At 35.4% G+C, this 71,844-nt stretch overlaps 5 protein-coding genes across 7 annotated transcripts; 2 read left to right on the top strand and 3 right to left on the bottom strand.

Moving 5' to 3' along the window:
* Positions 1 to 10,991: 10,991 nt before the first annotated feature.
* On the bottom strand, positions 10,992 to 18,792 carry LOC132154881 (cysteine-rich secretory protein LCCL domain-containing 1-like). Its single transcript, XM_059563603.1, has 14 exons — positions 18,498 to 18,792; positions 15,939 to 16,057; positions 15,696 to 15,828; positions 15,448 to 15,563; positions 15,252 to 15,352; positions 14,853 to 15,020; positions 13,533 to 13,593; positions 13,374 to 13,440; positions 13,088 to 13,218; positions 12,966 to 13,009; positions 12,805 to 12,877; positions 12,631 to 12,700; positions 12,065 to 12,198; positions 10,992 to 11,711 (listed from the first exon to the last, which is right to left on the bottom strand). Exons 1-14 carry the CDS (start codon positions 18,753 to 18,755, stop codon positions 11,660 to 11,662), a joined length of 1,527 nt encoding a protein of 508 aa, XP_059419586.1. The 5' UTR covers positions 18,756 to 18,792; the 3' UTR covers positions 10,992 to 11,659.
* A 3,177-nt stretch (positions 18,793 to 21,969) lies between these two features.
* Positions 21,970 to 24,659, bottom strand: pi15b (peptidase inhibitor 15b). The gene is made up of 5 exons (XM_059562788.1): positions 24,379 to 24,659; positions 23,733 to 23,851; positions 23,447 to 23,579; positions 23,259 to 23,374; positions 21,970 to 23,104 (listed from the first exon to the last, which is right to left on the bottom strand). Exons 1-5 carry the CDS (start codon positions 24,643 to 24,645, stop codon positions 22,969 to 22,971), a joined length of 771 nt encoding a protein of 256 aa, XP_059418771.1. The 5' UTR covers positions 24,646 to 24,659; the 3' UTR covers positions 21,970 to 22,968.
* Positions 24,660 to 36,784: 12,125 nt separating this feature from the next.
* Positions 36,785 to 56,867, top strand: LOC132154882 (junctophilin-1-like). Of its 3 annotated transcripts, none has more exons than XM_059563606.1 (6): positions 36,785 to 37,426; positions 41,654 to 42,416; positions 48,858 to 48,976; positions 53,207 to 53,868; positions 54,510 to 54,607; positions 56,146 to 56,867. In XM_059563606.1, the coding sequence occupies exons 1-5, from the start codon at positions 37,048 to 37,050 to the stop codon at positions 54,588 to 54,590; spliced, it is 2,004 nt and encodes a 667-aa protein (XP_059419589.1). In that variant the 5' UTR covers positions 36,785 to 37,047; the 3' UTR covers positions 54,591 to 54,607; positions 56,146 to 56,867. The 3 variants fall into 3 exon arrangements, with proteins under 3 accessions (XP_059419589.1, XP_059419588.1, XP_059419587.1); XM_059563605.1 differs by lacking the exon at positions 56,146 to 56,867 and adding an exon at positions 54,718 to 55,383; XM_059563604.1 differs by lacking the exon at positions 56,146 to 56,867 and adding an exon at positions 54,776 to 55,383.
* Positions 56,868 to 64,550: 7,683 nt separating this feature from the next.
* Positions 64,551 to 66,519, bottom strand: LOC132154884 (transmembrane protein 70, mitochondrial-like). Its single transcript, XM_059563608.1, has 3 exons — positions 66,205 to 66,519; positions 65,380 to 65,479; positions 64,551 to 65,177 (listed from the first exon to the last, which is right to left on the bottom strand). Exons 1-3 carry the CDS (start codon positions 66,388 to 66,390, stop codon positions 64,732 to 64,734), a joined length of 732 nt encoding a protein of 243 aa, XP_059419591.1. The 5' UTR covers positions 66,391 to 66,519; the 3' UTR covers positions 64,551 to 64,731.
* Positions 66,520 to 66,628: 109 nt separating this feature from the next.
* LOC132154883 (elongin-C) lies at positions 66,629 to 68,439 on the top strand. Its single transcript, XM_059563607.1, has 4 exons — positions 66,629 to 66,774; positions 67,145 to 67,173; positions 67,327 to 67,470; positions 67,746 to 68,439. Exons 2-4 carry the CDS (start codon positions 67,170 to 67,172, stop codon positions 67,934 to 67,936), a joined length of 339 nt encoding a protein of 112 aa, XP_059419590.1. The 5' UTR covers positions 66,629 to 66,774; positions 67,145 to 67,169; the 3' UTR covers positions 67,937 to 68,439.
* Positions 68,440 to 71,844: the final 3,405 nt, after the last annotated feature.

Below are 71,844 nucleotides of genomic sequence, written 5' to 3' on the forward strand. Positions count from 1 at the left end.
GGTTCAATAGCCACACTGATGCATTGCCATCCACAAATGCAAAAATTAGGTTGCGAGTAAATAATCACAAGTCATGTGATTATTTTGGCTGTATTTAATGGACTGTTTGTGTACGCAAACCTCAAGATTTTTTTATATCTTAAATGGCTGGCCTAAAATTGATTTAACTAATGTGATTTAATAAACTAAGTGAACTTGCACAAATAAAATACTGTATCTCTACAGTTGAGAGACATGGACAGGGGAAGAAAATGAGACGTAAAAATGGAAAATTGAAAAAATTTAGGACATGCACTTGTCAATACAAATATATGAAAAGGTACGCAAAAATATCATCAGCACCCACAATGAATGTATTTTGGAACAGAACGAGCACCAGTGGGGTTGTAGTGGATCTATGAGGCCATAGGCAGGCAGTCTGTTGAAATGGGGTTTATTTTCTTTCTGTTTAGCTTAACCCCATTGGCTCCCTGTGGTCTACACACACAGTTCTGCTGCATTTGCCCTTTCTTTGATTATCAAGAAGAAAGCAGCATATATTGTGCCAAACTTCCCTGAAGCGAGACGAAATTTGGCTTCTTCCACACAGACCTGCTTTGACTGTGCCCCCAGTGTCCCCTTATAAAGGGCTCCCTTGTTATCCGAGACTTGATGAGACTAAATTTAAAAGATTGAAAACAGGGGCAAAAAAGAACATAACGTTTCGTCAAGTAAATTGAGCACTTTTGTTACACTCCTTTGTGGAACAGGCATGAGTGAATGCAGAGCAAGTTTGGACTGTTTTCTTTGGCTTTATAATATGAAACTTCATAAACACACTGCATATCTGCAGAATAGCTTCTTTTCATGAAAGGATGTGTAAGTTCGAACATTTCAGCAGTGGAGGCACGACTGGCTTATGAAATATTGCTTGAGGCAATATTCAGATAGAATATTTCCAAACTACCCAGGGTGGTTGTTAATGTTTTCTTTTGATAATGAATTATCACATCTGCAGAACAATACGAATATTGTGCTTAAGGCTAATTGAAATGAAAATTGCAATGACAACTGGAGGAAGAGTCCAGTAGAGGGCAGTGTAGCTTTTAAACAGCCAGTGGGTGGAAAATCGAATAGCAACGTTATAATGTGTCCATATGCTCAACCACACTCACTTTGGTGGACTTATTGCGAAAATGTAACAAATAACATAAATAAATTAAATACATAGGTCATTTGGGCTCACCTTCCCTTTTTTCATGTGTTTGCAAACCTGTTAACTGTCACGGGATGCCTACATTTATTACAATTAAATCTAATCTAATCTTGACAAACTATATATCGTTGGAAAGGTCTAAGACTCCCAAATATATATTTTACCAATGTTTTTTGTTAAAGATTATGTAGGAAAAGTTATAGATTAGTTTATGACAAGAGTGCACCCTCAAAAATCTACATCATAACAGGAGTTCTGACCTTTGTTTAAAGAAAGACTTCTTCGTTGCCTTTTTCTCTATCACATTTTAGAAATCATCAGAAATTATATATCAACTGAAAACTTAAAATCTCAAAATTCATCCTTTAAAACCCATTTTAAAACCAGACGTTGCATTACCATGTAAATGGTACATCAATATCATGTTACAAAATGTTTGCATTCATGGGTTATAAACATTTAAGTTTGGATCATGCACTATAAAGTGTATGTTCAAAAATGTGAGTGACAGTTATGTTAGATTGAATTTAGGCACTGAAAAAAAAAAAGATCTTAGAACTAACACAAACAGAACGTCTTAAACACACATAAAATATTAATATATTTACACACAAATCTGAATTTAACTGAATTACTTCTGTTCAAATGTATCCTATCTTTTCCAGATATTATTTACTGTTATAATTGCCTTTGGCTGTAGTAAAGTTACAATATAAATGCTATAATTTTAAATAATTTACATTTTGTTTTCAAAACAACAATGTATCATAATATCAGACTGCTTATAAAAGCATTTTTTCAAATGCATATATTAAAAAATTAAGACACAAGTAACAGATATGGCACTCACATCTTGTCCTAAACACTTAAAGGAACACATCAGGCAGGGGATACAATAAATTAGCATGAAACTGATTTTACTGGCTGCATAAGCAGGCGTTCCTGTTGGTTGCGTGCCATTCTTTAACGCCTTGGCTGCTTCACCTCCATCAGATCAAAACAAAGCTACCTTTTTTACACTCACCTGCGGTGCACAATGAGTTATGTGTGAATGTGAGGAAAAAAGAGGTGAAATCAAATACCTCCTCCAAACAGAAAAAAGGTCAGAGATGACGTGTACAGTGAGGGCAAGCCCCTCTCCTGACCGTATCATGAAGCAGCCAAGTTCTATAAGCAGCACCTTTTGCTGTTTACCCTTGGCAAAAGAAACCCCAGCACCCACATAAACACCGCGACTTAAATGAAATCATGTCATCGCAGTGTACACACTGCACAGTGCACTTATGTATGTCCTGCACAGTCAGCATTCAAAGTCACAGGGCATATACTTGAAGACAGAGCAACACACCCACAGCAAATCATTTATGTTTTCTGAAATGGTTAGTAAAACTGGTGTAGAATAATTAATAGCATGGTTTGAAATGTTTTCTTGCTTTGCGAACAAAATCTATCTTGTTTTGCCAGTGTTTTGAGACCTCACTAATTCAAAACCTATGTGAGAAACCTACTGTAGGCCAGTGATTTTATAAGCAATTTGATATTGTGGAATCCTGATTCTGTCTCAGGGTAAAAAATAAAAAAGGTAATTGTAATAGGTTTAAAATAAGAAATTCACATTGTGAGATATAAAGTCACGTATGTGGGATATAGATTCATAATTGTGAAATATATTCACATTGTGAGATATGAAGTCACAATTTAAGATATGAAATCACAACTGAGATTTAAAGTCACATTGAGATATGAAGTTTTATTTTATATAAAGTAATAATTATTAAATATAAATTCACATTGTAAGATAAAGTCATAATTGGGGATTTTTAAATGACAATTGTGAGATATAAAGTCAAAATTGTGAGATTATTATAGAGAGGTAGAGAACTATTAGATACAGTCATATTGTGAGATATCAAGTCAGTCACAAGAAACAAAGTTTTTAATTATTTAAATATTTAAATTAGTTTAAAGCTGTAGCACATATAAATGATGTTTTCTTGATTATTGTAAGAATATTACAGAATTAAGCAAGATATAATCAATGCATAAATTATGAGATTCTAAATTATGATCATCGGCTACATCAAAATGACCCACTGAGGCATCCAACCCAAACAAACCACTCTCTTTCAGTTTGCTTCACACAAGCTGACAAAAACGAACCCTCTGTCGTGATTTCAAGACATGGTGTGTACTCCCAATGAAGCAAAAATATACAATTGAATGAAATTCATAAATATTATGTTGAAAATAGTAGGCTCAGTTGTGTGCACACTGATCAGGTCAGCAGGAGGAGGGCACCTACGTCTCATGCCAAACTTTAGCATGCCTATTTTAGCCACAACGGAAAATTTTCCTCAGGTTCTTCGAGGGCATACAGTGGGGGTACAGGGGAGTGGGCAGAAAGCTCTTTGCTTTACGACTGCTGTGTGAACACAGGGAGAACTTGCACAACCACTACACTGGCACAATTTCAGTGTGTGTGAGATCTTGACAAATACATCTTAGAGCATAGCCAATATCACAGTCAGGAGGGTGAAACGCAAAAGATTTAGGGTACTGAGAAACGGGAGGGTTGGCAAGCATCTGTCTGTTGGTGGGTGAAAAGAAAAAACAAGACAAACCTCTACGGTGAATATTATTTCTACCTATCAGCAAATGGTGTGGCCTCAGTTTGAATAATTCCCTCTTTTGTGTCTGAATGAGAAAGCAATGTAATCATAATGACCCACACCTACCGCCCATCACAAAGTATATCTGCAACCAGCATTTTGGAACCATAACATACTGTATCTCAGATCACGTTAAAACTGTTCTCCTGTAATTCTGTCCAATGTCTTGTTTTCAGAATTACACTTATATGTATAGAATGAAAACAACTGGAACTAGATTGGACACTTCTGTGGGCTGTGAGCTGGATATTTATGTATATAAAAACAGTTAAAAATATTCCATTATCATTATACAAACCAGCAATGCAAAGAAAAGCACCCTCATCACCAGGTTCCTGCTGTAAGTATGTTAGAATAATACTCATTAAAATCTGCTGCGGGGGTGAGCTCACACGTGGCCTCTGCAAGCCCTTATGTGAAGGTACTTATTGTCGACCGCATGCACATCATATACGTCCACTCAAGCAAGCAGCTTCTGAGGAATTCATATAAATGTGTGAGTCATTTCTAGAAACTGGTTTACAATCACCAGGCTGTGGATAACAAAAATGGATTGGTCGCAAATAGACATCCTCACTATTCAGTGCTGTGGTCATCTCTCTCTGCACCATTGGATCACAGGTCTGTTCTGAAATGACTGGAGGCAGCAGGGAAAAACCAGTGCTAAATATGAATAATAAAATGCAACTGTCTGTATATTCATGCACGGTTAAGGTAGGAATGTTCTTTCCAAATAATATCTAAAGGCTATGTGATGTAAAGAAGCTAGCGTAATAGGCAGATGCCAACATGGGCAGGTTGCGTGACATGTCCTCATCCCTGAAAACCAAGAAAATTCCACAAGGTAAAATTAAATTGTACCCAGGCTCTCTCGCTCTCTCTCTCTCTCTCTCTCTCTCTCTCTCTCTCTCTCTCTATATATATATATATATATATATATAATTTATAACATTTTCAGTTTTAATTTAACATTTATTCTTATAACTTTACTTTTTTTTATAAACTTCATGATGTTAAAAACTATGGCCAGCAAGAATAAGAATAAAATTATGGAAGTAAAATAATGAATTATGTCTTTGAAACAAAAAAGCATGCAGAATAGCACTAACTGAAAAATAATGCATTGCATTAACAGTACTTGCATTTTAATGCCTTGAATTTCCAGGGCTTGCATTGTTAGGTCCTGAAATTTTATATAGTTGTTCATTTAAGCTGTGAATATTTCAATTGAAAATATTTCACACACCTTTTCATAATTAAAAAATCAATAATTCATATTCAAGTTCCAGAATTCACTTCCAAAATATTAAATCGGTTAAAAAATACGATGTATAATATTCGACAGGCAAATTTCGGTCCATTTTATTTCACTTTCCAAATTCGCTTCCACAAATTCAGTGGTTAAAATTCGGCAGATAATTCGCCCTTTCATATCCGGGAGCTGCAGGAATAGCAGTAGAGCACAGAGGCATAATCTCCAACTGCTGTCAGTCGCTCACCAGCAGGTGGTGCAAGCGGCTTCTGATGAAGACCAAAGCAACAGGTGGATTAAGTAATACAGTTACAAAAACTGATCTGCAGAAATTAAGCAAGCGCTAAGTAGAAGTTTTGATTATCGGGGCATGTGGAAAAGCTGATTGTGCGTATGTTTATTTCAACCTCTTTGCTGTTACCAAGTAAGCAGCATTCAAAGGAGATTATAATGGTGTTTTACCCAACGCTGAATTACAGAACTAACATTACATCTAAGGAAGACACATATTGCTTTCGGTTGTTTAGTTTCCGTAACTTTGTGTCATGGCTTTTGCGTCGCTGAGCTGTAATACTGGGGATCCCCTCACGTCACACTCCAGGATTCCCCAATGACGAGTAATGCTTCTCAGTCAAATAATACTGTGATATAAGACCTCAGATCTCAGAATAGATTTTATTGATGATTATGCAAACTATATACAGGCAAGCAAATTGGGTCAAAAAGAATCCAATGCGCTGCATTTTCTTTATAATTGATTTCCATTACCGCTGATCTATAAAGTCGACAGTCACACAAAGATATCAATAGCATGATTAGTTTTAACAATATGCAACCAATTTATATTAACATAAAAAAATGAGTTAAAAACAATCTAGGTATATTCTGAAAATTTAAACTGAAGAAATTATTGACGTGTATACCGCACCCAAGGGACCGTCTGACAATTCCACTGACTGGGTTAAAAGGTCCAATGTGTTTGAATTAAAATTTTAAATAACACAGTCAAATTCTTAATCTTGTATTTCTCATAGTGATTTTCTACAGGGGAGATTTTGCCAATACCTCCCTTCATATATTTACAGTATACAATTATTTACATATTAAAGATCCCTGAAAAGGGTTTTCATGTTCCAACAGTTGTAGTACATTGCTAGATACAAGACTGACTAAATAGGGATGGGCGTTTTCCACAAATATCGCATTCGAATATTTGAGCTCACACAAAAAAAGAATATTCGAATATTCGTTTATTTAAATTAAGTTTAATGAGTCAGACGTTATTTTTCAGCAACATTTGTTTTCGTCATTTTGAACAAGCTTACACACAATAAGCTTGAACATTACACATCGTGTTTTGTAGCTGAAAACCTTTAACAATGCGTGCAAACAAATAAAAGTACAAATTAAAAGCAAAAAAATAATAATAATAAGTGAACAAAGAAAAAACGTAAAGCAGCCTGCAGCAATTAGGCTATATTGTACACTTAACTTTTAAACTGTCAGCAAATCATTTTTGCTTTTTTTTCTATTGTTTTACATGTTCTTGTTAAGAAATATGGGCATGAAAACATGATCGGGGGAAAGTCGGCTCCTTTGTCTGTTAACAATAAGGCCGGCTGCGGAGAAAACGTGCTCTGACGGCACAGACGATGTCGGGACTCACAAATAACGGTGTGCTAAGCGAATAAGTTTTGTGAAGCGCTTCGTGTTTTCGTTTCACCACTAAATGGGATCCTCATCTGGTGGAATACATGGAATACATGGCTCCAGCAAGAACTGTTCCCACTCGTCTTGGCTGGACTCTCTGTAATCATCGCTGAAGAACTGGCTCAGCCTTTTCCAACGAGTGGGCATTGCATCTTCTTCATCGTGGCGGCTGCATCCGCACCACTGGCATCAAGGAAAATGTTCTGATAATGTTCAAAAAAAGTGTTTTTTTCTTACTTCTCTCATGTTTTCATCGAGAAACCTGAGATGTTTGTGCCGAGGGTCTAGGGCAGACACGAGAAGAGGAGTTTTCACTGCATTCTCCAAGTTAGCGGTGTTTATTCGTTGCTTGAGAGATGCCGCAACAATGTTCTTGAATTCGGTCACTTTCTGTGATTCTCCACGGCATATTTGAAGTAGAAGACCGCAGTTCTTAGGGGGCGTTCACATATCGCGTCTTTTGCATGCTCCAGTTCGTTATTTCCAATGTAGGCGCGCGGTATGCGCGCTCATAATGGAAGCGACGCGGTCGCGATGCGCCTGTTTTTTCCAGGCGCGTCCGCACTGCATCGAGTTAAAAACATCTCATCTTTCAGAATGGCGCAAGCGCACCGCGGGTCATGTTACAAGAACTAAACATTCAGCTTCATCCTTTCCCGTAACAACGTTGAAAGCTCAGCCAAGATGAAGGAACTGCTGATCATAGCTGTATATGGATTGCCATTTTGAAATAAATTTAGTAGCAGAGCTACTGAAAGCGATTTTTTTTCTTTTGTGCTGCAAACCCATTTATCCTTCGCTGAAATTTCAGCGTCTTCATGGAGAGAGCAGGTCATTGTTGCTTAGCCTCAGGAGAGCTTCTGCCCGAGCGCTTTGGAAAAAAGGAGAAAGCGGCGCGCATAGCCTTTTCCATGCATTATTAGGCGCGATACGTGAATGGCCCCTTATTCATTCATTAATTATTTTTTAAATAAATTAAATAAATTATTTTATATATATAACATGCACTTTTTCTTGTTCCGTAACTTGCGTTCATATCCTCATCAGTCTGTATATAGTTTGCATCATCAGTAAGATGTGAGTTTTGTCTTTTAATCGCTGTCACTGTTAGTGCGCTGAGCCAAGTAATGTGTTTTCTTTTCTTTAACAGATTTCTGAGGGAAACCGCGTGAAACCTTGAGCGTTCGTTCATATTTTACATCTACTTAACTGTCTATATAGTTTGCATAATCATCAATAAAATGTATTCTGAGGTCTTATATCGCAGTATTAGCTGATTGAGAAGCGTTACTCGTCATTGGGGAATCCTGGAGTGTGACGTGAGGGGATCCCCAGTATTACAGCTCAGCACGCAAAAGCCATGACACAAAGTTACGGAAACTAAACAACCGAAAGCAATATGTGTCTTCCTTAGATGTAATGTTAGTTCTGTAATTCAAGCGTTGGGTAAAACACCATTATAATCTCCTTTGAATGCTGCTTACTTGGTAACAGCAAAGAGGTTGAAATAAACATACGCACAATCAGCTTTTCCACATGCCCCGATAATCAAAACTTCTACTTAGCGCTTGCTTAATTTCTGCAGATCAGTTTTTGTAACTGTATTACTTAATCCACCTGTTGCTTTGGTCTTCATCAGAAGCCGCTTGCACCACCTGCTGGTGAGCGACTGACAGCAGTTGGAGATTATGCCTCTGTGCTCTACTGCTATTCCTGCAGCTCCCGGATGTGAAAGGGCGAATTATCTGCCGAATTTTAACCACTGAATTTGTGGAAGCGAATTTGGAAAGTGAAATAAAATGGACCGAAATTTGCCTGTCGAATATTATACATCGTATTTTTTAACCGATTTAATATTTTGGAAGTGAATTCTGGAACGTGAATATGAATTAGTGATTTTTTAATTATGAAAAAGTGTGTGAAATATTTTTAATTGAAATATTCACAGCTTAAACGAACAACTATATTAAATTTCAGGACCTAAAGATGCAAGCCCTGGAAATACAAGGCATTAAAATGCAAGTACTGTTAATTCAATGCATTATTTTTTCAGATTTTTTGTTTCAAAGACATAAGTCATTATTTTACTTCCATATAAAATAATCTTAATTAATCTCATGATTTCTGACTAATATGTAGATTTCATTTAAATGAAAAAGAAATTAAAGAATCTAATTCTTAATATATATTTAAAATAGTAGATATTTCATTTAATGCAATCAAATATTTCCTAAATATCCCAAATATGTCCCAAATTTATGGCAATGAATTACATTAATAGGAAAAATTATTTAACAGTATGTTCATAACATTTGGTGGCATATTGATCATAATTAATTTTGACCGCAATTTGAACCACAAAGATTTTCATCGCATTTCATAAGGATCCAGCCAATAGACTGTTGGGTGCAAATATAAAATATAAGTCACACTGTTTTCAGACCTTGGATCTAAACCAAGAACACATGAGCATGTGAAACTTGTGTAGCTTGACACTCACTGTCCACGGTTCAAAGGTCCACAACGTCCTTGAGATGATACTTTGGAGATTTATTAATATGCAAATAAATGTAGAAATAAAATAACACCAGGAACAATACAATTGTGTTTTTGTATTTGAAGCACTGCATGTGCATATTCAGTACAGACAAGTCCTCATCCCGTCCCATCTCCAACTTCTGCCACACTGGCCTGTGAATTTTGACAGAGCTCTGATGCATGCCTCTTTTCTCTCGAGACCATCATACAGATCTGCTCTGGTCCCCAAGCCTTTGGGAAGTTTCTCCACAACAGTTTCTATCTCCTAGTAACTGTGGTCAGTCAAACTGCTGACTATTGTTCAGAAGGCTTGTATCAAAGTGTGTTGACAAAAGATGGGTAACTACTGCAATGTGTAACTTTTATTGCAATTTGTTTCACAGAAGCTGACATGTAAAAATATATATATAAAAAACAACATAAAACATAAAAACAGCTTTTACTTTTCTGACAGGATACTTTTACGACTGAAGCCTTATTATCATTTGGATGAATTTTTTACAACACATAATGTACATACTGTAATTCTGCGAAACATAAAATTATATTCAAAAGTTTGGGGTGGTAAGATTTTTAAAATGTTTTTGGAAGAAGTCTCTTAAGCTCACCAATTCTGCATTTATTAAAACAGAAAAAATTTGAAATACTATTGCAATTTAAAATAACTGTTTTAATATATTGTAATATGTATTTTATTCCTGTGATGGGAAAGCTGAATTTTCAGCAGCCATCAACACAGTCTCCGTGTCACATGATCCTTGAGAAATCTTCTAATGTGCTGATTTGGTGCTCAAGAAACATTTCTATTATTATCAGTTTTGAAAACGTTTGTGCTGCTTAATATTTTTGTTCATGAAACATTATTTCAGGATTATTTGCTGAAAACAAAGCTCAAAAGAACAGAATTTATTTGAAATATAAATCATTTAACATAAATGTATTTGCTGTTACTTTTGATCAGTTTAATGCTCCCTCACTGAAAAAGGTTGTTTTATATTGTTTTTTTACAAATATCTCTCTCTATAATATCTTACTGACAGTAGTGTGACCAAAGCACTATTAATTTCTTTATAAGTAAACCTTTTTAACAAGGGAAAATTTATTGAGCACACATTTGTAATACTGCATTTGAAGGCAGGAAGATACTTGTGATTTTGTGTTAACTGCAAGGGGCTGTAAGCCTGGAGGCAATGATCTTGAGAGAGCCTGAGAGGGCGGACAGGAAATGAGAGAGGTCAAGGTGAGTGACAGAGAGCTCACTGCTACCACTCAACCACATCTGTGCCTGACATGGAGGAAATGCACTCCAGGAAGTGAGATTAAAATCACACACACCAGCATACACACAATGTCCTTCTTTGTCTGTGGTGCCTGTGCACTGGCAGAAGAAGTTGAGTGTTTTCACATGAGGCATGTTGGGTTTTCATTCTTCAAGGTGCAGAGGCCCCGTCTGCACCGTCCAGAGTCTCGTATTTGAAATAACCTCACAGCTGTGTTTAGCCAAAAATCACAGAATTTCAAATACATGAAAATATACATCAAATACATATACATAATACTCACGGTGTTTATAGTCAAGTGAATGTAGTCATGATAGATTTGTATTGTAATATTTGTAACAGAAGAATTATGAGTCTAAATATTTTTATTTTAGATTACATGATAATAAATAACAATGTCTCTCCACTTTCCCCATATTGCTGTTTTTGTGGTACATTTTTCAAATTCTTCTAAATCAATAATGATTTCCTGGCCAGCCAGGTTGTTACAGTATCAAATTATGAACATATGCAGCATAATATACTGTAAAGCGCAATACACCAATGAGCAGCTTCTGAACACTGATATAAAAATATGTTTACAAAAATATAAACTGCAATATATGGCCTTTTTATACATATTCGACATGTTCAGACAAGAACACTTTTGTGTTTGCATGCATAATTGCTTTTTTTTTGGTAATTTTAAGGAAAGCTTTATATCTTTATGTGCTTAAAATAACAAAAATATACTTTTTATAAAAGCATACAAGAATGAATGTAATGAATAAAAATTCACTATATTTACAACTCGTATATATACATTACATTTACATGCTGAGTAAAAAGAATGGAGACTTTGTTTTCTCAGGGCCAGATGGTGTCAAAGTCTTTTTTTTCCCGATGAGGAGATTTTTCGTGACAGCACTGGCCTTAGATCCAGCCAAGCAAGACCAGCAAACCAAATGCGTGGTAATTACTGGCTGTTACGTTACCAAGAGCTCTATTTCTTTGCATCTGTCCTTGGAGGATGGTTTCAAATGACCGCAAACACTCTGAACGCTTTGCCTCCTAGGGGATTCTGTATGCTAAATGGAAGAATAATGGCCAATATGAATCCAGAACCAGCAGGATAGAAAGATACATGATTTAAATGCCAGTATGATTCATTAATCACCCTTCAGATACTCACGATACCCTCAACATGCTTTGTAATAAAGCAAAATAAAACCAGACTGTGTAGGTGGTCTGGTTTTATTTTGCAGAAGAGCAGGGTTTATAAGATTACTGTTCAGCCACCCACTAAATAAAATTATTACGTTATCCAACCAAGCTCATATAGAGGGATGTTAGGTTTAGACTGAAGACCAGCTGAAGCCAAGAAGGAAAGATCGGCTATATAGCAGTAGTAGCTCAAAAGCTGACTCAACACACTCTGTACCTCTCCGAGGTGATCCCATTCTGGTTGGAGCCCTTGTACTGCCTCCTCTTGTCCACAGGCATTACGTCCAGATAACCTCCCGAGTCACTTTGAATCACCCCTGCGTGGATAGCTGCCCTGCATATACTGGAATTCTGCGCAGTGGGACAGAAAAAGGAAAGATGGCTCATTTTCTACTGCAGTCATAACAAAACAGTGATGTCCTAATAGCTGCAATTGAGTGACCCAGAGGAACATTTTATTGTTCTTTTACAGCTCTGGAGACTTATGTGTATAATCAATTACGTTAAAGTACTGTGTTAAAGTACTTTGTTGCAGATGATTATCCTAAAATAAACAAAAATAGACAATGTTTGGCATATTGCCCTATATATTTAAAAAAGGGCTTCTTTTAAATAAAGCATCATGCTTTTTGAAACTTGCATCGTGTGAGAGACAATGCAAAAGATGCAAAAAAGATGCAATGGTCAATATAGCTTGTTTACATGAAAAAAATTACAAACAGTGTAGTGGAATGAAAAAAAAGTGTTCTGTGTGAATAACCCTTAAATGTGATGGAGACTTACATCTGAATAATAGTGGGTTCCGATTACTCGGGCATAGTTGTCATACAAGCAATTACGAGGACAATACAACCTGAAAAAACACACCTTGTTAGTTGTTGTGCTACTAACAATATATTTACTGCATAGTATTTTGTGAAATCCATCAAGATTATTTTTGTTACAAAGTCAGCTAACCTAGGACAGTGCCGGACTGGTTTCTTGAAAGGGCAGAATTGTGCCACCGTTGTTTCACAATTAACTGCTTTCACTGGAAGTCATAAAACATTTGTTATTAAATGTCTTTTCTGAAACTTTAGTAATATTATCTCATCAAAAATAATCACATGTGCACTTACCTGGGACATTTGATAAAGTGAAGGCATTGGCACTCTGATTTTTCCTAAGGAATAACATGGAGAATGTGAGAACATTGTTAAACCCACATCCAGCAGCATGAAACGTGGGTTCTGTGACTTACGCCAAAGTTTGAACTCCATTTTTGAAGGACTTTGAAAATCGTTGCCTTCTGCCCACCCTTGTGACATCCAGCCAGCCTCCATCGTCATCTATTATTCCAGCATGCAAGCCACTGCCACAGATACTGGATTGCTGGAAAAGCAGCTAAATTTATGAGCGAACCTGAGCTGCCACAGTCCTTCCAAAATTAGATATAATATTTAAATACATAACGGAAAAATCAACAAGTGAATCTGTGCAATGTCACATTGACATAAATAAAACACAAAGCAACTGCATTTACTTACCATGTCGTAATGACCTGATCCAATTACTTTTCCATAGTTGTACAAGCAGCCTGGTGGGCATTCGTACCTGATTAAAGATTTACCAGACATGAAATTATTCATTGTAGAATGACCAAACCACATTTGATTTTAGCTGATGTGTGAATCGCCCCATTTTACCTGTTACAAGTAGTTCCTTTACATTGATCACGTAGTATAGTATCACATGCTACTTGCTGAGCTGCAGGTAAAAAAGAATTAATAGATGTCAGTATAAAAACACAGGAGTGTTGTTTCTTCTGGTTAACATTTTAGAAATATAAAAGAACATATATCTTGCAAACAAACAGTACAGTTAAAGGGATAGTTCACCCAAATAGCAAAATTATGTCATTAATTACTTACCTTCATGTTGTTCCAAACCAGTGAGACCTCCGTTTATCTTCGGAACACAGTTTAAGATATTTTAGATTTAGTCCGAGAGCTCTCAGTCCCTCCATTGAAGCTGTGTGTACGGTCTACTGTCCATGTCCAGAAAGGTAAGAAAAACATCATCAAAGTAGTCCATGTGACATCAGAGGGTCAGTTAGAATTTTTTGAAGCATCGAAAATACATTTTGGTCCAAAAATAGCAAAAACTATGACTTTATTCAGCATTGTCTTCTCTTCCGTGTCTGTTGTGAGAGAGAGTTCAAATCAAAGCAGTTAGTGATATCCGGTTTGCGAACGAATCATTTGATGTAACCGGATCTTTTTGAACCAGTTCACCAAATTGAACTGAATCGTTTTAAACGGTTCGCATCTCCAATACGCATTAATCCACAAATGACTTAAGCTGTTAACTTTTTTTTTAATGTGGCTGACACTCCCTCTGAGTTCAAACAAACCAATATCCTGGAGTAATGCATGCACTCAAACACTACACTGACTGAACTGCTGTGAAGAGAGAACTGAAGACGAACACCGAGCCGACAGCTTAACAGCTTAAGTCATTTGTGGATTAATGTGAATTGGAGACGCGAACCGTTTAAAACGATTCAGTTCGATTTGGTGAACTGGTTCAAAAAGATCCGGTTACATCTAATGATTCGTTCGCGAACCGGATATCACAAACGGCTTTGTTTTGAACTCTCTCTCACAACAGACCCGTAAGGGAAGACAATGCTGAATAAAGTTGTAGTTTTTGCTATTTTTGGACCAAAATTTATTTTCGATGCTTCAAAAAATTCTAACTGACCCTCTGATGTCACATGGACTACTTTGATGATGTTTTTCTTACCTTTCTGGACATGGACAGTAGACCGCACACACAGTTTCAATGGAGGGACTGAGAGCTCTTGGACTAAATCTAAAATATCTTAAACTCTGTTCCGAAGATAAATGGAGGTCTTATTGGTTTGGAACGACATGAGGGTGAGTTATTAATGACATAATTTTGCTATTTGGGTGAACTATGCCTTTAAGTCATCCAATGAATGAGATTTTGCATTGTTATCTTACACATCTGTGAAGTACTGATGACTTCATTCCTTTCAATGTTCTGGTTGGGAGAAGGTGTCGGAGTCTGATCTCTGTAGTGGGTGTCGTGGCTTCGGATTGGCTCAGGTTCTTGTTCAATGTAGTTATTTTCCTCTGTCTCAGGGGTGTAATGATAATGACTGCCATCATCTGAAGAGAGAACAATGTAATTACATTTCAGGACCTACAGCCTTCATATGTTAGCTAAATACTGTTTTCTTTACTACTTCCGGGATGTCAGTAGTTTAAAATGTTAAAGTTATTTATACTTATATAAATAAATCATTATATAAACTTAATTTTTTTTAATAATCACACTGAATTAGCACATAAAATTCATAAAATACAGCACATCATTTTATTATATAGTCGGTTAAGTACCTTTATAGCAGAGATTGCTTCTGCAACCGCCGCCATAGCTGGGTGGGCAGGCAGAGCAAGGTGTCCCGTGCTTGTATGGCGCATGCCCCCACCAGTTACCTCTGTGAAAAGGATGCCACATGATAAAAGCTAATAATTGTGCTTTATTAGAATTATATCACAAGGCAAATGACCAAAAAAAGCTGAACATTCTTACGGCGGAGAGTAATTGCAGACCAGGTACACAGCTTTGGCCCAGATCATCCCCCATACATTCATGTTGTAGCACACATTGATGGCACAGCCAATTTTGTTGCTTGTTGCCCAAACCAGCTGTGAAAAAATCATAATATCACTATTTCTATATAGCATATCTCAACTGTTTAAATGCTTGTATCATTGCAAAATGTAAATTGCTAGTTACGGAAGGATATTGTTGATTTGGGAATGTGAATGTGGTTTTACCTGTGTGTAATGTGTGCAGACGGGCCCCGAGCACCTGTAGGGGCAGTGAGGGTTACACTCTTGCGGATAAGGGTAGCTGAAATCTCTCACCTCATCATACCAGGCTTGGACATGAAATGTTGGGGGTCTGTCTCTAAAGACAATCATATTTAATGCAAACAATTAGTGCATTGTATAAGAATAAAATGCAATTGCTATTTAATGTGACAACAATATTGTTTTTATCTATTCGTAATACAGCACCTGCCCCAGTGAGCTCCCAGGTTCTGGCCGATCCGGGTCAGTAGGTGAGATGGTCCATGTTCCCACAGACAAGTGTGTGCCCAGTGCTCAGCACTCCTCTCCAATTCAGTGTCCCACACCTGTCACAGCGAAGAGCCACAAGCTATATTCACATAGCAGCAGAATTTGGTATCGGTCCAGTATTTGAGTGCTTAATACAGTTGTGTTCACACATAGTTCAGTTACTCTCCCTAAAAAAACTTTATTTTTTCTGTGGACCATAATATCATTTTTATTTTTTTTTCAAAGTCAATGGAAGACAAAGGTCATGAGAATATTGTTATCAGTATTCTTCAAAATATCTTCTTTTGTGCGTAAATTATACAATTTTCACTTTTTTGGTGAACGATTCATTTAAAACACAACAGCAAATATTTTAAATGGTAAAAACTCAGAACAACATTCTGATAACATTTTTATGTCAGATTGTTGAATCTGGTTCTGCCTACAGTATGTACGTCAATGCATGGTGGTTTAGTTCTGTCTAGTAGATTAATACTAATCTACAAGTGGGCCTGTTGAAGTTAAAAACCATAAAGAATTTCTGTTTCACCAACCTGGGACAAAACAAAGGCATATTAAAACTGCCATTAGGGTAACAACTCTACTGGTTTAAAGTGTTTGTATGAAAGAATAAGCAGTGTACTGTTCTATATGGGTTCTGATTATTTCAATTCAGAGCAGCTTAATTTTAAATTACATATGCGTAGTTTGCTGCCCTGTGCTAATGTCTTCCATATGTGCAGAGCTGGTGCATTCCATTCCATCAGTCCTCAACAAATAGTATTCCTCAACCATCTTGATAATTCTGATCTTTTATCCTGCACAATAAAAAAATATTTGCATTTTAATCATTCTTGGATGCCACAAATTGCATTCTTGCCATTTACAATGATGTTAATGCGAGCTGAATAAATATGCTATATCGTCAGTATGTACTTGAAATGTTTACCATTAATATGAATGTAATATTGGTCTTTCAGGTGCACAAAATTGCAGCAAGTTTTCTGCATCTGAGTAGAACATGCATAGAGATGCAAAGCCCACTGGTATTTTATGTGGCCTTTGAGACCCGTCTTGACATTGTTTAATTTTTGTAACGCCTAATTTGCTGTTAAACTGACCATCTGGGTGCATTCCAAGGGAGATATGCTTCCTTTGTGACTCCCTCTACTTCCCTTTCAGAGTAATTACCCAGATGACTGTGTAGCGTGGAGGTAGCTAATGTCTCCTCCCCTGCCTGCGCCCCACACAAAGAAACATTCTGTTAAACTTTGCTGTGAGATACAAGGTTCTTGGATTTGACAGATTTAACACTGAATTGTTCAGAGTCCCAGAGCACCACAGATGTTATCAACTCAAAAGTAATTGACTAAGAAGAATGTTTTGAAACTCTCCTCTTACAGAAGATTGCAAGTGTCAGTCATATGGAACGATCCATGTGCAGTGCTGAGAAATGCATCATATATCATATAAAAGAAACATTGTTTTGTTGTACACTGGAGCTAAGTGCTAAAATACGAGGATGGTCTCTGCTGATTTAGAGTGTTATATTCTATTCTATTCTTTGATGTCTGAGTCAATATTTGCCTTCATTGTTGCCAACTGCTATGCAGTGGGGCGAAGCAGCAGCAGCTATAGGTGGTTCTTAGAAGTATCAGATCATATTTGGCCAGAAAGCAATGAGAGGTCTGGCTAAGTGCCACGTACTGTAGGTGAGCCACAGAACGTGAGAAGGAGAAGCTGCATTTTGGCCTCCCTGATGGACCTGATGAACTGTTTGTTGTAGACCACAAACTTGACTGTAGTTCAGTCTGTTCCAGTGCATTTGTGCAACGTGTGGTTATGGTGTGGTACCCAATACCAATTGGCAGAACAATTTGATAAATTTATGAGCCCCCTTATGACCCCACCAATGTATAAATAGCATTTTAACACACAATTCAATAGGAAATTTGTACTTCGGCATGAGTTTACAGTCATCTGACATCGTATGAAATGTTTTCACATTTGCAGTAGTTTTTGAAATGCATTTTATTGATTCATTCTTTGCTTCATCATCATGACTGATTCATATTGGTAAATGCACGATATCAGAGAATTTTACATATATCTGATATATGTTGCCAGACACTGCATATTTCTTTTATATTTCCTTTTTTTTTCATTTAGATTACTTGTGCCGTCATCTAATGCTTAATGAATTACACTGTTAATAACATTGTTAAATCTCAAAGTATTACATTTTCAAAACTATTTTTTATAATGCTATGATGTCTAAAACTACTTATAGTATTTAAAACTGTTGTTTTAGTCTTTTACTTTTAATTTGTTTAAACAAATGACATAAACATTTAATATTGGCTATTACATAAAAATAGTGTAGTAATCAACTTAATTTTCACTATTTGGCAGGTATAACCAAGTCTGACCCTTAATATATTCTTGTCCACGGCTTGATAATAAGTTAGGAACATGATTCAGTAGAACTGTGACTGAGGGAGAATCATGTGATCTTACCATGTACTCCATGTTTGAGGCAGGGGGGTACACCTGACCTCTCAGCTTATTGTGTAGGTCAAGAATCAGTTGCATATCGCTCTGTGAAATTGCTCTTTTGCCCCTTGACTTGGATTGCCACCACGCTTCATCCTTATCCATGTATTTTTCCAGGATGGCTTCTAAGTGGGTGGCATTGGGAACCACCGTGGAGACCACAGTTTGGACAGTCACAAGCAGAACAAACCCACTAAATAAATCTTCATGTCCACACTTCATGTTTCCACAGCTGTCAGTTACAAAATCCAAAGTGGTATCTGTCTGTGAAATCAAAATAATTTTTTATCATGATTATTTATTTATTTATTTATTTATTATTTTTACAACGTAATACAACACAATAATTATTTGTGTGCATTTTCATTTGCATGGATGCTCAGAAATAGATCAGTTCACACAAGCCTGATTGAAAAGTGCAGTTTCAGCATTTTCACAACTGAGCTGATTGTTTCTCACTTGTCAAAGACCTGTGTACGCATTTTGCCACACACATGCAAGATTTCATACGGTCATTAAAAATAATCACACAATCCTTTGAAGTCTGAAGTACTAAAATCAAGCAGAATTTTACCTTTTGCCGTTCTGCGCGTGGTTGTTTAGCTCCGCTGTTGGCTGGCTGAAATAGTTATTCACTGCTCTTTATGTAGGCTATTTCAAATACACGTGTCCCCCGTTTTGATCTGCTTTAAGTTTCTTTATGAATTAGTCATAATGAGTCATTGCGCGTCAAAATAAAGTACGTCCAAATGTTTGAATTTGTGAGGCTGCATTTATCATTTATAGTGAACATTTAAGCCACGCCCACAACCACATCGACACACCCACAGCATTGAAGCGTTATATACAGGTGAAAACATAAGTATTCTGTATTTCTGGTCTGCCTATCTAGTCAACAGAGATTAATGCTATTTTTATTTGTGTCCGCGTTGTAGGTAGACCAAATCCCCCCCTACAAAGATAGTAAAATCTGACATTTCTGACCTTTTGGGGGCATTTTTGGTCAAATGCATTTTTTGTTTGTTTTTTTATACAGAACGTTTTCTGTGAGGGTTAGGTTTACGGGATAGAACAGTATATCTATCTATCTATCTATCTATCTATCTATCTATCTATCTATCTATCTATCTATCTATCTATCTATCTATCTATCTATTCTATCTATCTATCTATCTATCTATCTATCTATCTATCTATCTATCTATCTATCTATCTATCTATCTATCTATCTATCTATCTATCTATCGGACAACAATGGACTGTACAGTATTGTGATACTGTGTCATAGAGCAAACAAACACTAGATGGCAGTATTGAGTGATGCTTTATATATATTATATACGTACATACATACATATATTTATTTAATATTGAATTTTAAATAAGCTTAATTTATAACATAATAGTCTGGTATATCTGGCAAAATCACATAATATCAGGTACTTCTGTAATTTTAGTAGAGAAAGAATTAAAACTTCCCTTTAGATGTATACATTACAATGTGTGCATCTGAGGAAGAAGTCATGCAATTGGTGAAAAATTATTATACATTATATGTCTTAAGTGTGAAAAAAGGTCATTTCTGTGTATCTGTTGGCTGTGGTGGCCGTCAGCAGGCCCAGTTAATGTATGCAGTGGTTCTGACCTATATTTTGCTGAGGGAGCTGGGTTGTTATGTTTGTTATGTGGTGATGTGAGGGGGAGTCTTTCAGTTTCTCTCTGCTTACCTCCATTGCCAATACTGATGGTCTGCAAAATAAAAATAAAGGTGTGTTATTTTTTCCCTGGCCTGAGCAAACATACTGTTGGTTCACTATTTCTCATATTTCAGCTTAATCCGCAGAAATGATAAGAATGTTTTCAGAAGATAAGTCTTGCACAGTGATAAGGATTATTTCCAGGTGTCTCAAAACTCTGATTTTTGAGGCCTGCAGATTTGAGGACAGCTCTGAATTTTTCATCAGAAACAGAACAGAAATGCTTATATTTGAATCTACACAAGTGGTAAACAAAAAAAGAAATAATATAGGAAAATCTTAGAGGTGTGTTTTTTTCCACATTGGGCTGAAATAAATAATCTCAGCAAAATATGTGACATCTTGTGTGTAGGGATATTTAAGGGCATTCAATATACCTATCCTTTATTTAAAAGAAAAAAAAGACAGAAGAATACAATACCGCTACTATATGGTGGGAATTAACAACATATGTCAGTTAATAATCATCTCCAATTGAAAGAACGGTTTGTTACAATATTCTAGCACAAATAATATATTATATATAATTGATATGAGATTATACCATCATTTAATAGTTTAGATGCACATCCTCATTTCCAGAGAACTATAAAAAAGGAAGTGGAGTTGGGAAGAGGTCACAATCTGAGGTCATGTAAGTGTAACCATAGCAACATTATGTAAAGCAAATCAAATTCAGATTAACAATCCTTGGCAAATAAGAGTACCATTCCATGATCATTTATCATGGACTGCCAATCTAAATAGGTAAAAGTATCAGGCACACAAGAACATAAAATACAACAAACTTTACCAAATAAAAATGTTGAAAATACATTTAAAGTTTTGCTACTGAAAATACACTGACAGCTATAAAAACATCATGTGTCTTTTCTTTACCAAAAAATATCTTGAATTCTTTATGACTAAGCACCTTGGAAAAATCCTGATGTAACAGACTTTAAAAAAATAAAGAAATAAATGTGTATAAAAGGGGAATATAAACATAGAGTGATCTGCACAGACCTCATCTGTGCACCAGAAGAAAATAGAATTAATCTATCCATGAGCATCAATATGATGGCTGGTCCTAAAACAGTCATGTTAAGATTAACATTAACATTAGCACCATTTCTGGAACTAGTAGTATCACATACATTAAAAAAACAGCATATCTGCTGTACAAAATACATTTAGATTTAAAAGGTATATTACACAGTACATCGCTGTAAAATGCACACAATATCATTAAAGGAACAATTCACCAAAAAAATTTAATTAGCTGAAAATGTACTCACTCTCTGGCCATCCAATATGCAGATGAGTTTGTTTCTTAATCTGAACAGATTTGAGGAAACTTGCACACCAGTGAATCCTCGACAGTGAATGGGTGCCGTCAGAATGAAAGTCCAAACAGTTGATAAAAGCATCACAATAATCCACAAATAATGCACATGACTCCAGTCCATCAGTTAATGTCTTGGGAAGTGAAAAGCTGCATGTTTGTAAGAAACAAATCCATCATTCAGGCTTTTAAAGGGATAGTTCATGCAACAAATGAAATTTCTGTCATTAATTACTCAACATTATGTTGTTCCAAACCCATAAGACCTTCAATCATCTTTGGAACACAAATTAAGACATTTTTGATGAAATCCGGGAGCTTTCTGGCCCTGCATAGCCAGCTACCACATTCAAGGCCCAGAAAGGTAGTAAGGACATCATTAAAACAGTCCATGTGACATCAGTGGTTCAACCTTAATTTTATATGCATGCGAGAGTATACCATGACGAATGCGTGTGATGCTGCTGATACAGGAGCCGGCATTCTGACGTAGAACCCAGATGCGCTGCACCTTGTTTGCAAGCAGAAGAATGCACACGCATGCGTCGTGGTACTCTCGTGAACACACAACAAAGATGAAATAGAAGAGAAGAAATTGTTGAATAAAGTCATTTTTTTTGTTTTCTTTGCACACAAAAATATTCCTGTAGCTTCATAAAATTAAGGTTGAACCACATATGTCACAAGGACTATTTTAACGATGTCCTTTCTACCTTTCTGGGCCTGCATTGTTCAGAAAGCTCTCAGATTTCATCAAAAATATCTTAATTTGTGTTCCGTAAATGAACAGAGGTCTTACAGGTTTGGACATGAGGGTGACTAATTGATGACAGAATTTACATTTTTTAGGTGAACTATCCCTTTAACTTTAAACTGTGGTTTCGAATCAAAATACAAATCCATAATAACGCTTCCTCCAGTAAAACATTCCATCCCATGTTGTCCTTTCACATCAAAATCCACTAGCATATTTGTTTAAGTTTTGGAATGTTTTTGCTTGTAAACTATGCTTGATCTGTACATAGTTCTCTTCTGATTCAGACTCTGACTGATTTTTCATTGGAGAAAACAATATTTTGGATAGAGGACTCCTATTTTAACCAAAAGCAACAGTTTTAATATTTTTAATACAAACTCACATGCTTTATCTTCACAATATTCTAATTGATGGACTGGAGTAGTGTGGATTACTTGTGGATTATTAAGATGTCTTTGTCATCTGTTTGGGCTAAATTTATCCAAATCTGTTCTGAGGAAGGAACAAATTCATCTAAATCTTGGATGGCCTGAGTGTAGTAAATCAGCAAATTTTCATTTTTGGCTGAACTATTCCTTTAAACATATAACAGACAGCTTATTTTAACCAGTACATGAAGTTTGAGTTGATGGCAGGAAAGCACATGTTGTTGCTGCATGAACCTCCGTAGCTGGGAGGGCAGGCTGAGCATGGCACACCGACTCTGTAAGGTGCCTCACCAATCCAGTTGCCCCTGAAAAATAGGACTGTTTTAAAAATATACCACAAAGATGAGCATGCATAACACCTAAGTCATATGTTTGCATTATCAGACTGAGAATGGTACACTCTTGAATGGTGCTCTTGAAGGGTGCAAGATTGCATTAAAAGATAAAAACATGACTAACTTTGGAGAATAATTGCAGACCAGGTACGTTGCCTCCCTCCACACGACGCCCCACACTACCATATTGTAACAGGTTTGGATGGCACATCCAACTCTGTTGGATGATGCCCACACCATCTGTAACATGCAGAGAGTATCAGACATTTTGCTGTTTGCTTAATCAGAATTATGGCTTGCAACCAAACTCACTTGTGTGTAATGTGTGCACATGGGTCCATAACAGCGCATTGGGCAGTGGGGATTGCAGTCCCGTGGGTATGGAAACACATAATCTCTGACCTCATCATACCAAGGTTGAACCAGCTGAAGAATGGAGTAGTAACTGGCAGGAGCAGAAACAATTTAGATGCAATTGAGGCAGGGGGAGCATTATCCACTGGACTGCATCCAAAAAAACTAAATTCTGGCCTGGCCCATTGCCTTGAGTCTTGTTCATTGTTTCAATTGCAAACAACTGTTCACATGCAAGACTTACTTGCCAGTTCGCACTGAGAGGTTTTGACCCAGATATCGGAGAAGGTAAGGAGGTCCATGCTCCCAAATACAGGTGGCTGCCCAAGCTTCTGCTGACCTGGCTAGGTCTTCATTCCAAAGCTAAAATAAATATAACAACAGAGGTAATTGTGTGTAGTAAAAATTTAATTATTATTATTTTAGCATTTTTACAGCTGAAACCATGAAGAAAATCATATCCATGTCAAATAAGATGGTATTTAATCATACACACACACACACACACACACACACACACACACATATATATATATATATATATATATATATATATATATATATATATATATATATATATATATATATATATATATATATATATATATATATATATAGAGGGGGGGTGGGGTATGTATGCATGTATGTAAATACCCACATGAAAGCAATAAATCAACAAGAATAGTATACTTTTTAAACGCAAAAGTAAATTTATCGGTGGGATTAAATGGTCTATTATTACAGGCTTTTATCATTGTATTGTATCCAGCAGGAGGAGCTGTCGAATGAGTTTACCGCATGCAAATCTAATCAGTTTTGTATGGTTTTGCTATTAAGAGGTAAAATGCTGCATATTGTTTCTTTGGAAAGATGAGGGATGAGTTGCTTACCATATATTCCATGTTCGCTGCAGGTGGGAAAACATTCGCTCGCACCTTGTTGTGATAGTCCAGAATAGCTATCATGTCATCTTGCGAAATGTACCGTTTTCGCCTTGATTTGGGCATAGATGCTAATCCGTCATTCCCCATTTCCGATTTATTGATAGTGATATTGGTTCCGGTGAGTGTTTCAGTCGCATTTCTGATAATAAAAGCGCTCGCATCACTGGCTATGAATAGAAGAACCAAGTCTGTAAAAAAGTTGATGCTCTTCATCCCTCTTCTGGTAAATAATCTGCAAATAAAACAATGCTCATGAACATTAACGTTTCTAAATTAAATGTGATTGAAACAAAGAGTGGTATGATATTTGAAATATATATAAAATGTCATATAAAACATATAAAAAGTTTATGTGGGTTGTTTCAAGCACTCGTACCGTTGTGTGCGGCGAGCAGCAGCTCCGTGAGTCTCAGTTATCCTGATGGAGCTCTCTCTCTCATCCTGAACACTGCTGCCTCTGGCTTTTATACGCTGCTGCTGTGAATCAGGAGGCAAACGCAAGGTGCTCTTCTACCCGCAGGTCACCTGAACAGTGCATGTGTCCAGCCCGAATGAGGCCAGCTCTATCTTACACTCTTAATAGTAGTAATGCCCTTACGAAAATTAACCATGGTTTTACTACAAATAAAACCAAACAACTATGGTTATTTAAACCATAGCTACCACAAATTAACCACAGTTTTGCAACACTAACAATAGTATATGATAAAAACTGTGGTTATACAAATGGTGATCAGTAGCTATGCCAAAAAAATATCATGGTTACTACACTTTTACTGTAATAAAACCACATGGTTAATTTTCATAAAGGGTAGTGAAAGTCTATCTCCAAATCATGATCAACCTGTGTGTATTACTCATTCATTCATTCATTCATTATGAACACTGCTATTTAACTAAGAAATAGACCACATAAATGGGCAAAACATAATAATTTTTATGAATTTAAATATATATATTTTACTTACTTAGGGGGAGATCGGGAATGTTTGTAACACGGGTCTGTTGTAACACTTCCAATTTATTAAACAAGGAACAAGTTATAAATCACCTAATTTGTCTTCACCCATTCTCAGTTAAGTCCTTATTCCACATGCGGGGAAGTAGAGCCCTGTGGCAGTCACAGCAGATTAAAGAGGGAAAAAAAACACCTTTTGAGGTAAGAAAGTAACTTTTTATACTTCCTTTGTGTGTGTGTGTGTGTGTGTGTGTGTGTGTGTGTGTGTGTGTGTGTGTTTGTGATGGCAGTCCTTGCTTTGTAGTTCAACTCATCAAAGTTAAATTATGCTTATTGTGTGTCTGTGTAGATATTTTTCATTCAAGTTGTTAGTGCTAATGTTTTGGTTGTTAGCTGTATGGGGAGCTAGTTAAAGCTACAAGACTCTGGGTTATTTGTAACATCAATGAAAAATGTTCTAACTTACTCCAAACAAACAAAAATTTCTTTATATGTTTTCTTTAAATTTCAGTATGCCTATAGGTCTTGGAAGAGAAAGACAAACCAAGGGGTGCCTCTCAATGTTCAAGTATTCAATTTCAGTTGTATTATTGCCAATTACTATGAGTGACATTAACAAACATGCTTAAACACACACACCAATTATGTTGAAGTCTTAAACTCAGTGTTGAATAAAAAGCTTTTCAAATCCATTTTTTATTATGATCCTTAACATTTATTATGAATGTTACACCCCACCCCGGTGGATATCATAACGTGCACTATGGGGCTAGTTGTAACATTTCACTCCTTGTGTTTGAAACTAAACCATGCATTTTCTGTTTGTGCTGCAAAGATAACAGCTATGCCATTCAATAGAAGACACTTGTTACTAGTTTGAATCACATTTTGAACCCACTGGTTTAAAAGAATCCAAAGATTCAGGCAAAAAGGTCTATTCAGACCGGGCAGAGACAGGCAGGAAGCAGATTTCCCAGATAGATGGTTCTATAGTGTTGACATGCACTGTTAGCAATTGATGTAATTTTACAATACATTTTACAACAATACACTGTATTCATGGTTTTTATTGTAAATGCAAATGCATGATGGGAAATTGAAGGACAGTCCTGTAATATTATTGTAACTACACTGTAGAAGCATTGTTTTACAGACACCACAAAGCATTGTGGGATAGCATTAAAACTGGTACTTTCATATTCTTTCTAACATAAAAAATGTCCAGTTTCCATATTAGTATAATGTTATTTTAAGGTTAGTCAAATGTTCCTGCAACATTCTCTCAGTCATTATAACACCTGCTGTGAACAAGCAAGAAAGAAAGAGAAATAAGAACACAAACTACATCTTTCTTCAGCCACAACTCCACAAACAGCATTAACCGCTTCACTTATAGTAATACTAACCAGAATGATTTTATTCCTGTCATGCATCTACAGAAGTTCTTATTGAGAATTCACAGAGGTTAAGATGTTGATGTCTTATTGAAAATGTTTTTTTTGAGATCACCATCATAGAGATCAGGGTTTGCTTCAGTTGTGCTCTTGACCCTCAACTTTTGCTGCAATACTTTTTTCTGCAGCAGTTGCAGTTGTTTTCAGAAAACATTTCTGCATATATAAAGCAGATCAGCAAGTCTGTTTTAATAGCATCCTACTGACTGCACTAAAATGGTTTAAGCGAACCAACTGATATATAAATAAACAATTTGAAACACTGTTGTGGTTCGTACACTGAATTTTAACAGTGTATATATATTGTCTTTGCTAACTTTGTGTTTAAAACATGTTTTAGGTTATTTATAAACTCACAGACATCAACATTTGGCGTATGAAACACAACAATGGTGACGTTTCATGCCAGCATACAAAACATGTTCATGGCTCCCAGCATTGCTGCAATTCCTTTTTTCGGGATTGTCACCACTGTTGAGGATTGTACGACAACAATAGAAAATACAACATTTTATTGTATTAATGCTACTGTAATCACAGCAACACTGCTGTATAAACACAGAATTTTATTGTATTAAATCAACAGTATGTTTCTTGTATATTACTCACTGTAAATTCACGGCAATTAGTTGCCAGGAGTTTCCTGTAAAAAAACAATACATTTTTAACAGTGTGGGCAACAATAATTATTCAGAAACTACTGACCAATCAGGTTTAAGTATTCTGGACAGGCAGGCATGTAATAAGACTAATTAGTTTGTCATTAGTTGGCTAGTTGTAATATATATATATATATATATATATATATATATATATATATATATATATATATATATATATATATATATGTATAGCCTAGCTTGCCATGTTGTACTGGATGCAGTTTTTTATTTTTTAAAAATAAAATCATAAAATCAACTATAACATAACAATCCTAGGTGGAGATTAAAACATTAACTAACTTTTGTAATTAACAGCTTAGGTGTAGAAAGTCAGTGAGACATGGTTTTTGTATTATATGTATTTGTTATGTCTTATTCATTATACAGATACACTTGTGCAGTATTTGAGTCCAAAGAGCCCATTTGCCAGCATGTGTGTAAAGCCAAGTTAAGAAGCCCTTCAGAGGCATATCATTTTCTTTGGCAAGTGGAAGCTGAGTAAGAACAACGTGACACACATATGACCCCGCTCCCCCTTCAACTCTCCTCCCTTCTTCCGCTGAACTGTGAATTTGCAGGTTTTCTTGGAATTGAGTGTTACTGCTTATGCATTCTTTGGTCCATAAGGGAGATGTTTACTGTGTCCAGGCATATATTATCCCTTTGGGGTTAAATTGTATATAAAGGAAATGTCTGACATTATAACATGACTTTGCAACCTATACGGTCCTGCAGAGTTGAGCCCCAGCCCTAATTAAACACCCCTGAACCAGCTAATCAAGGTCTTCTAGACTCACTAACTTCCAGGCAAGTGTGCTGGAGCAGTTTGGAACTAAACTCTGTAGGACATTCGCCCTCCAGGAGGAGGACTGAACACTCCTGAAATAAACCAATAATGAATGGACCTTATTGGAACCCCTTCTTAACAGGGCCCAGGGCAATGTTCCTATTTAATACCCTCAATTATAGCCTTAATAATTATAGACTTCCTATAGTTAGCCATGGCCTAGTGACTAGAGAGTTGGACTTGTATCATGAAGGTTGCAGGTTTGATTCTCAGGTCCAGTGGGAATTGTTGGTGGGTGTAGTGAATAACCAGTACTCTCTATCACCCTCATTACCATGACTGATGTGAGACCCTTGAGCAAGGCAGCAATATGGCTGCCCACTGCTCTGTGTGTGTGCACTTGGATGGATTAAATGCAGAGCACATATTTGGCCACATGTCACTTCACTTTAATAAAATGGACAAATGCTTTTTCATAACTTCTTTTTCAGTTTTGCAGAAAGACACTTCAATAATTTGTCAGTATCACCAAACTTATTTCATATACTGTATGAGACAAAGTGCATAAAGAAACATTAGATAAATAAAAGTCAATGGAAACTGCATCATTTTAAATTGCGTAGTATCTGTACAAAAGTAAAAAAATGATTTAAAAAAAAAGTATGCAAGAAACCAGACGAATAAGGTAAATGAATATCTGGAATCTTACGTATTTCTTCTCACCTGTGCACACTATTTGATTTTTAATGGAGGAGCCATTCAGGCTGTTTGTGAGTTTAAGGATACTTTTCACACAGACTGAGCTCAGTAAAATGATATGAAAACACAAGCTTTTGCAGTTTTTATGTATGTTGGCCTTAATCTAGTTTTATGCTAATTCAATTTATAATTACTTAATGAATTAATTAAAATGCATATTCATATTTAGTGGACAATTATTGTTATAACTGAAGAGTAGAAGAAAGAAAAGCTCTACTGCCAAACCATGCACATCTTTGCTGAGCCTTTGTGTGCTCCACCCAATGATGTTCTTGCAAACTGGTAGTACTTAGTCACAGAATAACAACTTTATTACCGTGCGCTCTGTTTAGGACGTAAATACTGTCCCAATGAAATGTGCAAATGACAAACCTGTAGTCAGAGGACCAGTTCACTAAAGCCAATGGCTTCTATATATAACTTTTGTTTATATTTTTTAAAACCATTGTGTTTAATGTATAACGTTGTGTGCATGTGTAAATGTGTTTAGTTTGGTCAAAAGATTCATCACAATCTATATAATCTTGAAATGTGGAACTGAACATTTTGGTTAGAAAATAAAAAATAATGACAGGAAACATACTATTGAATTATTCAGGGGAGCAATGAAAAATTAAAAGTATTTTCAGTGGGGAGCAATGGATATCAAGGAATATTCATTCACCTTCTGTCACATGCAGAACCAGTTCACTGCCATCACTAAGCAGTCCGTATAAACTGAGAGTTTATTGTCTGGTCACTTTGTAACAAATTTTCCTTTGCCTTTTTTATTATATTTATTTATTTTAAATAAAGAACACTGTGAATGGAACGTGTTTGCAAATGTTCAATTCAAAAGTTTGGGACCATTCTTTTTTTTTTTTTTTTTTTTTTTTTTTTTGAAGTGAGTGGTTATTATGCATTTATTTGAGCAAACTAACATAAAAACTGTAATATTGTGAAACAGTCTTCAATTTTAATAATAAAAAAAAATTATAATTTATTCCTGGTATCCTTCAGAAATTACTTTAATATGCTGATTTGGTGCTCAATAAACATTCCTTACTATCAATGGTGCAAACAGTTGGGCTTCTTCTGTGTAAGGATTTTTTTTCAGGATTCTCTGATGGACAGAAAGTTCAAAAGAACAGCATTTAGTTGAAATACAATTATTTTGTAAACTGTCTCTTTTAATCAATTTAATGCATCATCGCAAAATAAAAATATGTATTTATTACAAATAAAGAAATAAAGTCTTACTGACCCCAAACTTGTAGGATAAATGCTAATAAAAAGAACAGAAGTTTGATGCACACTTACAGCTTCATTTGTTAGGAAGAAATAATGCAACTGTAATAGGGTGATATGTTCTTGACAACAATTTTAAGATCATCCAAAATACATTTATTTCTTTAGAAAGCATTGTTGCATACAGTTAGGGAGGGTGTTTGTTAATGTCACGAATGATTTGTGAAATGTTTTTGTTAGTTTTTTCAGACATTTCTGTTTATGATGTTCCAAAACTTTCCACCAATTGTAGTTTGATCTCAAACCAATTTTATTGAAACAAAAATACAATATTAAGTTTTCTGTAACATGACTTAATATTTAACATGATTAAGCTAAATTTCATCCTGTCATGGAATCAAATTTTTGACTCTTTACTGATGTAATGATTATTTAAATAGATTTGCAATCAAAACTAATACATTAGTACATTAATATGGTACTGTACACAACACATGCTATTATAGGCCAGCCCTAAAACACAACTCTTTATTTCATGCTGTAGAATATCAACCTATTCTGACATCATTTCTTGCTTCATTGTTTACTTGCTAACAATTGTGATTAAATAAGACTCAGGTGACAGAGAAGCCTGCTCAACAATTATGATACATGGCAAATTCTAGTAACAATTAAATCCTTGCTTTCATGTTTTTGACTTATAAGATGTCAGAGTAGGAAGAAAAAATACAGAAAAGGGGAACCTCCAAGCACAACAACCCTCTCAGTACTACATAAAAGCACTGGACTACAGCTTGAACATGAAAAAGAAAAAGTGATAAAGACCTCCCTTACTATCATGAGTCCCTCAACAGGATTCCCTGGAACACAAAGAAAACAAACCTCTGATGCACTCACTTAAACTGCTGTGCTGTGATGAGAACTCTAATAAAAACAATTGTATTTCAAACGAATACGAATATGTTTAAAGCTCATGAATGGAGATCACCAAAAAAGACCTCTGGAGTCTCTATGCCAAAATTCATTAACACAAATATCAAATATTCCTTTAAAAGATTCATATGGTTCAGAGAAATTAGCTCAGCCTAATGCTATGATTAACTGTCTGTTTATCCTTCAATCCACAAGTAATCCTTGATTTACTTTCTTACAGTTCAAGCTGATATCAGTGATGGACCTCAGTATCAGCTGGACCACCATGATGCAGTGCGGTGTTCTTCTCATCATGATTTTAATGCCAAATGATTGATAAGATGACCTCAATCTACCCAACGTATAACCTATAAAAAATATATATTAAAAACCACATGTGGGAATATATAACCAAATTAAGAAATCTAAATATAGTGTGTTTTTTTTATCAATAAATTATTATTTTGTGGCTTGGCCATTTTCTGTCTTTGGCAAGACAAAGATAATGGAGTTCTAACAGTGTGGAAAAGGATTTCACACATCAGATTTATTTACAGGACATTCTCAATGGCCCTGAGTATCTGTTTAACACAGATATATTGGCTAAATGGAGAAACAGCATTGTGCTATACTTTTGTTTAAATACTGATTATTTGTAAATTGCTACACATAGATTCCTATTGAAATGACAGGAACAAGCAAGTGGCTGTCTTTATGAGTGAGACATTCAATCATTTTCAGTCATTCACTAAACTGATTTATTGAGAATCACTGGTAACGCAGAGACTGGCTGCATTTGAATATACTTTCTGACTATACAGTAGGCCAAAAAAGTAGCAGTTTGTGAAAACCGTATGTAAAACAAGTAATATGTCAGAATTCACAGTATTTATAAATAAAAACATTTATTAAACACAAACTGTATTTGATGCTGTTCTGGCCAGAGCGCTGCACGGTTGAAACCAAAGCAATTCAAATAAATGTGAATTATAAAGTGCAGTGTGGAATAACGCACAAACTAATGTTGAATGTTGTAAAATGTCATGTTGCATCAAAGGGAATTTTTAATGTGGTGTAAACCGAATGGAACAGGAGCTCTATTGCTTGCAGTGATTAAAATGATGGTGCGCTGGGCTGGTCAGTTGTCTGGTTTAGACAGGAAGTGGCAATGGCCTGTATTTTCAGAACATTTGGATATTTGTTTAAATGTTGCATTCATTACAACACCATATTGTCACCAAAATAAAGATGTCTTTAGCATTCTATGAATTAAGCGTTGCTCCAAAAGAAAACATGCATACCTTAAATGCATTGTAAATTGCTTTGGATTAAAGCCAAATGCATTAATATACATATACATGTCTGAATCTATCTCCAGAACCTTTTGATACATCATAACAAAGGGTTGCACTGTAGGTATGAATTTCAGTGAGAACAGAATAAGTGTTTAACAATACTATTGGCATTCCAACATCTTTTTTCTCCCTCAATTCACATGTATGCCAGAAAAGAAAAGAGCTCTCAGTACCATATATAGAATTGCACTACAAAAATAGAACTAACAGATGGCATTTACAAATATTCATACTATTAACACAGAAGATTATTACTTGGCGATATCATCATCCACCACTACAACTGTTTATAGGAATGACACAATATGATGACATGCAAAACCTATAAAATTAAACAATGACTAAAAAATGTATATCATAAATAAGCAATAAAATGTCATTCTCTTGTCACAGCAATGAAAGGAGATGTTAACAGCCAACCTTGTTTTAACAATATAAAGGATTGTTTTAACAATAACAGCTGACATAATGGCAAGAACTCATAGTTGCCAGAACTCAGCTGGCTGAAATCATAGTTTCAAAAAAGAGATGATGTCATTCAACCATGTTTTTCAAGCTGATACAAGGGGTGCAATAAGGAGCAACAGTAAATCAGCTCAACAGCAATTTACAATGAAACTTCCCAACCAGATTTTGTTTTATCTTTGTATAGCGTATAATTGTGGCAGCACTGTGCAGTTATATTGTACTTTTCATGCACATGATGAATTATTTGTCAAATGGATACTGACCAACATTATAGAGAAACAACTGAAAAAGATAAAGAGCAACGACAGAGAAAGAATATTTTAGATGTCTCTGTATCTATTCATTCAGTGCATGTGTGTTCTTGCACACTTACACAGAATACAGCAAATCTTACTTTCACACAAGTCAAAGTCCATGCCAACTGTACACTATCAGTTACATTGTTTCTGCAGGGAAAGAAAACCAGTTGAGCACTTCCACTGTTTTTCTGAGATATTTGAGCACCCAATCTTTGACGTCTTGTCCTTGATGTGAGGTTACATATGAGCTTTGGTGGGTTGCTGGGAAAAATCCACAGCGATATGGCATGTAAAATTGTCTTGTTATGTCTTGATAAGACATTTTCATATTTCTTAACCTGTCTGTTATGCAGTGGAAAATAAATCAATTTTAAATGCATTTTTTATTGCAGAAATATTTCATTAGGCATAAAGGAACACAGGCCCTTTGCTATTCATGTCTCCTACAAAGACTCATTTTGATAGAGAGTGCACTGATAGCTGTATCTATAGGAATATAGTTTGGTTTTGCAGTGCCCTCTGGAATATACTGGCAGCCCTGGTTTTGTCTTTGTTCAAGCTAAGTGCTCAGTGAGTGTTATTGTTGGCTTGCTGTTCTGTTTCCCTCCTGTTTGAGGCATGAGCTCTCTGCAGTGCCCCCAAACAGAGACCCACCATGAACTACTGCCTAGAGAGGCACGGAACAGGTCTTAAATGACCAGCTGGTGTGCTTTATTTTCTCAGGTGGAAATAAATATAAGAAAAATATTGGATTGGATAACAATATTGCCAACTATTGGATAACCATGATGCAACCGAATTAGCTCCTATGGGGTGAACGTTCATTTAAGCCAATGCCATTTTGCAAGTGCTTCTAAATTGTCATGTTTGGTTTATGATGCAAGGAAGAATCATTTAACTGTTCTGTTGTTCTGCTGTAACTCAAAAAAAGTATTTCCTTTTTTGGGAAAAGGACATTGACATCATAACAATGTTTGCCCAAATGGAACCAAAGAGGCCTGTTTCACGTTATAGTATTTTTCTAAATTATTTGAACAGTCATTCAGATAGGGCAATAAGCCAAATATGTATTTAGAACCAATGGCTGCGTCCAAAATAAGGCATAAGAGAGGAAATCTGTATTTATAGTTTTTTTATAACTCATAAAAGAGATGTACTGTAACGACGTTTAGGTGAATTCTACACACAATGGGAAATGTACAAAGCACACACTGACATCTTGTGGTGTATTGTGGTAAAATGTCCTGCTGGAACCTTGGCCTGGGGAGGGGGGGGTTATTTTGGTAGGTTTGTATTTTTGTTTGTATTTTTGTATTTTATTAATTAATTTCGTTTGTTTGTGTATTTGTCTATGTGGTTGCAAGTGCATTTTTGTATATATGCTTTGTTATTTTATTTCATTTATTTTTAGTACTGAAAACAAACCTGGAGGAAAAATGGCCTGAAGCAAGCTGTTACTTTTTCGTGGACGGTAAAGCATATTTTATTGTTTTTAACAATAAAATAACTGAAGCAAAACAACTCACGTCATACACATTTTTTATTAATAAACATAATGTTGTAGACTCGTATGTCAATTGTCTATTATAGCTGTCTTGATGTTTCCAGATATATTTTATACTTGTCACAAAATTTAATCTTGACCTAATTCTTACCGAACTCTAGATTAAAAACTTCGCCTCTGAACAAGGACACACTGTATGCAGAGGATGAGAGCGTAGAGACAGGAAGGATAGACATCAGGGGTCACTATTGGCATTCTTTTTTTCTTTCTTTTTTTCTTTTTTTTCTTTTGTTCAACTACATTGTAAGATTTAATTCATACTCACCAACACCTGACCTGTTACTAAGAATTATTCAACATATTAGTTACAGGAGGCCTCAGAAAATACAACAGCATTCTATTAGGTAAAAATCTGATTAGAGTTAAGTCAAGTAAACATTTGGTCACACTTTAGTTTGGGGACCAATTCTCACTATTTACTAACTAACTGCGATTTTGCCTCAGTAAACTACTACTTTACTGCTTTTTAACTGTTAGTAAAGTAGTTAAGTTTAGGTGTGGGGTAGGGTTAAGGGATCTAAAATATGGTCCTGCAGAATAAGGCATTAATATGTATTTTATAATTACTTATAAACAGCCAATATGCTAATATGCATGCTAATAAGCAACTAGTTAATAGTGAGAATTGTTCAAATAACTATTTTCCAAAATGTATCTTTTCAAAATAAAATCATCATTTGACTTATATAAAATAGGTTAGAAAATAATGATGTCAATAATGACAATTGACAAGTGTCACCCAAGTCTTTTAATTAAGCTTATCTTTAGCTTACCACAACAGTAGACTATGTACTTCTGCATTCAGCTAAGTAACTTACAACAGCTGCAGACTACTTCTGCATTCAGCTAAGTAACTTACCTACTATTTACTTCTGCATTCATTGTTTCAGCATTGTTGTATAATACTGTCTACATGGATTAGTGTTTTTATTCTAAGGACTTATGACGTTCTTTGTCACCTTTTGCATGGCACAAGTTCATTCATCTTTCAGCAAATGTCTGACATCATCTGAGTCTACACAGAAACTGCTATCTGCAAGGCAACATACTGCTGAAATGTATTGGCAGTCCTGTAGCCACAGATAAATTATAAATTTTCAAGCTCAATTTTTAGTTATAAGAGCATAGTGGCCAATCATTACCACCTAAGCTGTTATAAATCTACCTGGGACAAACGTGGCCACATCTGATCGTGACAGTGGTTGGTTATTTTGTTGTGACAACATTACCACTGTTTTCTTGACTAGTTACAATGATGTGGCACAAGTTATGGCCAAGGTAAGCTGCATAATTATAGACATAATTGCGGACTAAATTGGTCTGACTGTTGGAGGGAGAACTTAGAAACAATAAAAGTCTATGCCACATCCATAAATCTCAAGGTTGTCTTGCAGCCCATTTTGTCACAACAAAATTTATTATGAAATTTGCTCAACAGCTGTCCACAGCTATTACATAAGCTACTAGGATACGTTTAACTATCTATCTATCTATCTATCTATCTATCTATCTATCTATCTATCTATCTATCTATCTATCTATCTATCTATCTATATCTATATATATATATATATATATATATATATATATATATATATATATAATCTAGAGTCACCAGAGTTGGCATGTAAACAATTACAGTTATTGCTAAACAATAAGTAGTAAAAAAAAAAGATTAGGCTACATATAAATTTCAAAGGGAATTAATTTAGTTTTTTTTTTTTTTTTTTTTAGAAAAAATAGGATATTTAGAAAATATGGTTATGCGAAATAAAATCTGTCTATTTCTGATGATCAAAAACTAAAACTTCCATCTTTCGCCCACCCTAATGAGAAACGGCGAGGGCGGACTTATAGTACTGACGTCATCAGCTGAGTGTCTCTCGCCCGGCTTTGGGCTCCTGTCTCCTCTCTCATAAAACAGAAGCCAGGAACGGCGACAGTGACAGCGGCTGCGGCTCCGGCGGCTGCGCGCGATCCTCTTCTCAATCACCGCCGACACTCCCAACAATGCGCGCGCTCACCCATCTCCACCAGACACCACCGCATCACACCACTGCGTCCGCAGTCTGAAATTTACCTCCCCCTTTTTTACTGTTGTAGTTGTTCAGCATCCGACATACTACCAACCATCGAGACGCAAACACTTTCATTTCTACCCTTCATCTGAATGACGGGCGGACGGTTTGACTTCGACGATGGCGGCACTTTCTGCGGTGGATGGGAGGACGGAAAAGCCCACGGACACGGCATCTGTACCGGCCCCAAGGGCCAGGGCGAATACTCCGGGTCCTGGTCCAACGGGTTTGAGGTAGTCGGGGTGTACACCTGGCCCAGTGGGAATACATACAATGGTTACTGGGCGCAGGGGAAACGGCACGGGCTCGGTGTGGAGTCCAAAGGGAGGTGGCTGTACCGCGGGGAGTGGAGTCACGGATTTAAGGGTCGGTATGGGGTTCGCCAGAGTCTCAATACACCTGCCAGGTATGAAGGCACATGGAGTAATGGACTGCAAGATGGATATGGGGTCGAGACATACGGAGATGGGGGTGAGTGCAGCTAAACATCACTTGACCCATTTAATGTTCTTTAAAGTCTTGCGTGTGTGTCGTGTGTGTGTATACCTCTGCCGAGTGAAATCATGTCTCTGTTTTATAATACATCACTATAAAACAAATGCCTCTTATGAATAATACAAGGATAATTTTTTTCTTCCATTTTTGTGAAAGATCAAACAAGATTGCGTCTTGTAGTGCTTGAGTTATTTATAATGCCTATATTTTGCCCCTGAATAATGGGCTGTAGATTTAGAAGCAGCTTGTCCATGCAATTGAGTTGATGTATGGCATATAACTGGACTGGTCAGCAGAAGTTGCTCACAGAGGTCATGGCTAATAATAGTTACATCTGCAACACATCAAATCAAAACTCTTTGAGCAGACTAGTAGACCAGCAGAAGAGTTCTTGTCTCTGCTTATTTCTTTTGCTAAATATTTGTGCTACATGAAAATTCTATGCTGTCATTTGTTGGAAGTTAAATCGTAAAATGGAGGTATTTAAAAATGTGTATTGTCCAACTGTTAATTTAATTCACTTGTTCATATAGTGTACAGTATACCCTCTGGGAATAGTTCACCCAAAAATGAATTTCATTATTTTCTCACCCTAATGCCGAACCAAACCTGTATGAATTTCATTCTTCTGCTGTACACAGAAGATATTTTGAAGAATTTGGGAAAATTTGTGTTATATGGGTAACCAGACAGTTGATGGTATTGGCTTCCATAGTATTTTTTCATGCTCTGGAAGTCAATGGCTACCATCAACATTTATTCAAATGTCTTATTTTGTGTTCAACAGAAGGGAAAAAAAACACATACATGTTTGGAACAACGAAAGGATGAGGGAGGAATGGATTAAAAATTTTGGGTGAGCTATCACTTTAAAATACAGTGACCATGTTTCACTCATTTTTAAAATACTGAAATATAGTCAAAACTGATTAGCTTATATTAAGATTTTTTAAATTAAATGTAACTAAATTCCAAAGTGATTAAACAGCATCACTATTCAAATAGTTTTTAGATTGCGTACAGTAGTAATATATTATGAAGTCTTCTAAGAAGAAATTTAAATCCGAGGTAAACTGATATTTGGCCTACTGTCGAATTTATGTGGCAGGGTCACACATTACTGCTTACTCATAACTTACTTTCTTCTTCTGCAAAGAATCCTGAAAATAGGCTCTTCTGAACTCTGTATATCATAAGTCACTTCTATTTTGCCTCTTTACCTACAACCCGAATTCCGGAAAAGTTGGGACGTTTTTTAAATTTTAATAAAATGAAAACTAAAGGAATTTCAAATCACATGAGCCAATATTTTATTCACAATAGAACATAGATAACGTAGCAAATGTTTAAACTGAGAAATTTTACACTTTTATCCACTTAATTAGCTCATTTAAAATTTAATGCCTGCTACAGGTCTCAAAAAAGTTGGCACGGGGGCAACAAATGGCTAAAAAAGCAAGCAGTTTTGAAAAGATTCAGCTGGGAGAACATCTAGTGATTAATTAAGTTAATTGATATCAGGTCTGTAACATGATTAGCTATAAAAGCTTTGTCTTAGAGAAGCAGAGTCTCTCAGAAGTAAAGATGGGCAGAGGCTCTCCAATCTGTGAAAGACTGCGTAAAAAAAATGTGGAAAACTTTAAAAACAATGTTCCTCAATGTCAAATTGCAAAGGCTTTGCAAATCTCATCATCTACAGTGCATAACATCATCAAAAGATTCAGAGAAATTGGAGAAATCTCTGTGCGTAAGGGACAAGGCCGGAGACCTTTATTGGATGCCCGTGGTCTTCGGGCTCTCAGACGACACTGCATTACTCATCGGCATGATTGTGTCAATGACATTACTAAATGGGCCCAGGAATACTTTCAGAAACCACTGTTGGTAAACACAATCCGCCGTGCCATCAGCAGATGCCAACTAAAGCTCTATCATGCAAAAAGGAAGCCATATGTGAACATGGTCCAGAAGCGCCGTCGTGTCCTGTGGGCCAAGGCTCATTTAAAATGGACTATTTCAAAGTGGAATAGTGTTTTATGGTCAGACGAGTCCAAATTTGACATTCTTGTTGGAAATCACGGACGCCGTGTCCTCCGGGCTAAAGAGGAGGGAGACCTTCCAGCATGTTATCAGCGTTCAGTTCAAAAGCCAGCATCTCTGATGGTATGGGGGTGCATAAGTGCATACGGTATGGGCAGCTTGCATGTTTTGGAAGGCTCTGTGAATGCTGAAAGGTATATAAAGGTTTTAGAGCAACATATGCTTCCCTCCAAACAACGTCTATTTCAGGGAAGGCCTTGTTTATTTCAGCAGGACAATGCAAAACCACATACTGCAGCTATAACAACAGCATGGCTTCGTCGTAGAAGAGTCCGGGTGCTAACCTGGCCTGCCTGCAGTCCAGATCTTTCACCTATAGAGAACATTTGGCGCATCATTAAACGAAAAATACGTCAAAGACGACCACGAACTCTTCAGCAGCTGGAAATCTATATAAGGCAAGAATGGGACCAAATTCCAACAGCAAAACTCCAGCAACTCATAGCCTCAATGCCCAGACGTCTTCAAACTGTTTTGAAAAGAAAAGGAGATGCTACACCATGGTAAACATGCCCCGTCCCAACTATTTTGAGACCTGTAGCAGAAATCAAAATTGAAATGAGCTCATTTTGTGCATAAAATTGTAAACTTTCTCAGTTTAAACATTTGCTATGTTATCTTTGTTCTATTGTGAATAAAGTATTGGCTCATGTGATTTTAAAGTCTTTTAGTTTTCATTTTATTAAAATTTAAAAAACGTCCCAACTTTTCCGGAATTCGGGTTGTATTATTGGAATGTTAGCTTCTCAACATTACTGCTATAGAGAGCAGTATGCAGAATCATAAGGAATGAGTGGATAAATAGGTAAATAAATAAAAGTTATGGTTAGCTGGAGTCACAAACTTAGCTGGAGTCACAAAGCTCAGATTACTTCCATGTTTTAAAATAATGCTGGCTCTGCTGTTGAAGCTGTTAGGTCTGACAAGCCGGCATATGAGATATAGAAGGGAGAGCTGTTCACTTCATCACTTCAGCGTCATAGTGTGGATAGGATAACACCTGTATATTACTAGCCTGACAATAATTTATTCAATTATAATCTGGTGTTATTATATTTATGCATTTTAACACTTTGTATATTTGCTGAAGGTCAGATTAAAAAACTTTTCACCTAGATTATGACTATAGCACCAGCGCTATATATCTATATTATATCTGTATTGAATAGTGAAGACATTCAACTCAGTTAAATTGTTTGGGGTCAGTTATTCATTCATTTATTTTGACAGAAATGAATAACACTGACAGTAAAGACATTTACAATGTTACAAAAGGTTTCTATTTTCAAATAAATACTGTTCTTTTAAACTTTCTGTTCATCAAAGAATCACGGTTTTCCATAAAAATATTAAACATTGGTGATAATAATAAGAAATGTTTCTTGTGCACCAAATCAGCATATAAAGACGATTTCTCAAGGATCATGTGACACTGAATTCTGGAGTAATGGCTGCTGAATGTTCGGCCTTGCCATTACATGAATAAATTACATTTTCACATATATTATTAACAGAAAACACTTACTTCATACTGTAATAATATTTCACAATATTACTGTTTTATTGTATTTTTGATCAAATAAATTCAGCCGTGTTGAGCATAAGTGACTTCCTTCAAAAACAATATCTCACCAACTCCAAACTTGCGAACAGAATTGTGTTTTGAAAGATAATAATCTTGGTTCCTGATGGTAAATAGTTTATTAAGAGTGATTTGTTACTAAGTGGATGCTTCCATCCAGCAAACTCTTTATCTTTAAATTCAGCCTTTTAATAGAACAAAATATATTAGGATAGAATTTAAGAAGTTTGATTACTGATACTGTTTTTAGTATTCATGGAATGCAAAAAATGAATGCAAGAAATAAAATATTAATATTAATTCATCAATTTTATTTAAATAATGATTTTGTATTAATTATTAAAATGAATCCATAATTTAATCTAATTATCTTGGAATTTTTTTAAATAATTCTAAACAATGCTTAAAAAACATCAAAGCACCCTGACGTGTGAGTTCCTCTGGTGTTTTATTTTATTTATAATCCCTGTATTATGTGTTATGCAATATCTAGACTAAAGTCTCTCTAATCCCTTTGCCAGGTACGTACCAGGGCCAGTGGATGGGTGGCATGCGACACGGCTATGGCGTACGTCAGAGTGTGCCTTACGGCATGGCTACTGTCATCCGCTCCCCACTGCGCACCTCACTGGCCTCCCTCCGCAGCGAGCAGAGTAACGGCTCCGTACTTCATGACCACATGTCGGACAGCCCCGCTGGCACCCGGGGCGGCTTCGTCCTGAACTTCCACAGCGACAGCGAAGTGGGCTCCGGTAAAAAAAAGGGCCTTTTCAGACGGGGCTCACTGTTCGGGAGCCTCAAGCAGCTGAGGAAGTCAGACTCCCGTTCTTCCATATCCAGCAAGCGCAGTTCAGCACGAAGTGACGCCACCATGAGCCGCATCAGCTCTAGCGATGCAAACTCCACCATTAGTTTTGGAGATGGAGAAGGGGCCGATGAGTACATGCCAGCTGAGGACAATGTCGATGCCACCACCACTGAGTCGTACATGGGCGAGTGGAAGAATGACAAGCGGAATGGTTTCGGTGTCAGTGAGCGCTCAAATGGGATGAAATACGAAGGCGAGTGGATAAACAACAAACGCCACGGCTACGGGTGCACGATATTCCCTGATGGGACGAAAGAAGAGGGGAAGTACAAAAATAACATTTTGGTGCGTGGCATCAAGAAGCAGCTTATTCCCCTCAAGAACACCAAGACGAAGCAGAAAGTGGACCGTGCCGTTGAAGGAGCCATAAGAGCGTCTGCCATTGCCCGTACAAAAGTAGAAATTGCCACCTCAAGGTTAATACTTCCTCTAGATCAATCCTACACCACACAATTAATTGCATCTTAAAGATTTATTCCACTCTCTTTCTAAACTCTTTTTTTCTTTCTTTACTTGCACATAAAACATACGTTTTCTTCATCTAACCAACAGTATTGCTCACAATAATTGCATTACTCCAACCAACATAGCACCCTGCATGCAGGAGTTTAAGGCTGCTCATTCCCTCTCATATAATTTAGTGAAACGCGGCAGGGAGGAGCCCAGGCATTTTTCAACTATTGTGCAGAAAATCCACATTGAACAGTCTGTTTGCATAAGTGCCATCACATGCCCCCTGGCCATAGCTCTCATACTGATCACATAATCAATGCAGGGCCAATAGGATGTCCTGAATGAAGTCACAGAGGAGTCGAGGTGCCAGTTGTAATGTTTATAATCATTTAAACAATTTTAGAGGAGATATTGTATGATACTTTTATGCATTACTGCTCATTACAATTAAAAGGCCTATATGTTCCTAAAAGAGGTTAAGAATAGATGTGGATAGCTCAAAGGAGATACTTATGTAATTTTGGTGGTATGTGTAAATCAAATGGCAAATGCGTTTGCAAAGGCAAAGCTGCTTCATTCCTCTGGGATTGAATTACCATCAGTTCTTCTTTTTATATCCGTTATCTATAACACATAATTATCGATTAAGTCACACATGGAATTGTGGAGGAAATGTCCGATATTGTTTTCTAAACACAACAACACGTTTTCCCACTCCAGAAAACCACAAAAACTTAATTTCTTTACTCTTGTAATTCATCAATTATTGTAATTTTATAAGTTTCTCACTTGTTTAATATTAATTTTTTCTTCAATTTGAGACATACATGTAGTTATTCATTTTTGCTCCTCAGAACTGTCTTCCTCTCACATCATACATCAAAGAGTAGTAAGGAAGACAACATAATGCTTAAAGGGACAGTACAACCCAAAATTAAACTTATGTAATCATTTAATCATTATGTTGTTCCAAACTTGTATGACTTCAGTGGGCCATGAAAATCTGAATGTGTATATTAATATAGAATATCCTGCACATGCTTTTCAATATGACTGAATGAGGAATGAGGCTGTCAAACTAGAAATTTGCAAAAAAGCATCATCAAAATATTATAAAAGTGGTCCATATGACTTGCATGCTGAAAATCTTTACGTTCACTTCCGTTTCTTCTGAGTTCAGTAGCGATATCAGATTTGTGAATGAATTATTCTTTTCAACCAAACAGTTAATTCTGTTCACAAAGCTGATCTGATTGATTCGGTTTAATGAATCGGACTGATCTGGTTCTCGATTTCAGCTCACTTAATCATTGATCTCAGTGGTTAACAACTCAATGATGATTATCTGTGAATAATTACCTAAATTTCAGTCTGTTCATCAAACAAAGCTATTGTAAAACTTAATCTGAATCACTTTTGTGAAGCTTTTTGAATCTTGAAAGCTCCAGTCATTATTCCTTGTAATTTCAGGAGTGACCTCCTTACTCTGTTATTCTTGCTTTTGTGTTCTACAAAAGAAAGTCAAGTGAAATGTAAATAGTGATTAAATAATGGCACATGTTACCATGTGTTACCGTGTGCTTCTTTCTGATAGGTAAAAGAGTATGGATTTTAATTAAAGCTGCTATAACGAGCCGTGCACAGTTCATGTAGCTAATGAAATAGTAATATGTCCTAGAGCTGCGGGATGAATAAAATATCTCTCAGTGTCTTTGAAGATTGTTACGCAGAGAAGTGATAAGTGCTATGAGGGTTCAGGGAAGGTGTGGAGAGCCTGAGAAGGCTTTGGATAGACATGAAGGAGTCTTGAAAAGAGGGGTGGAGGGGTTCTCAGGCCTGTGCTCTCTCACACATGTGTGCACTGTGTGTCAGCACTGAGCCTGACTAAATAAGGCAAGGCAGGAGTTGGCTTCTCAGTCGCTGACAAGAATATAGTCTTGCAGCCGTCACTGATACAGTAGCCACTCTGCGTCCTGTTATCATCTGTTAGAGCATTCAGGTTTAGAGCCGCTTGTATGTGTGCATGTTCATCCTTTCAGCACAGACTTTCTTTTTACCATGGCAATAATAATTACTTCCAAGATATTGGAATTGCTACAATTATTGTAAATTATAAATGGGATCTCTACACAAGAATATCTTTGTCATTGTATTTAATATATTTTTTAATGACAGTGGTGAGAAGACTGTAAAAACTATGATATTTTGGTGAAAACAATTCTTACCATTGATCATTTTTTGTTAAAGATTTTGTAAAAAAGTGATTTCATATGAGAGATTTATGCATCTTGTGACTCTCTAGATCTGGTCAAAGCTTTAATGGATGGGATTCCATAAATAAATGATCCATCTTTTTTAATCTTCTGTTTGTCATCAGCAACAGTTTATGTAGAGGATTGTTTCTTTTATGGTAATCTGCTTTATACACTGCATTTTGTAGTGATTTGTTAATTGCAAAATAATTTCAATAATTTCAATTTCAGAACAAGTTTCAGTAGGCATACTTACTTTTATTTGACTTATTTATCCCCAAATTATATTTTAGTTTTTTATTATTATTATTATTATTATTCCTGTCCATTTTATGTGTTTTAGGGCTGTCAAATTCAACATTTTATAATTGAAGTAAAATATCACGCACCAGTGAAATGCTGTTATTCATAGACATGGTAATGCAAACTGTCCTATAGCGGACTGCAGGCCACGACAAAAAAATAAAAAATAAAAATAAAAATAAAAAAAACATATATATATATATATATAATTTTTTATTTTATTTTTTTATTTTTTGTACACATCGCAGGTTTCCTATTTCACTGCTGTGTTTTGTTTCATTTTAATAAATATGGAATTTGCACTGAATTTAACTAAAGAAAAATTATGATATTAATCATGCTCAATTATTTTAGTGATTTGCAGCCCTAGAATGTTTATATGAATTATCAGTGTAGTCTGAAAAAAATCATATAAACTAGCAGCATAAGTATACAGACAGAACTGTGCATATGTAAAGGCTAACTGGACAGATCAGAATCAAGACACGTGTTGAGTTGCTGTAGGCTCAAGCGGGGAGGATGTGATCCTCTTCACATCTTCATCTGAGCTCTTGTGTGTGATAGAGTGGGCGAATGTGAGGACACACTGCCAAATTAAAACCCTCAGAATTTCTGCAAGTGCTCCATCTGTCGCCTTGGAGATGTTCTTTGGCTCATACTCCAAAGAATATCACATTAGGTCCATTAACACATAGGGAAGGTGCTGCTTATTACTTGGCTGACAAATAGTATGTAGATACTCTCTTAATATTGTTAATATTATATATGCCTTGAGTGTTTGAAATTCTAATCAGCATAAAGTGATAGATATCTTTTAATGTTTATTGCACTGAGAGTCAGGGACAGTTCACCCAAAAATAGCATTTTTCACTCACCTTCATCTTATTTCAAACCCATATGCCTTTTTTTCTCTCTCTCTCTCTCGGTGCAACACAAAAATCACCATAAAAATAGTCTGTCTAATACTGTCATGCTGTAGTTTTATGTTATGAACAGACTGAAGTAAATTTTCACTGATAATCTTTACCACTTCATGTTTGCAATCCCTTTAAGAGAATTAATTTCACAATGCATAGTTTGGAGTCTGAAAGTTGTTTTAATGTTTTTAAAAGAAGTCTCTTATGTTCATATGATCAAAAATACAGTAATATTGTGACATATTATTAAAATTTAAAAGAACCGTTTTCTATTTTAATATATTTTAAAATGCTATTATTTCTGTAGTGGCAAAGCTGAATTTTCAGCATCATTACTCCAGTCTTCAGTGTCACGTGATCTTTCAGAAATCATTCTAATATGCAGATTTGAACCTCAAGAAACATTTCTTATCATCAGTATTGAAAATGGTTGCACTTTTTGTGGAGACTGTGATACTTTTATTCAGGATTCTTTGATGAATAGAAGAGCAGCATCTATTTGCAAAAAAATGTAAAATTCTATTTAATGCATCCCCTGCTGAAAACAATTATATATATATACCTGTACTGGCCCCAAACTTTTGAACAGTAGTATAACTGTGAAAGCAATGCTGTTCAAGCTAAAGCTAGCTCTTGAGACCCATTTGTGACAGGTTTCATTTAGATCTTTGTTGGCTACTGAGAGTTATGAATCTCCCCAGGAGCTGCTCTGTGCTAGGCTGGTTTGGACTGAACCATAATAAAGCATTAATCCCAAACACCAGACACAGTGTTAGTGCAATCACATCATGACATGACTCTCTAAATCAAGCTTACAGTATATCGTCCTCATATTTAAGGTTTAATTTATCACCGTTATTGCAATTCTCAGCAGAGGTCCAGTGCTATATATATATCACAATTATATTGTACTAAGTATATGCAGTGCAGATCTTCATCTTATTACTTGAGGTTTGTTTTTTAGAAGGAAAAGAGAAAGCTAGTTTAATTCATTCAACCAGAGCTTTGGAATTTCAAATTATTGGCATAGCTCTTCTTAGAATCTGATGAATACAAAGCTCCTCCCCATAGTTAAAGGCTATGATCCCTTAAAAGCAAGCTTAGCATAACAGTTCTAATGTGGATGGACTTCAAAAGATACTTTGTCTGGAATGTTTTTATGACAGCCAGCTAACACTTATGACTTGATTCATAGTAAGACTACATGGCCTTGTGCAAAGAGGATAAAAAAAGTAATGGTTAAATGTTTAACAAATAATGAGGGATGAGAAAGCACTGATATTCATATTTTACTCTGTATATGTGATAGGAATTTTATTAAGTAAGCTACTGTCTAAAAGGAGAACGGTGTAGTTTTACTGATAGGAGTTAACCTACAAAAATGTTCACACTGTATTAAATGTTAAATGTAAAACAAACTAAAATTAGGTTTGGATGGCCTTCCAGTGCTCATGGCACTGCATGTCTGTATTTAAATATATGAAGTTATATTGTAACATGTATACATAACTCTCTCTTTACTGACTCATGCATGTGTACATCCTCTTAAAAAGTGTTCATCCAATGGGTTATGTAAGGCCTTGTTGGGCTGATATAAAATACTAAGTTAAATGTAAAAGTTTATTATCAAAAGTTATTAAAATTAAATTATTACAATTTAAAATAACTGGGTTCTATTTCATTTTAAAATGTAGCTATTTTTTGTGATGTCAAAGCAGAATTTTCACCAGCCATTACTATAATATGAAGATTTGTTCCTCAAGTAATATTTTTTGCTTAGGAACATTATTATCTATGTTCAAAACTGTGTTGCTATTATTTTTATGCTTTTATTTTATGGAAACCATGCCATGATATATATATATATATATATATATATATATATATATGCAATATGTGTGTATATCTGTGTGTGTGTGTGTGTGTGTGACCCTGGACCACAAAACCAGTCTCAAGTGTCAGTTTTTCAAAATTTAATTTATACATAATCTGAAAGCTGAACAAATAAGCTTTCAATTGATGTATGGTTTGTTAGGATCGAACAATATTTGTCTGAGATACAACTATTTGAAAATCTGGAATCTGAGGGTGCAAAAAAATCCAAATACTGAGAAAATCGTCTTTAAATGTGTCATAATGAATTCTTAGCAATGCATTTTACTAATCATAAAGTAAGTTGTGATGTATCTACGGTAGGAAATGTACAAAATATTTTTTATTTAATTTTGTAATTCTTTTTGGCATAAAAGAAAAATCGATCATTTTGACCCATACAATGTTTTTTTTTTTTTGGCTATTGCTAAAAATATACCCCAACAACACAAGACTAGTTTTGTGGTCCAGGGTCATAAATAAATATATATATATATATATATATATATATATATATATATATATATATATATATATATATATATATATATATATATATATATATATATAATAGTTCAATAGTTAACAGCATTTATTTGAAATTTAAATATTTTGTAAGATTATCATATTATGTCTTTCCACACACTTTTGATTAACTGAGTGCATCCTTTGAGGCAAAAAAACAAAAACAAAAAAGACAAACAATCTCTTACGGACTCCAGACTTTTGAATGGTAGTGTACATCAAACTTTCTTTATTTCTCTTTCTATATGTTCTATATTTATATATGCATTGCTGTATGTATGTATGTCTGTATGTATTTATTAAATTTTTATTTAGTTTTTTGTGAATAGGAAAATGAAAACAGTACACAGCCTAGTAACTTGTTTCTTAGTTTCTGTTAATGAAAGCATCATTGTGTGCTTGTTGTGAGCGGCACAGTGCCTCTGCAGTTCTGGTGGCTGATAGTGCTAGAAGCAATGTTCAAATGATGTATCCTCCTCCCATATCTTATCATCTATGCTGTCTGACTCCAGCTTTGTCTCTTTGCTTTACATAGAACCGCACATGCCAGGGCCAAAGCAGATGCAGCTGACCAGGCAGCCCTGTCTGCCAGCCAGGACTCTGATATTGCCAGAGCAGTGTCCAGAGAACTGTCCCCCAACTTCTATCAACCAGGTATCCCACCATCCACGTGCACATTCGCTTTCTGTCATGCATACGCACATGTTTTCTACGCCCTTTCACCCCTCCCTAGTTGCTCCCTTTGTGTCTGGGTCAAATGTCTCTTTTTTTGCCTCCCTGTCAAGCAAAGGGGAGGAATACCATTTGCATAAATGATCTGCAGCTTCTTTGAGCCCAGTTCCGACTGATTTTAATACCTGCAAATTATTTTTTTTAAAATGATCATGGTAAAAAAATTTAATCTGTGTGGCAGACTGTATATTTTATTATTTAACATTTCATTTCATTATCCTAACTAATACGTTAGCATTACCAACATGACACAAGAAGGTGAATGTCACACAGCAATATATATGTATGATATATAATATCACATTAACCTCAATTCAGTGAGACCACAGTTTCTTCAACCTCTTTCTGCTCATATAAAGCCTTGTTAAAGCCAAAAAGCCTTTGGCATTTGTCCATACATTACCAAATGGTTTCGAGTTAATTCCTAAACACTCGAAGTGGAATCCTAAAATGCCCATCCCCAACTCAATCGCAGATCTGCATGACTAGCCTCTACCGTCTTGCTTATAAAAGCTAAATATATTTTACACCTTGTGGATTACTATGTCTTGTTCAAAATCCTTGTTGCTGAAATATTTTAAATAAATAATATTTAGTATATAATTAATGTAAATAAATAATATTGAAATAATTGTCTATTACATTAGCAACAGCTTAGATTCAATTGTCAGTTAATTGCACACTAGGCAGTTCTGACAGCATAGTCACAGTGAGATTAAAGCTTACTGTTTAGTGGAAATTAGTCCAACTACTGTTGTAGCTGTTTGTGAATTATAACAATCAGAGCCTTAAACTTTTGAAATGCCTGGAAAATGTTTTTTAAGGATAAATCTGTTGCCTGTTGGGTGGGGGGTAATATTCAGAATTGAAGAATAATCGTTGCAGATTGATTTTCATTAAGTTAATTTATTTCATCACATTTGATCAATTAATTTTTTGGGACCAGGGTGGAAAACACTTAATTTCCCAGAATGCATTACCTGCGGAGAAGATTAAAATGATTGTGTTCCCCTTAGGAAATGTTATGTTTGCTTGCAAAGGCATTGAAATACAGTTTTTCTTCCTACCTCATATTATTTTCCATCACAAAAATTTTGTAGGTGAATGCAAAGTTTTTCTGGGGAGCACAATTGATTTGCGAGAGAACACAAAAACACTGAAACTTTCTTCCCATGATTTTTTTCCATCAACCATGTCCCTTTAGTTATTCAGTATATTTCATTTTAAATTCCAGCTGATGAAGTGAAATGTGGTGGATTTTTCAGTTGTCTGCACATGTTGTATGTTAATATCGCCCTGGACTAGTAAGGTTTTATTCCATTTTATTCAAAATAGCCTTACAAAATCTTGTTTCTTAAATCTTGAGGATTGGATTAAAAGTAGCCAATGTTTATATTAGTGAGACACACTCATTTTAGTTCACAATATTCATTTTTTTAGGAAGATGAAATTGATAAAGCATATAATGGACTCCTAAAGATTTTGACCTCACTGTATGACAAAAACTGTCCCGTAAAACAATATAACAATAAACAAAAGCAAATAAAAAGTCCATGGATTTATAAAGGTTTATTAAATGCCTACAAAGAGGAAAAACACTGTATAGACAATTTATTAAGTATCGTACCCCAGAATCAGAATATATATATATATATATATATATATATATATATATATATATATATAATTTTATTACATATTTCACAATAATTACACTGCTTGTGTTATATGTAATAGTCAAATTATTATATAGTATAATAAGTGCTTGTCAAGACTGTCTGCAGATGAGCTGTTCCTCACTTTAGCTTTGTATAAAGGCTGATAAACAGTGTGATATATTTCCACTGTGGCATGGCCTGTGGTCTGGAGAATCTGGAGAATGATTGGAAGTTCAAACTTAAATCATAAAGCAAGTGGCAAACTGTCCGTCCCTGCATAAACACTAAACGTCTGATACTGTGAAAATGTGAAATTGCATCTGTTGTGCTGGCAGTTTATTCTGAGCTTGATATTCACAAGCAGCACTCTTGAGATAAGCCACATTTAGATTAATCAATGTCATTTTGTCATTTTTTATTTTTACTTTGTTTAAGAATCAGACTGTATAAAATGAAATAGAAATATAAAATGTTGTGTTTATTAGGGGTGTAACGATACATGTATTTGTACCGAACCCTCATGGTATGGACATCTCGGTTTGGTGCATAAGGCCTTACACCAAACAAAGGCAATTCACCCCCAATCCAGAATGGGGTGCCCAGAGCAATGCAACACTGTTTGATAACCGGCCACCAGAAGAAAAACAACGAATGCCATGAGTTGCGCAATTGAAAACAAAGCAGATAAAAGGCAGTGACCTGGCTGCATCCAAAAATTTAGGCAGCTGACTTGTTGCCTTGCTGCCCTATCAAGCAATATTTGCACATGAAGGCAACTAACAAAACTGATTTTGCACAGACTTCTGAGGCAGAGTAACGGTTTAATGATCTACAGCTAAAAAAAAAGAGAGATTTGGTGGTAACCAAGTGAATATTTCATTACTGCAATATTAATTTCTCGCTAGAAATTACATCAAAAGTGGAAAACGTAGATCAAAAATGTACATTTACATTCAAATGGACCACCAACCACAACTTTCAGAGCCATCTTTATTTTTTAGCTTAACTGCCACAGAATCGAATGCATAGAATTGTGGGATATCAAGACCAGCGAAGGATACATCTATGCTGCCTTCAAAAATCAGACATGTGAAGGCATCTCAGGAGACAGGAACTGAAGCTAACATTAAATTCGGACGTGCCTTGATGCCTTCCTACTTTGCAATGTGTCCTCCGAAGGCAGCATTTTTCAGAGTTCGGATGTAGTCATGTGCTGTCTCTGAATGCGTCTCTCACAGACTGACAAAGGAGTATACTTTAAAGACTTGTGCACTCAACTGCTTGTGAAAGGAGCTTTGTGCTTGTGTATCCTACCTATCCCATATTTGTGATCTAACTTATCGGAATGCTAAACTATTATTTATTATATAAATTAAAGGCTCTGTACTTCAGTTCCAATGGCAGATTTGTTGATATTTGGTTTACTGTATTTTATTTTGATAAAGTACTCACTGCGCTGTCCAGTTTGCAATGCTGGAACTGATGAGTTTTGTGTGTGTGTGTGTGTGTGTGTGTGTGCGCACTAGTGCGATCACTTCAACTGTTTCCTTATACCAGCAGAATCAACTTTAAACACTTATTGTCTTATTAATAATGCATCACTGTAAATATCTGCTTTTATTTGTGTACACTCACAATGAAAACAAAACATTGTGCTTTTGTAAAATAAAGAAAACAAACAGGATGTCGCTTTCTGCCATTTGAGGTTCCTTTTTGTGAACAAATTAAACATGTCACAAACATGAACTGAAACTCAGTTTATATAGCCTCCTGAGAACCAGAAAAAAAGCTTTGTGAATTTTGTATTTTTTTCACGTTTTTACATTGTTTAGAGCATAAGAAAAAAATTGAAAATAATATATAATATTTTTTTCATATGTTTTGCTATGTGCTCTGTAGAGGATACCAGGGCTCACTTTTTCTAAAAAAATAAAATTACATGAATACACATGAAAAGGCAAAAACAATGGGATTTAAAAAAAATTACCAACCAATTTTAGGTTTCAGGATGATTTTTATACCAAACTTTGTATAATGATGATTCTCAACTATGTTATTAAAGATATATAAAAATAATTTTGATATACTATTTTACTTATATGAAATATGTGTGTAAAAGTTCCATAATTTTTCCATTAAACACAATGTTATCTATACACTGTGCCTAATTTGTATATTAATGTGCTTTTTGGACAGCATGTTGAAAAAGAAGTGTAGTAATGGGAGTAATAAAGATTTTTAAAATATTATCTAATATTTCATAAGAATATTGATAGATAATTTATTTTCCTATTCATTTGTTGTGTCTCTCTCAAAATGCATAATAAACATGCTTTTAGTCCTGGTGTCCTCTCCAGTATGAAATCAATATCCTTTTTCATAACAGGAAGTCATATTTTGGTTTGAATCTTAAAATATATATAGTAATATTAATCTAAAATATTATCAAATAAAATATAAAGCTAATTCTGACTTTTTTTTACACCATTTTAAGGCCCTGACTATATCAAGCAGAGGTTTTCCATTGAGCCCATTGAGATTAAAGAAGTACCAGAAGAAAAGAAAGAAAAATCGCCTTCAGGAAGTCCGCACTTTTATCGCAAAGGCACAACCCCAACCCAGACCCCTTCCCAAAGCCCCGGTCCTACCCCACCCCCCTCACCTCCCCTCAGCAAGAAAAAGCCCTTCTTTAACAGAAGTGTCCCAAAAGCCATTAAAGAAAATAAGCCCCCTGCTGCCGACAGCCTGGCAGCAGGTGTCACCAAGGCTACTTCCAAGATATCAAACAAACAGGAAGTAAAACAGGAGGTAGTACCTATAGCCAAACCCTCCAAGCTGCCGGTGCCAGTCACCAATGCCTCCAGCCCTGGCAACGGTGAGCTGCACTCCCAGTATCACGGATACTACGTGAAGGCGGAGGTGATGATGCCACCTGATGATCCAGAGGATGAAGAACACCATGGAATGACAGCTGCTCATACCAGGATGCCCCCACCTGAAAAGCAGTACCGCGTACCGACCCCCAAACCAGTAATGGCCAAAGAGAACAGACCCGAACCCAAACTGAAGAAACAGGAATCATTGAAGCCAAAGAGCCTAGCAGAAACTAAGAAAGCCAGCATGGAAATTACTACTGACATTGTTGAGGAGGAGTCAGTAAGTAGCTGCAACATGCATGACATATATCATTCAAATGACTACATTTGGCAGTGTTTATCACTATCAATATATTATGTTATATGACTGTACTTTTACAATATATTACAAATGCTATTTTTCACAGATGTTTTATACATTATCTGTATTCTCTCAGTATTAAAATTCTATATTATGTCTTTACAATAAAACTAAAAGAAAAAAAGAAAAGCAATCATTTGAATGCTACACTCAATTTTAGGCATCACAAAATACTGTATTTTGAGAATCCTTGAGTATACATTTAATAGTGTTTCTAAATTATTAGTGTTTTCTGTTTATTAATTTGAGTGATTGTGACATGAAGGCAAATGTAATTTAAATAGTACATTTGTGAAATGATCATAATTAAATATCCTATATTGGTTGATACTAATAAATTAATAATTTTTTAATTTTTTTTTTTTTTAAGAACAACATTATAGAACTTTAATATTGGCCACAACTTGAAAATAATAATTGGCTTTTCGGTATTAAAATTCAAATTGTAATATTGGTGTGTGCCTAATATTTTCCATTGCATTATGAGAGCAGGTGTCATTTTGATTGTCACGACATTCAGTTGCTAATCTCCAGCTTTGTCTCTTTCGCTGGTTCTTCAGGGTCCCAACTCAATATTGGTCATACTAGTGATGCTGATAAATATTGGACTGGCAATTATTTTTGTCCATTTCCTCACTTGACGGAACATTAAACTCAGGTAAGACTCTTGCACTCCGAGGATTTTACAGGTTGCTATAGGCCCTGATCTTTGCCCCATGTCAGTTTCCAACTAATGTAGTCTGCCTTACTTTTGCCATGTAATTGCAGCTGTGCCTGAATGTTATTCAACATAATGACTTACCCTCTAAATGTTTCGACCCTTCAGTGAGCTCATGAAAACTAGCGGCATAGCCCCTAATTCTCCGCAGTTGCTTCAATGGCCTTTAAAACAAAATGGCACCGTTCAGACTCAGACACAGGCAAAGGACTGGACGACTGGAATTAGAGCAAATCATGGGAGAAAGTCGAAACCTGGACCATTCGGCCTGAGCCAACCCAGTTCCTCTGGCAATGATTTGTGACTCGCTTGGGCTCTGAAAGCTGAAGCAAGCAGTCGTTGGGAAAGAAAAAGAATCTGCTGATCCAAGCCGTACCCAGTCAAGTGCATGTCCACCCCGCTGCTATGGGGAGGGGTGGAATGGGGGGACTTAACTGGATATGTTCGGAGATGCACTTTTAGCTGACGGAAGCGAACAGCTGCCTTACTATTTTACCAACTGACGTTTTAAAGGGGAGATGTGCAGTGGGTTGCCAGTGTGTTTGGGCAGCAGGAGTGTGTACCAGTGTCCGCTTTCTGCTTGGTTCGAAACACCATGCACATTTGCCAGTCTTATTCCATTACCCATCTCTACAGCGTTGTCTAACATCTCTTGCTCCTGTTTTAGGAGATTCATCCATGACATGCCTGTGCATGGTACTGGTTTAACGACTTTGTCTTGCACCTGTAGCTAAGGATGATGAAAATATCTCTAGTCCCCTGTAAAACCAAACATAAAAATTAAAGTACACTACAGTTTTAACTGTAAGATTTAACACGTCCTATGGAGAAAAAAATAATAGAGTAAAGTGTGTGGTTTGATTTTTGAGTATATATACTGTAGGCTATAATGCATGGCTTTTATTTTTTGAGAAATGACTAATTGTGACAATTTGCACCTTTAATCTGGTCTGAAACTGTGCCCTCTAACACCCCAAACCTCTTGCACTACCCCTGATCTTGACATGTGCAGAGCGGTATCTGTCTCAATATTATGCCTGCTAAATTGTGTTGAATACATTCAGGTCGACCCACTGGTATTAAATGCGAATGTAGAGATGGTTGCCTTTAAAGAATTTGTAACAGTGTTATGGTTTACCTCAGAAAATGTGATTATTGAAATGCTGTCTTAATTAGGAATTTTGTGGAAATCTGCTGTTATTCTCCATTATTTTGGTCTGGGGGTGCATGAGGATGTGGTTGCAATTATTGTGCACATGGTGCATTTGCACCAGTATTTAAATGACAAGTGTATACATATAAATAGTTCTATTTTATATACAAAGTCAGAATATATTTAGTCAACAGTTGGACACTAAATGGCCTTGACTAAAATTACAGCACCGCATCTTTTGCTGATTGATTCGAACATCCTGCTTGCTATGGATGTGTTGTGTGAAGCATGAATTTTGGCTGTAACAGGGTGACTGTTTTTCCAGAGGTTTTGTCAGACTGCGAGAGTATGTGAGAGGGAAGGAGGAGGGAAGAGAAGAGCATCAGAATGGGTGATGGCTTGTCATTTAAAAAGAGAGATTAATCTTCAAATGTAGAACAGACTTATTTTTAAAGGAATAATATCTTTTAAAGAAATATTTCTTTTTGTGGTGGGGGAAACTTCTTTGATTTACTCTTATTGGCTATGTAAATGGCTGTTTTTCAGTTTTATTTTCTATTTTTGTTTATATTCCATCCTGACCATATTACATCAATTAAAAGTTCCTCATGAAATCTGGCATTTGTTTAACAGTAAAGATTTTTTTGTCATTTTGTTTTTAATGTAGTAGTTAAGATGTTTTCATGTAAAACAGCATTTGATTTAACCCTTTCATGCTGTTTCTCTATCAAAGCTGCCAAGATGTTTTAAGCTAAAAAGTTACTTTAAATCTTGTATTAAAGCAAAAAATAAAAGGAAGCATGGAAGGGTTAAATACAGCGTTTTAAAATGGCTTTAATCTGTCATTGTGATCTTCGCATTTTTTAATTGGTTTGAATGTATTTGAATTGTGTTTCCATTATAAAGGTTGAACATGAAAAAATGTTGATGAAAGTTTTGATATGAACTGTCCCACACACCTTAATGATATTGAAACATATATATGAATATATATTATTTTTTGGAACTTACTGATATAAATTCTAATTAAAGAGGTGACTTTGCAAAGTCTCGAAGTATGTCCTGACATTGTTTTTTTCCTATTTCATTAACCAACACCAAGTGCAATAAATGTGTAATAACCTATTATTAGATAGACAAAGAAGAGTTTTAAAATGATTTCACTGATTAATGCAGAAAATTATTAGACAGAGAAGAGATCAGACAGGGGGCTCCCATTACTTCCATGTCGTCTGTCTAGGCTTACAGGTATGTTTTATTTTAGAGCAGTACTTCCCCCTTGAGTGTGAAAATTGTTCCTCGTCTGGAGGATTGCTGCAGTGAATCCTAAGACCAAAATAGTGCAAAGCAGCTGCTGTTGGCTGGGAGAGGTTTGTATTTGAGCACCATGAGAGTTGCGCCAGCCTATGTCGTCTCTCTCCTCCTCTGAGCTCACCGGGGAGAGTGGAAGGTCACCCACCAGCTGCTTTGTTTTTCTCTTTTAGTATGTGAACATGGACCCCAGTGGACTACAGTTAAAATAGAGAGAACCTGAAATAGAGGCTCAACTAAACAGACATAACACAAAAAGTTCTGTTTCTTAAAGGCCGCAGCCATTAGCATCTAATCTCACGTGACATTTTACCTCAGTAGCCCTTTGTTGATGCACAAACAGGAAGAGGACCACTCAGGGGTACTGTATGTCCCATCAGTCAGCACTGATGTCATTGTTTGTAAAATTTCCGAAAAATAACTTTCACCCCAATTTGTTGAGACTAACTTAGATCCTGTATAATTTGAGAAATATCTTTGTGGGAATTGCCTAGGTCAAACAGTATCAGTTACACAGGATTGGTGAATAGGAGACAGTGAGAAACCTCAACCATGTCAAACCTCATACACTGGCTCATATTTCACAGGCCATCACTTCACACGGTAAAGAGCCATTGTGAACAGAGTGGATCAGATTTTTTTTTTAAAGAAATTAACTATCAAGTACAGTGGTCTTCAAATCATGTTCAAAAATGCCTCAAAGTTATTAATTTAGTGTCTTATCAAGTCCTTTGTTTTGATGCTCGAGGACACAGATGGTGAACGTTTATTAATTCAAAATGACATGTCCATTAATGTCTGCACTGTATGGGAGGCTCCCTAATTACCCCTGTACTCATACCCCTCCTTGCCCCCTCCCTGCCATTAGATCTAGATTGATAGGCCCGCTGGGTCAAAGCTGTGAGGTCAGCCCGTCCTGAGACACCTGCTCTCTCTTGTCAGGCCTGCAACACCCACACTCCCTCTATGAATATGCCACCTCACACCCAACCCTCTTGACAAGAGCTGTAGCGAATCCTGACTTTCCAGCACATACATACCTGTATGTCTGTCCGTCTATCTATCTATTGTCCTGTTAAAGACAATTTTAAAAGAAACACATTTATTCAGCAAGAAAATAAATAAAACAAAAGTGGCAGCATTTATTCCATTTCGAATAAATGCTGTTTTTAAACTTTATTCCTCGAAGAATCCTGACAAAAATCTATAATATTTTCAACATTGATAATAATAGCACATTTTTATTGAGCACCAAATAAGCATTCTGAAAATTCAGCTTCGTCATCACAGAAATGAATTACAATATAAAATATATTACATAAAATTGTTATATTCAATCTGTTTTTATGTTTTTGTTTTTTTTCGCAGTTTATTTAGAAGTGTAATGAAATTTTACTGTTTTTACTATATTTTTGCTAAAATAAATGAATTTGTATTTATGTATGTATTTATAATTTTTTAAGTACTGTATTGGCATGTTTGTTTTTATAATACACTTACGAATTATTTGCAATCATTACTCATTACATATAAACATACTTTGTGCAGTTACTCATGTTCTATGATCAAGTGTCATATAAGGTAATGTCTCACTAATTGCACATTTACAAGAAAGGAGTCACAAGTCCCAAGGCTCTTATTTTAACCTCCTTTAACTATTTCAGTCTGTCCAAACTTCAAACAGAAGGCGGTTCTAAATGAATGACAATACTCAGCTGCTGATAATTCGCCATCCAGGAAGAAGAATCAAGTTCCTAATTGACAGAAAGCTGGGTGAGCTGAAGGGGCCTTTCCCATTTGGTGGAATCTAAATGTTCTTAAAAAAACTACCTGGTATCAAAATACTATACAAACAAACAGTACGCATATTAATAATTTGAGATGGATTTGCTAGAATTACAGAATGCCTATTACAGGTACTTCAGAGCTAGCTTTAGTGAGACTCGTTAACCCCTGACGAATCATTTTTCACATCCATAGTGATGTTGAATTGTATTGTCAGTTGTTTTCAAGGTCAGAAACATCAATGTTTACACTCAGGTAAACCTTATACTCTCTCTGTAAAGTAAAACAGCAAAATAACATTTTTGTATATAGTATAGTACATAGCATATATATACTAGTATGTAGTGTAATATATTTAATTTCAGTTATTCAATATTCAGATAATTTAAAGTGGTGTGATTAATGCATTATGTTGATTACTCACCTTAGGGCCAAAAACCTTTTCACATGAAATGGAAAAGTCTCATGAAGAGTTTCTGAAACAAGAAAGCAACCACATCGGTATCCCAGCTGCATGTCCGGGAGGCTGGTCTCAAGACAATCTTGGAGATTTAGATGCTGGATGTGGAGGTCCTGGACTGGTGTGGTTACACATGGTCTGTGGTTGTGAGGCCGGTTGTATGTACTGCCAAATTCTCTGAAATGCCTTTGGAGATGACTTATGGTAGAGAAATGAACATTCAATTCACGGGCAACAGCTCTGGTGGACATTCCTGCAGTCATGCCAATTGCATGCTCCCTCAAAACTTGCGAGATCTGTGGCATTGTGCTGTGAGATAAAACTGCACATTTTAGAGTGGCATTTTATTGTGGCCAGCCTAAGGCACACCTGTGTAATAATCATGCTGTCTAATCTTCATTTTGATATTCCACACCTGTGAGGTGGATGGATTATCTCAGCAAAGGAGAAGTGCTCACTAACACAGATTTAGACAGATTTGTGAACAATATTTGAGAGAAATAGGCCTGTGTACATAGAAAAAGTCTTAGATCTTTGAGTTCAGCTCATGAAAAATGGGGGCAAAAACAAAAGTGTTGCATTTATAATTTTGTTCAGTGTATAAATGATTATATTTGAAGTGTGTTTATATAAAGTATATGATATTCCACTTATCATCAACGGTGTACCACATTTCAAGATGTTCTGAGGAGCATAATAATCTTCTCTCTGCAGTCACAGATGACATACAAAACAATGCAATATAACAGAGAAAAGCTGAAGGACACAAAAGCACAATATCTGTTATCCTTCATCAACAACTCCAGAGGCAAACTCTCTCTCTCTTTCGGAATAGTTATGCACAAGTTGAAAAGCTGGTATTTAAAAAGTCTTGCTTCTGACAATGCACTGCATTGTTATAAACACTACTGTTTGTTGTTGTTGTTGTTTTGGAAGTGCCAGTGGTTATGCGAACAGGGAACTCTTAAGAAAAAAAAAGTTTAGTCATGAGGTGAAATCTAAACAGACATAACACAAAAAGTTCTGTTTCTTAAAGGCCGCAGCCATTAGCATATAATCTCACGTGACATTTTACCTCAGTAGCCCTTTGTTGATGCACAAACAGGAAGAGGACCACTCAGGGGTACTGTATGTCCCATCAGTCAGCACTGATGTCATTGTTTGTAAAATTTCCGAAAAATAACTTTCACCCCAATTTGTTGAGACTAACTTAGATCCTGTATAATTTGAGAAATATCTTTGTGGGAATTGCCTAGGTCAAACAGTATCAGTTACACAGGATTGGTGAATAGGAGACAGTGAGAAACCTCAACCATGTCAAACCTCATACACTGGCTCATATTTCACAGGCCATCACTTCACACGGTAAAGAGCCATTGTGAACAGAGTGGATCAGATTTTTTTTTTAAAGAAATTAACTATCAAGTACAGTGGTCTTCAAATCATGTTCAAAAATGCCTCAAAGTTATTAATTTAGTGTCTTATCAAGTCCTTTGTTTTGATGCTCGAGGACACAGATGGTGAACGTTTATTAATTCAAAATGACATGTTTAGTCATGAGGTGAAATCACGAGAAAAAAAAGAAAAGTAAAAATATCATACCATGTGTAGCTTTTCCTATATACCTCCCACCTCTCAAAAAATGTTAATCATAACATCGAACATAAACATGTGTGTGTGTGTGGGCATGTTTTTGTGACATATCAGGACACAACTCTGTATACCCACATTATGACATGGGTATGACACAGGTATTACAAGGAGAGGGTGACTTATGAGGACATAACCCATGTCCCCATTTTTCAAAACGCTTATAAACCATACAGAATTAGTTTTAGTTTTTTTTGAGAAAGTAAAAATGCACAGTTTTCTGTGAGGGTTAAGTTTAGGTGTAGAGCGATAGAATATACAGTTTGTACAGTATAAAAACCATTACGCCTATGGGATGAACCCACTTTTCACAAAAACAAACGTGTGTGAATCACTATGTTTTAATGTAGTAAAACAGTCTAATATGTAGTACCTCCTTTGATGATGTCACATATTTTCAAATCTTCACAAGGAACATCTGGCTAAATTAATAAAATAAATAATATCTTAAAAAAGGAATAATAATCATAATAACAAACTAGATTGTTATATTAATTATAATAAAATAAAATACAATTATTATTATTTTTTTTTATTATATATAATTATTATAATAAATATTATGCAGTGAATAGTGAAGCTTGAGTCATATGGGCATTTCCACAAAGAATACATTATATTCTATGCATAACATAATCAATATAAAGCTTCTTTCATCTTCATAAACTTACTTGGAATAACTGTACATGTTAAATTGTACACTGAAATTCCTAGAGAGCAGGGGATGCAGACTCTGACAGGTTATATAATGGCCCTGATTGAAGAGAACATTGGCTTTTTTTTTCTTTTCTTTCTTCTAACAATGGCATCAAATAGAATCGTGAAAAAACATTCAAAGCCCACAAAAGGTGGTTGAGCATCATTTGTCAAATTAACAGTAATTAGTAATTGGATTAGCAATGGTGTCTGTTAAGAAAGAATTGTTCTGGGCAAAATATATAAAACATCCATAGAGTTTTAAGCACTTATCTTTTGCTGGCACCTGAGGTTCTGAGGTAACAGATTAAACTGAATAAGCCTGATCTCAACATTGTAGCTGTGCCAAATGCTAACACTTTCTGAGGAACAATCCAATTGTTTCTCTGCCGGGGACACAGAAGACAATAACAACATATAGCAAAGAAAACGGAAAGGTACAGAAGCATCATTGCTGATTTTATATAAATAAAACAGTGGCAAAATCTCTCTGTGTTTAATGGTTTTTCTTCCTGAAAGCTGGGATATGAACAAATCACAATCCCATCAAACTTGCCAAAATTGCATTTAAATTTAAATTTATTAACGCTTTCACAACTAAAACAATATCATGACTCTCCACAACAGTCCAGACTGAGACAATCACTTATAACTTATAGATATAATCACAATATTATTAAAGTAAAACTGAATAGAAAATAACATTTCTCCCATATCAAACCACTAAAATAAAATAAAATAAAATTCTGACACCCTTTGCTGGGTTTTTCTTTTCCTACATCCCTTCCAACTGGGGAAAAATTCCATTCTTTCTACCAGGACTTTTTTATTTGAATAGTGATGTTGAAACGTAACTTCAGCATTCTTTCAGAATCATCAACAATGTTCACATCCAAGTAAATCTGAAATTCCCCCTGCGAAGAAAAACAAAATACAGTTTGTTCCATAGCTTCCAAAAGATCACATTTTTATTTGTCACGTGCTTGCATCAGAAGCAACACTGCATTTATTTATTTATTTTTTACAGGGAAACAAGCACATGGCCATTGCATTGCCATACTATATTAGTAAAGCTACAGGAACGATTTATAAAATCTTGTTTATAATAAAATGGGTACAGACATCTCACCAGAGTAGCGAAAAGTCCTTTTCTTGTAAAATAGAATAGACAGGTTTCATGCAGTGTTTCTGAAACGAGGAAGCACTATCAATATCCACAACCACATCACAGCAAAAGATAAAGTGCAGTAAACCTATTCATGTAGTACCTCCTTTAATGATGTAACAGATTTTGACATCCTCACAAGAAATAAATGGCTGTGTGTACTCAAACCAGAGCTGCCCTTTGAGGTAAACACGAGCATGATATCCGAAACGAGCAGGAGTAAACACTAAATAACAAAAGGTTTTACAGTTACAAAGGCTATATAAAAAATGGGATTATACCGTTTTAATAGCGAGCTCAAACATTATTCCAAGTTGCGTGAACCATAAACACATGAAAAATGAAACTTTTTATTTCAATTATTTATTATAATTTATTATATTCGAAGGATACCTGCTAATTTATTATTTTCTTTTAGTATTATGATTACCATTAATAATGAACTAATTTAATTTATTTTTATGTTCAAATAGTTTAATAGTTGAAACATTTTTGCTATCGTACTTAAATTGGTTCTGAAAATCATTTGCTGGAATATATTATAAAGAGCTTTATTATAGTTATGCCATGGCCATAAACTGTAGGACTTTTAAAGACCTCTGGAGAGACGAAAATATTACTTTAGGGGTGTGATCCTTGTCTTTCATTCTCATAATTAAATAGAAAAAAAATGTCTTAGAAAAGTATCTGAAGTCCTGGAAAATGATAACTGAAAAAGAGTGGGAACCCTGATAATGTATATGCATTACATAATGTTAGGATTTGGCCTATTCGATTTACACCAACTTACTTGGGATAATTGTATAAGTCATAACGTATCGGGTCACTTCTTGAGAAGCAGGGGGAAAGAGTCGCTGACAAGTAATACAATGGCCCTGATTAGAGAGAGAGCAAAGTGTATTATGGATAGAAAAAAAATACCTTCAAGCAATCATTGTGCAAAACTTACTACACACGTGTAGCTTAGGTGTAATATTAAAAAAGGACATGGTACGCTGGAAAATGAGATATAAAGGAAATAATATTTCAACGTTTTTCATTCTCTCACAAAACTTTTGCATTTCCCCGAGAAACTTGGCATTCACTTTCAAAACATTCACGCAGGAAAAACTATATTTCAGTGCTTTAGGATTTCCATTTAGGGGCTCTGTATTCCAAGGAGACAGCCTTTGTGACAATCTAAATAACCAATTATTAGTCAAATTAGTTATAAGTAATAGTGTTGTAATAAATGTTCCTCTATGTAAACATCTGTGAGCACATCTTTCTTTTGCTGATAATGATTTATACCACTGTGTCAGCTGAAAATGTCAAATACTAATACAGGCTTTGTAACAGAATAACTTAGCAATTAGAGTTTTATAACAGCACATTAAAAAAATGTTATTCAACTCACCTTCGTAACTGTACCAAATGCTACTACGCTCTGATGAGCAGAATAATCTTCTCTCCACAAAGGCAGAAGACACACAAGGCAATGCTACAATATAAAAAACAAAGACTGAAGTGTACAAAAACATAACTGTCATTTTTTTTGTGAATAAAACTTGTAGGCCAACAGATGTTATTACTAATCTGAAATTATCATAAAGTGGCCCAGTAATGCCAAGAAAATAGAAGTTAAAGGTTAGAAGTCCGGGAATTCAGACAGGGAGTGCAAATGTTTAATATGACTTTTTATTTATGTACACTCTTGTACAAGTTTGTGCATCACAACTATACTGGATGACATACCAGCCTGTTAATATGTGATACATTACAACGGTCCATTGAAATGATGAAAATAAATTCCTAGTAGACATCTTAGTTGCCCACCAACATTGGACAGACTTAGCTTGGACAAGTTAACTTTTATCTGGTTTGTTCAGGTCATCTGTGTCAAAAGAAAAGGGCCGGTCATAACCCATGAGGTGGTTGTATTCGTGGGGTAGAGGAAAAAGCATTGGGTTGACCAGCATTGAGCGTTTCTTGGCATAAAAGCTGGTGAACATCCGACTGACATCAGGGATAATAACATCACTCTGATGGAACACAGTCCGTTTCTCCACTAGAAGGGCGCTGTAAGTGATGGCCGTGTACGTGTCTGTCTCCTTGTTGTGGTACAGGCGTACTACATAACCTTTGGTGATCAAGTGGAGGAGAACAGGAGTCAGAAAAGTGAAGAAACCTATAATGCCACAAAATGCCACTTGCAGTGCCAAGCTGTTTACACCAATGCCTGTTTTCAGGAGGACATATGGCATCACACAGAGACTAAACATGCTGCTGGAGTAGGAGAAAAACTTCACACCTACAACAAAAGAGCAGATTTAACTCATTAGATTATTTTAGTTATTTAGTTATTCGATTATTTTTATATTATTAGAAGTCTAATGTAGTAAAAATAATAAATAAATAATTAAATGCAGCCTTTGATAACTGTATCTGTTTGGTAGTTTATGTGGTGTTTTACAGGCATAAATACTGCATGTTCTATAAGTCAGGTAATTTACCAAGGACAGCTTTTCCCAGGTTGCCTGTGTAGATCAATTCTCCATCGTCAGGCTGGACTGGTAAGGGTTTATACCATCTAACAGCACAATATGGCTGGACCTATGGAGATACAAATATATTAAGAGTAGTACTTCTGAACACTAAGATACAAAAAACACTTCTCAATTAAGTATAGATGTTTTTTTCTTTCAGATTTTATATTCAAATTTTTAGATTGCTTTATGTTTTGTTTTAGAATAATTCTCAGTTAAGTATGGATGTTTTTTGTGTGGGGGTGGGGTTTAGACACTTGCATGTTTTTTTTTCTTTCAGATTTTATATTCAAATTTTTTGATTGCTTTATGTTTTTTTTTAGAATAAAATGCTCTAATAAAACATTACATTAATACAATAAATGAATTTTGAATTATAAAGTGCATTTTAAAAGCTGTAACTTAAGCTTTTAGAGCACTATATAATGTCATAATCATGTTTGAAAATAGCTCCTAATTAGATAATGTGGATCTTACTATATTTTTAAATATATTTACATTTCCCTGCATTTACATTTGATATATTATTACATTTTCTTTTGATATGTTCCTGCAGCACAGGGCAATTTCACTTATTATAATTTTTTAATTATTATTGTATATTAGAAATAGCTCAAATAAATAAATAAAGTAAAATTTACTTAAATAATAAACGTATCTTGTGTTTTTGGACCGGATCTGCGGATCTGACTCTTTTCTGCTCATTCAAATGATGAAAACATTAAAATAATAATAACCGGTCTTATTTGTCCAGTCATGGCATTTTTGTTATTCTTCTACTAGGTAAGTTACCTTTTTTGCGTGGGCTTTTAAAAACGACCTTTGGATCTCATGCAGCAAATGATCCTGCCTCGTTGAAAGCACAGCATGAGTGTCGCTGTGTAATATCGGGCGAACAGCGACTCGGAGATTTCTGATGATCTGTTGCTGATTTTTTGACAGACGCCGAAACACCTGTAAAATCCCAATCTGATACATTTTATCATGTGGCGTTTTCCCACTTCCTTAGACAGCAAGCCGATCACCACCGGAAGCGATTAGGTCTGCGAGCTCACATAAAGACCATCTGATTATGGACTGCACAAAAACATAACAGGTGTAAAGAAGTATATATCTTACAAATTACATACTTTAAATACACTTCAACCGAAAACGTATAATTCTGATATGTTATTAATTATTAAAACATATTGAGGTGTCTCTTAGTTTGTAATATCTATAACGGAAGTGCATTGAGTCTTTGCCCGACAATTGTTTCCTGTTGTCGGCAGTGACAACCGGTGACAACAGAAGAAGCAGTTCCCAGAAGCTTATCGGAGAGAAAACTGGATAAACTTCCCTGTCTTGCTCGATCTTAGTGAGGTGAGCCATTGTGTCGTTTATTAAATTATGAATATTTAATCTCGATTCGTCCGAGTGCTGTGTAAATTACTGTAATATTTGTGGGGAAATGCGATGAGTACGCTGTGCTTCAGCTAAGTTAACAGGGAAGGAATGATTTATTGTACTGCATGCATGGCCCAGACCCCCACAGGACTCACGATAGTGGAGCAGCTGTTGTATTCTTGTGCCAAATGTCAATATTTATTTATTTTTAAATATAAAGTATATTACATAGACAGTTGGTTCTTGGCCTAGAACCAACTGTTACTGTTACTAACACTGCTGCATTTATATTGTGGGGTTAATTTCTGTTCATTAAAAACTTTTTAATTCTTTCTTAATATTTCAGAGACTGAAAAGGGAAGGCAGTAAGAATGGGTAAGACATTTTATGTTTTTGTAAACATATGAATTAACTACTTATTCTGCACCTAGTCTGTGTTATTGGGAGAATAAACCATATGGTAATTGTAAAGTACATTTCTTAGATTAAGGTATGTAATACAGGTATAATCGAATTAATACATTTTAGATGGAGAAGAAAAAACCTATGGTGGCTGTGAAGGGCCAGATGCCATGTACGTGAAATTGATCTCCTCTGATGGCCATGAGTTTATTGTGAAGAGAGAACATGCTCTTACATCTGGAACAATCAAAGCTATGCTTAGTGGTCCAGGTGAGCATTTGTTAAAAAAGGAATGAATTACTAATTGGAATTAATTACTTAATGGATTGTTAATTTAAAATGCATATGTACTAATAATTAAAACTACATAAGCACTAATAATTTAAACTCTCATATATATATATATATATATATATATATGAGAGTTTAAATTATTAGTGCTGCATTTTTTATTTGGTGTTATGTTTTTTGTTTTTGTTTTCTTCATTTGTGTTTATCTTGATTAAGAATAAACATGAAAGTAACATTGCTTTGTCTGTTTTCAGGCCAGTTTGCTGAGAATGAAACAAACGAGGTCAACTTTCGAGAGATCCCATCTCACGTTCTTTCTAAAGTCTGCATGTATTTTACATATAAAGTCCGCTATACTAATAGCTCAACAGAAATCCCAGAATTTCCTATTGCCCCAGAAATAGCTTTGGAGCTTCTGATGGCTGCAAACTTCCTAGATTGTTAAAAATAAATAAATAAAAAGCTCATACACGTCTGGATGCAGAATAAATATGAAAAGCAAAGTATTACTGGTTTATTTTATTGGTTTAATACTTTTAGGTTTGCAAAAAGAGATATGATTTGCTGAATTAGAAGTATAACTGTTTTTGTTATATATTTAAAATAAACTACTTTTTTTTTTTTTTTTTTTTTTTTTACAATTAGTGAATTTCTAAGTTATTTTTATTTTACTTTGTATTGTTTTAAGCTTTGACACAATATTAACTTGATAATTTCTGTGTTGCAAAATAAAGATGCCTGAAGTGATGCTCCCATATTTTAATGACTAGGGTAAACCAGACAGTCGTGTAATTTTAAAATGTATCTGTTTGTGTTAACAAGTTCAAAAATCTGTTGAAATAGATTTTTGCCTTTTCTGCAAATGGATCCATCAGACATAAGTCTTGTAATTGTCCACAGTAGTCATTTATCCGTTGTCTAATGAATAAAATCAGTTGTTCTTGGAAATATTTTGTTCATTTCTTTCTGCTTTATGGAGTACATATGTGCAGGTAACCCTTGGACAGTTCACCCAAAATTACAATTCTTTCATTTACTCACTCAAGTTGTTCCAGACCTGTATGAATTGATTTCTTCTATGGAACACAAAATAAGATATTTTGAAAAATGTGGGTAACCACTTGTTTTTCCATTCTATAAAAGTCAATAGGGCCATCAATTATTTGGTTACATTCTTTAAAATTAAAATGTACGAGAAAAAATACTACAGATTTGGAACAACTTGAGTCAGTATATGATGACAAAATTTTAATTTTGGTGTGATCTATCACTTTAATAAAATTCTAATAAGAATCAAATCAACATTTTAAATTGAATCTTTTTTGCATTTTTGAAAGTTAATGACAAGGAATAATTCTAACTAGGTTTACAATGATGTTAAAGGAACATCCTGCAGATTTAAATGAGGAATTAATATACAATTTTTTGATATATAAAACATTTACATTTCTAAAATATTGCAGAAAAACATTACATATTTTAAATACATCATTTGTTATCGATCACTACAATGGTGTGATACACTTTCCTTTTATGTTTTTGTCTTGCTGCTGTTCATGTTTAGCTGAAAGTGTTAATTAGCAGGCTTCACTGTGAATTTTTTTTTATTCGTTGTCACAAAAGGCCAATGAAATGTATTTTCTTCTGCTATAATGGAGGAAGTCTACAAAATTTCAAGGTATTAATCTACCCAGGCTCGTGCACAAATAGACACCAAAGGGGGCTTGAGCACCTGCCCTTTTTTTCCTCGAGAGAAAGTGCCCTTTTTCTGGGAGGTTTTTTTTTAATATATGAAGCCCGGCCTCCCTCCCTCCCTTTGCAGTTGTGTTTGTCTTGCTGTGGAGGTGAAGCTACCTGTACCTCGAATTTACAGCTAATTATCCAAAAGGCAAAGTAGTTAATTTGTCTTGCTAACATTCATGACTCACAAGAGCTACCATGTAAGTTAGCTAAAGTTTAGCTAAGGCATTAGGAAGTCTAGTAAGACCAGTGTGCGTTCTTTTATTGCATGATTCAGTTTCTTAAAATGCATTTAGAATGGTCACAAATTCAAGATATGGGGGCAGAAATATATATAATTTATATATCATATAGTTAATCAGTATCGCGTGAAGAACGGCGTTTTTTCCACCAAAAAGCAGCATGAATACAAATTTGATTTTATACAGCAGTTCAATAAACAAGAATTTAATATTAAGACACTTACATTTTAAACACAATATTGACTCTTGCTCTATTTCGCCAACAGTGCACAGCATAAGTGAGTACACCCCTTCTCAATAGATATAAAAGATGTATTTTCTTAATGATCAGTAATATAATTCAAGTAAAGATGGCAAAATTGAAACATATTAAACATATACTTAATAAAAACAACAAACTATATGCTCAATTTTGTTTAAATGAAGAATTACAGAAATGAGTACACCTGAGATGTAATTCAGAAAATGTGTAATATTCTAGTACTTAGTATGTCCTCCAGAACTTAAAGAAAACTGCTCTGACTCTTCTTGGCACTGAGTGTACAAGTTCATGACAAATTTCCACATCTGTTCTGTTTAACTCCTGGACGACCTCTTTAAATGCTCTGGTCTTTAATGGTGGAGTTTTGTTCAGCTCGTTTTTACAGAATCCCCCACAGCTGCTTAAGAGCGTTAAGACTGAGTGGAATTTGAAGAATGAATATCTTCATTGTCACTCTGAAAAAATGCCCAATAATGCAGGGAATGAGGGGAGGGTAGCATCTTTCATACAAGTTTTGATATATGAATTCATGCCAGCATTGATAAAACACAACTCCCTCACACCTGCAGCACTCATTCATCCCTATATAAAAGCTTTACTACCACTGAACATAACTGTGGGTACCAAGCACTTCTCACTGTACACCTCCTCTAGCAACACCAGAACATTTTGGATGCTTTTGGATCTGAAATGATGGACTTGGTCTCTTGAGACCAGAGTATGGATTTCCAGAAGTCTGTATTTTGTAAATATGGGCCTTGGAAGAGGTTAAATGAGTTAATTGTGCTTTGGCTACTTTCTTTAGTTCTGGTTTGGATAAACAACCATGCATGTCACTTCTGCAGGCTGTGTCATACTCTGTGAGATAAAGTGTCACTCTTTTCATAGCTAATGCTGACTCTGAAACACTTGCATGTTATTTCTTCTGCTCTTTTTCTTGCAAAAATTCACTCATCACTAAATGAAAACTTAAAGTGAAGACCTGTTTATTTCAGGAGCCTTGTCACAAGTCCATTGTTTTTGAATGTCAGTGCTACTTCTGCTAAGATTTCACAGTTAAAACAATAATTTGGTATTCCTCTTGTGCCATTGTCCTCGTTTATGCTAAGTAATAAGTCACCTGGCAGTTCTCTCCCAAGTTCCACTGCTGCCAGCATTAAGTCGAGTATGACTCAGTGGGCTATATAACACTTTTTATTGTCAGGGAATTACTTTTCGTTTTTATTTTATTTTTATTTTTTTTTTAAGTTTTGGCTCAAAATACTTACCTGTTGATAGAATAAAATAGCCTTAAACCTATACATTTTTTTTTCTTTGATAAGAAAATCTTATTTTACTGGATAATTTTGGCATTCTTCTTTGGTAATTGATCAAGCAGGCTTGTTGGAACATTACATCTCCAAATAACCCTAACATTTCTTCTAAGTAGAGAGTAATTGCTGAATTTGTTAAGTTTTAGAGGGGGTGTACTCATTTATGCTTCGCACTGTATTTCAATTTGCATCTCTGAGCAACATGACGCTGTTTTGTTCCTGAATTAATCAAACATTTAAATGATTCGGTTCAGTCGCAATGATTCACTTATTAACAGAGATTTGCTGCCACCTACTGGCAGTTTTAATTTCACATTTAAAGTACCTTTCTTCTTTAAAATAATAATAATAATAATAATTTCAAATATCAGTATTCAACGTTTTATGTTTAAAATATCAAAACAGTATTAATGCATTTGTAACTGCAGGTCAAGTGCATTCATGTCCTGCATTAAACAGTGTGTAAATGCATCTAAATGCCACTTCTAATGTGTTTTGTCTACATTGCATATTATTTTTGTCAATACTGATTTAATTTGCTCTGTAACAGCCCAAATGAGTTATTATTCTAATTGACAGATTCAATTTAAGAATTTGACTGAAAAGATAATAAATAGGCTATATTATATCGAGATAAAAATCTCAGTATTTTCTGGGATAACGATAATTAGACCATATTTTGCTGATTGTGTTATTGTACTGGTACCTTAAGCATTACCGTGGTCAGCTGACTCCTAAAAATTTTAATATTCTTCATATTTTGTGTGTTGATCAGTTCAGAGCAGTGATGGAAGTT

Source organism: Carassius carassius, chromosome 12 (genome assembly GCF_963082965.1).
Source record: "Carassius carassius chromosome 12, fCarCar2.1, whole genome shotgun sequence".
NCBI classification, from domain to species: Eukaryota; Metazoa; Chordata; class Actinopteri; order Cypriniformes; family Cyprinidae; genus Carassius; species Carassius carassius.

Excerpts from the sequence above, each read along its gene's own strand:
- LOC132154881 (XM_059563603.1), bottom strand. The coding sequence starts at position 18,755 with ATGAAGTGTGGACATGAAGATTTATTTAGTGGGTTTGTTCTGCTTGTG. Across the intron at positions 16,058-18,497 it reads CCTCAAACATGGAGTACATG|GTGTGGGACACTGAATTGGA; the intron begins GTAAGATCACAT and ends TCGCTGTGACAG. Across the intron at positions 12,878-12,965 it reads CACTTTATCAAATGTCCCAG|TGAAAGCAGTTAATTGTGAA; the intron begins GTAAGTGCACAT and ends TATGACTTCCAG.
- pi15b (XM_059562788.1), bottom strand. The coding sequence starts at position 24,645 with ATGAAGAGCATCAACTTTTTTACAGACTTGGTTCTTCTATTCATAGCC. Across the intron at positions 23,852-24,378 it reads CAGCGAACATGGAATATATG|CTTTGGAATGAAGACCTAGC; the intron begins GTAAGCAACTCA and ends TATTTATTTTAG. Across the intron at positions 23,580-23,732 it reads CTCTCAGTGCGAACTGGCAA|TTACTACTCCATTCTTCAGC; the intron begins GTAAGTCTTGCA and ends TGCTCCTGCCAG.
- LOC132154882 (XM_059563606.1), top strand. The coding sequence starts at position 37,048 with ATGACGGGCGGACGGTTTGACTTCGACGATGGCGGCACTTTCTGCGGT. Across the intron at positions 37,427-41,653 it reads CGAGACATACGGAGATGGGG|GTACGTACCAGGGCCAGTGG; the intron begins GTGAGTGCAGCT and ends TCCCTTTGCCAG. Across the intron at positions 48,977-53,206 it reads CCCCAACTTCTATCAACCAG|GCCCTGACTATATCAAGCAG; the intron begins GTATCCCACCAT and ends CACCATTTTAAG.
- LOC132154884 (XM_059563608.1), bottom strand. The coding sequence starts at position 66,390 with ATGTATCAGATTGGGATTTTACAGGTGTTTCGGCGTCTGTCAAAAAAT. Across the intron at positions 65,480-66,204 it reads TAAAAGCCCACGCAAAAAAG|GTCCAGCCATATTGTGCTGT; the intron begins GTAACTTACCTA and ends GTATCTCCATAG. Across the intron at positions 65,178-65,379 it reads CCTGGGAAAAGCTGTCCTTG|GTGTGAAGTTTTTCTCCTAC; the intron begins GTAAATTACCTG and ends CTTTTGTTGTAG.
- LOC132154883 (XM_059563607.1), top strand. Across the intron at positions 67,471-67,745 it reads AGCTATGCTTAGTGGTCCAG|GCCAGTTTGCTGAGAATGAA; the intron begins GTGAGCATTTGT and ends GTCTGTTTTCAG.